This window comes from Salmo salar, chromosome 10, assembly GCF_965601325.2.
Source record: "Salmo salar chromosome 10, fSalSal1, whole genome shotgun sequence".
Lineage (NCBI taxonomy): Eukaryota > Metazoa > Chordata > Actinopteri > Salmoniformes > Salmonidae > Salmo > Salmo salar.
Window position 1 is genome coordinate 99,872,713 of NC_138300.1, and position 60,948 is coordinate 99,933,660.

Genomic DNA, 60,948 nt, shown 5'->3' on the forward strand with positions numbered 1-60,948 from the left:
CTATTTTAAAATCGGACATATCGAGTGCATAGAGGAGTTCTGTATCTATAATTCTTAAAATAATTGTTATGCTTTTTGTGAACGTTTATCGTGAGTAATTTAGGAAATTGTTAGCAAATTCCTCCGGAAGTTTGCGGGGGGTATGCTAGTTCTGAACGTCACATGCTAATGTAAAAAGCAGTTTTTTGATATAAATATGAACTTGATTGAACAAAACATGCATGTATTGTATAACATAATGTCCTAGGTGTGTCATCTGATGAAGATCATCAAAGGTTAGTGCTGCATTTAGCTGTCTTCTGGGTTTTTGTGACATTATATGCTAGCTTGAAAAATGGGTGTCTGATTATTTCTGGCTTGGTACTGTGCTGACATAATCTAATGTTTTGCTTTCGCTGTAAAGACTTTTTGAAATCGGACAGTGTGGTTAGATAAAGGAGAGTCTGGTCTTTAAAATGCTGTGAAATAGTCATATGTTTGAAAAATTGAAGTTTTTGTATTTTTGAGGAATTTGTAATTCGCGCCACGCCTATCATTGGATATTGGAGCAGGTGTTCCGCGAGCGGAACATCTAGATGTAAGATATTTGGCTAAGGTGTATGTAAACTTTCGACTTCAACTGTATGTGGTAGTGGTGGTGTAGTTGCCTGAGGGCACTTGGTCTGTGAATGTGTTGTAATATTTTTTAAATTGTATAAACTACCTTAATTGGGCTGGACCCCAGGAAGGAGTAGCTCCTGCCTTGGCAAATACAAACACAAATACTCCACACACAGAAACTCATACAAGGCCCTCGCTCACCCTCCCTTTGGTAAATCAGACCGTAACTCTATCCTCCTACTTCCTGCTTCCAGGGAAAAATTCAAACAGGAAGTACCAGTGACGCGCTCAATACAGAAGTTGTCCAATGAAGTGGATGCTAAGCTACAGGACTATTTCGCTAGCACAGACTGGAATATGTTCTAGGTTTCATCCGATAACACTGAAGAGTTTACCTCGTCAGTCACCGGCTTCATTAACCTGTTGGGGCTAGGGGGCAGTATTTGCACGGCCGGATAAAAAAACGTACCCGATTTAAACTGGTTACTACTCTTTCCCAGAAACGAGAATATGCATATAATTAGTAGATTTGGATAGAAAACACTCTAAAGTTTCTAAAACTGTTTGAATGGTGTCTGTGAGCATAACAGAACTCATATGGCAGGCCAAAACCTGAGAGGATTCCATACAGGAAGTGCCTTGTCTGACAATTTCTTGTCCTTCTGTTGCATCTCTATCGAAAATACAGCATCTGTGCTGTAACGTGACATTTTCTAAGGCTTCCATTGGCTCTCAGAAGGCTCCAGAAAGTGTAATGACGTGTCTCCTGTCTCTGGGCAGAGAACAGCAGGAGATTTTGTGAGTGGTCAGGCTCGGAACAGTGACACTGGAGATGCGCATTCATGAGAATTCTCCATTTTTTTCTTTCAGCCTTTGAATGAATACAACCTCGCCCGGTTGGAATATTATCGCTATTTTACGAGAAAAATAGCATAAAACTTGATTTTAAACAGCGTTTGACATGCTTCGAAGTACGGTAATGGAATATTTAGAAATGTTTTGTCACGAAATGCGCTCGTGCATCACCCTTCGGAGAGAGACCTGAACGCACGAACAAAACGGAGCTATTTGAATATAACTATGGATTATTTGGAACCAAAACAACATTTGTTGTTGAAGTAGAAGTCCTGGGAGTGCATTCTGATGAAGAACAGCAAAGGTAATCCAATTTTTCTAATAGTAATTCTGAGTTTAGTGAGCGCCAAACTTGGTGGGTGTCAAATTAGCTAGCCGTGATGGCCGAGCTATCTACTCAGAATATTGCAAAATGTGCTTTCGCCGAAAAGCTATTTTAAAATCTGACACCGCGATTGAATAAAGGAGATCTGTATCTATAATTCTTAAAATAATTGTTATGTATTTTGTGAACGTTAATCGTGAGTAATTTAGTAAATTCACCGGAAGTTTGCGGTGGTTATGCTAGTTCTGAACATCACATGCTAATGTGAAAAGCTGGTTTTTGATATAAATATGAACTTGATTGAACAAAACATGCATGTATTGCATAACATAATGTCCTAGGAGTGTCATCTGATGAAGATCATCAAAGGTTAGTGCTGCATTTAGCTGTGGTTTTGGTTTTTGTGACATATATGCTTGCTTTGAAAATGGCTGTGTGATTATTTTTGGCAGGGTACTCTCCTGACATAATCTAATGTTTTGCTTTCGCTTTAAAGCCTTTTTGAAATTGGACAATGTGGTTAGATTAACGAGAGTCTTGTCTTTAAAATGGTGTAAAATAGTCATATGTTTGAGAAATTGAAGTTATAGCATTTTTGAGGTATTTGTATTTTGCGCCACGCGATTCCTCTGGCTGTTGACTAGGGTGGGACGCTAGCCAGGGAAGTTAATTTACATATACTTGTGATGCTTATAATTATTATGCACGTTATTTTGATAGCCAAATTCATACTATTTCATCCTTCCATCTGGGGACAAAAACCTAAAAACTTTAATCAGTATGCCTAACAAAAATGGTTGCTATGCCGGCTGGCTAACGTCTTCTCATGTAGCCAACTAAAGCTTCAAACTCTACAGCTGGAAGGGCAGCAAACACTTCATTTTCATCTGTTTTCATAGTTTTTGTAATAACATTTAATTGGATATATCCATGATAATAATAGTTTTGCATGATTTCACCTAGATCAGAAAAGTTAGTTCGTTGACAGTATTCTCTGTACAGGGGCGAATTTCAAAAGTGAAACATTGTTTTCGAGGCTTTTAAAAATCCACCTTTCCAGAAACAAGTCTCTCACCATTGCTGCTTGCTATAGACCACCCTCTGCCCCCAGCTGTGCCCTGGACACCGTATGTGAATTCATTGTCCCCCCATCTATCTTCAGAGCCTGTGCTGCTAGGTGACCTAAACTGGGACATGCTTAACACGCGTCCCACCTAGCCCAGGGAAGTTAATAAGTGCATTGACGATGTGATCCCCACTGTGACCGTACTTACATACTCCAACCAGATGTCATGGATTACAGGCAATATCCGTACTGAACTAAAGGCTAGAGCTGCCACTTTCAAGGAGTTGGAAACTAATCTGCATGCTTATAAGAAATCCCGTTAAGACCTCCGACGAGCAATCAAACAGGCAAAGTGTCATTACAGGCCTAAGATCAAATCCTACTACACCGGTTCTTTTGCTCGATGGATGTGCCAGGGCTTGCAAATTGTCATGAATTACAAGGGGAACCCAGCCGGGAGCTGTCAAGTGTCGCAAGCCATGCAGATGAGCTAAATGCCTTCTATGCTTGCTTTGAGGCAAGCAACACTGAACTATGTATAAGAGCACCATCTGTTCCCGAAGACATTCACAAGCCGTGGGGCCAGATGGAATACCAGGATGCGTACTTAGAGAATGCACTGACCAGCTGTCAAGTGTCTTCACTGACATTTTCAGCCTATCCCTGGCCCGGTCTGTAATGCCAACTTGTTTCAAGCAGACCACCATAGTCCCCTCGCTCAAGAACCCCAAGGTAACCTGCCTAAATGACTATTGCCCTGTAGCACTCACATCTATAGCCATGAAATGCTTTGAAAGGCTGGTTATTGCTCATATTAACTCTATCATCCCAGACACCCTGGACCCACTCCAATTTTTATACCGCCAAAACATATTCATAGATGATACAATCTCTATTGAACTCCAACCTGCTCTCATCCACCTGGACAAAAGTAATACTTATGTAAGAATGCTATTCATTGACTACAGCACAGCACTCAACACCATAGTCCCCTCCAAGCTCATCACCAAGCTCAGGACCCTGGGACTGAAAACCTCCCTCTGCAACTGGATCCTGGACTACCTGACGGGCCGGCCCCAGGTGTTGAGTGTAGGCAACAACACATACGCCACGCTGACCATCAACACGGGGGCCCCTCAGGGGTGTGTGCTTAGTCCCCTCTTGTACTCCCTGTTCACCCACGACTGCGGGGGCGTGCACGACTCCAATACCATCATGAAGTTTGCTGATGACACGACAGTGGTAAGACTGTTCACCAATGACAATGAGGCAGCCTATTGGGAGGAGGTCAGAGACCTGGACGTGTGGTGCCAGGACAACTACCTCTCCCTCAATGTCAGTAAGACAAAGGAGCTGATCGTGGACTACAGGAATGGAAGGGTGAGCACGTCCCCATCCACATCGATGGGGCTGTAGTGGAGCGGGTTGAGTGCTTCAAGTTCGTCAGTGTCCTCATCACTAAGGAATTAACATGGTCCACACGCAGCCACACAGTGGTGAAGAGGTCATGCCAGCACTTCTTCACCCTCAGTAGGTTGAAAAGATTTGGCATGGGCGCTCAGATCCTAAAAAGGTTCAACAGCTACACCATTGAGAGCCCAGTACATCACTGGGCCTGAGCTCTGCCATTCAGGACCACTATAAGGGTGCTCTCGAACGGCTAGATGTTCTTTACTATTCGGCCATCAGATTTGCCACCAATGCTCCTTATAGGACACATCACTGCACTCTATAGTCCTCTGTAAACTGGTCATCTCTGTATACCCATCGCAAGACCCACTGGTTTATGCTTATTTATAAAATCCTCTTAGGCCTCACTCCCCCTTATCTGGGATATCTACTGCAGCCCTCATCCTCCACATACAACACCTGTTCTGTCAGTCACATTCTGTTTAAGGTCCCCAAAGCACACACATCACTAGGTCGCTCATCTTTTCAGTTCGCTGCAGCTAGCGACTGGAACAATCTGCAACAGACACTCAAACTCGACAGTTTTATCTCAATCTCTTCATTCAAAGAATCAATCATGCACACTCTTACTGACAGTTGTGGCTGCTTTGCATGATGTATTGTTGTCTCTGCCTTCTTGCCCTTTGTGCTTTGTCTGTGCCAATAATTTTTGTCCATGTTTTGTGCTGCTACCATGTTGTGCTGCTGCCATGTTGTGTTGATACAGTACCATGTTGTTGTCATGTTGTGTTGCTACCATGCTGTGTTATCATGTGTTGCTGCCATTCTATGTTGTGGTCTTAGGTCTCTCTTTATGTAGTGTTGTGTTGTCTCTCTTGTCGGGATGTGTGTTTTGTCCTATATTTTTATTTAATTTATTATTTTTAATCCCAGCCTTCTGCCTTTGGTAGGACATCATTGTAAATAAGAATTGGTCCTTAACTGACTTGCCTAGATAAATAAAGGTTAAATGAAATAAATAAAACAAATATATATTTACCATGCGGGGTCAGAGGAAGGCCCAAACAATTGTCAAAGACTCCAGCCACCCAAGCCATAGACTGTTCTCTCTGCTAATGCACGGCAAGTTGTACCAGTGCACTAAGTCTGGAACCAACAGCACCCTGAACAGCTTCTACCCCCAAGCCATAAGACTGCTAAACAAGACTGCTAAATAGCTAATAAAACGGCTACATGGAATACCAGCATTGATTCTTTTTTGCAATAACTCTCTTGCACTGACTCACTGGACCCACACACTCATACATACTTACACTGACACCCCAACACACACTAACACTATATATGCCCACACACAAATAACATGCGTACACATGCATACTGACGCCACTCACTCACTCACTCACTCACTCACTCACTCACTCACTCACTCACTCACTCACTCACTCACTCACTCACTCACTCACACACACACACACACACACACAAAACATACGCTGCTGCTACGGTCTATTATCTATCTTGTTGGCTAGTCACTTTAGCCATACCTATAAGTACACTACCGTTCAAAAGTTTGTGGTCACTTAGAAATTTCCACAAACTTGTCCATTAAAATAATATAAAATTGATCAGAAATACATTGTAGACATTGTTAATGTTGTAAATGACTATTGTAGCTTGAAACGGCTGATTATTTATGGAACATCTACATCGGCATACAGAGGTCTATTATCAGCAACCATCACTCCTGTGTTCCAATGGCACGTTGTGTTAGCTAATCCAATTTATCATTTTAAAAGGCTAATTGATCATTAGAAAACCCTTTTGTAATTATGTTAGCACAGCTGAAAACTATTGTTCTGATTAAAGAAGCAATAAAACTGTCCTTCTTTAGACTAGTTGAGTATCTGGATCATCAGCATTTGTGGGTTCGATTACAGGCTCAAAATGGCCAGAAACAAAGAACTTTCTTCTGAAACTCGTCAGTCTATTCTTGTTCTGAGAAATGAAAGCTATTCCATGCGAGAAATTGCCAAGAAACTGAAGATCTCGTACAAAGCTGTGTACTACTCCCTTCACAAAACAGCACATACTGGTTCTAGCCAGAATAGAAAGAGGAGTGGGAGGCACAACTGAGCAAGAGGACAAGTACATTAGAGTGTCTAGTTTAAGAAACAGACTCCTCACAAGTCCTCAAACTGGCAGGTTCATTAAATATTAACCGCAAAACACCAGTCTCAACGTCAACAGTGAAGAGGCTACTCCGGGATGCTGGCCTTCTAGGCAGAGTTGAAAAGAAAAAGCCAAAAGATTAAGATGGGCAAAAGAACACAGACACTGGACAGAGGAAGATTGGAAAAAAGTGTTATGGACAGACAAATCTAAGTTTGAGGTGTTCGGATCACAAAGAAGAACATTCGTGAGACGCAGAAAAAAATGTAAGATGTTGGAGCAGTGCTTGACGCCATCTGTCAAGCATGGTGGAGGCAATGTGATGGTCTGGGGGTGATTTAATGGTGGTAAAGTGGGAGATTTGTACAGGGTAAAAGGGATCTTGAAGGAAGGCTATCAATCCATTTTGCAACCCCATGCCATACCCTGAGGATGGTGCTTATTTGGAGCCAATTTCCTCCTACAACAGGACAATGACCCAAAGCACAGCTGGGGAGCAGGTAGAGCGTTGGACTAGTAACTGAAAGGTTGCAAGATCAAATCCCCAAGCTGACAAGGTAAAAATCTGCTGTTCTGCTCCTGAACAATGTAGTTAACCTGCTGTTCCTAGGCTGTCATTGAAAATAAGAATTTGTTCTTAACTGACTTGCCTAGTTAAATAAAATAAAAACTCTGCAAGAACAATTTAGGAAAGAGCAGTCAGCTGGTATTCAGTCTATAATGGAGTGGCTGGCACAGTTGAGCAGTTGTGGGAGCAGCTTGACCCTATGGTACGTAAGAAGTGCCTATCAAGCCAATCCAAATTGTGGGAGGTGCTTCAAGAACCATGGGGTGAGATCTCTTCATATAACCTCAACAAATTGACAACTAGAATTGCTGCAAATGGAGGATTCTTTGATGAAAGCAAAGTTTGAAGGACACAATTAATATTTCAATTAAAAATCATTATTTATAACCTTGTCAACATCTTGACTATATTTCCTATTCATTTTGAAACTAATTTCATGTATGTTTTCATGGAAAACAACGACATTTCTAAGTGACCCCAAACTTTTGAACTGTAGTGTACCTCAATTTCTTCGTACCCGTTCACATCGACTCAGTACTGGTACTCCCAAATATAGCCATGTTATTTTTACTGATTATTGTTATTCACTGTGTATTTATTTTTGGAATAGGACCAGTAAGAGAGCAGTGACATTGTCTGAAGAGAGGAGCAGGGCTGTTGGAAGCCCTTCCTGACTAGAGCTCCTTACCAGGCTGGGCTGTAACCTGAAGCAAAGGAGGGAGAGAGAGAGAGCAACAGAGAGAGAGAGAGAGAGAGAGAGAGGGTGGAAACGATAGAGGGGGAAGAAACAAAGTCAGAGAGTGAGGGAAGGAAAGAGAGAGGGAGGGAGAAAGAGAAAGCAACAGAGGCAGAGGGAGAGAGAAAGAGGGTGATGTCAAACCAGCTGAGCTCAGAAAGTAAACAGAGCTCCAGAGTGCAGCATGCTTTCTGCGGTACGGGGACTGCAGCTGGGGGAAAGCCATGGGGGGACACCTACGCTCCCTCACACCGGCACCCACCACTCCCCCGGGACCCCTGGATCTTCCCTCTTCATCACCCTCTTCATCCTCATCTCCCTGCACCAGGGGCTAGCATGGCCCTACGGTAAGAGCCCCTGCAAAATCAGATATGTCTCTCTCTCTCTGTCTCTCCACCCTTCCTCCTGTCTTTATTTCTCCTTCTCTCTTTCTCTTAAAGGGCAGAAAGGCTTTCAGAGTGCCTTGTGAAAAAGAGCCATACAGTGAGATGTTAAGTAGAACGTTTTGTAGAGGGAGGAAACAGAGTTTGTTGTTGGTTTGACTTAAAGAACCTGCTGTGGGATCCTGCTTTGGGATCCTGCATGAGTCAACCTCTTAGTGTTTTAACTTGTTATTGTCCACTTAAGAGTCCTCACGCTCTTTCTTTCCTCACCCTTTACTTATTGTGAAACATGATTTCACATCTGCTGAGCGCTTTAAATTATTTAATTTCAACTGACCATCTCTTATCTGAGATATGTGCTGGATCCCAAACAAAGCCAAACATTCCTTGTAAATAGATGGGGCCGTTCCGAGCCTGCTTATCATCCTGTTAAAAATTTGGCAGTCTGTGTCTATTGACAGAGTGTTGTGGATGAGGTCTGCTCAGAAGCATCTGTCTATTGGCCCTCATGACCATTTGAACCGCTGCAGGGTGTGTGTCATATTGGAGTGAATAATGCAGTCTCTGCTGATGTGTCTACCATAAAGTGTCTCTCAGAACTTTCCAGTGAACTACACAGAGACGTACTAACTATAACTAGCACCTTCAGGTGTTATGGCAGTACAATAAAGCCTAATGTAAAACATTTTACGAGGTAGACTACAACCGTTTTAAATGCCTGTAATGAAGATACCTCCCTTCGGCGATGAGAGATGTGCCAGAGTTTACTACTTGCCTGATATTAAACAGCAATTACAGCAGTGAGGCTGACTCAGGCTATTTATGTACCAGTCGCTTCAAATTCGTTATACAATCAGTTGATGAAGGATGAAATCGGTTGAGCAAAACAGCAATCACTATGGAACTGTGCCGAGAGGGAAGGTTGTGGGTTTGATGGTTTTTCTTAAAGAGCAGAAGTGATTACACACTGGAGCCAAGTATATGGGGTAAGGGCAGTGCAAGAGAGGAAGCGTAAGAGAGCAAGAGACAAAGAGACAAAGAGAGACGGGGGGAGGGGGGGCAGGAGAGAGATATAAAAACAAAGACAAAGACAGACAGATAAATCTTGTGAGAATCCTTAAGTCTGAGGCTCAAGCTGAGTTCAGTCAGCAACAGGCTGCAGGCTGCCTGGACATTCTTTCCTGTTAAATGTGGGGTTCTCCCTCCCCTGTGCTTCCAAAGGACCTCTGTACTTCTTACATATTTCGTACTCTCCAGTCAGTCAATGATGTCTCCTCACAGCTTATTTGGCTAAGATCCCCAGGAGGCTGGTTTAGGCTAATGGGTTGTTAGCAGTCTTAAATAGAGACCAAGGTCACTGGCAGATAGAAGAGAGGGAGAGGGGAGAGGGATAAAAGGAGAAAGAAGAGTGGAGAAATAAGAGGGAATAGGGGAGAGAAGAAAAAAGGGGAAGGATGAGGGGTGAGGGGAAAGGGCAGAGTGGAGGTGGGAGAGGTGAGAGGAGAAGAGTGTCACGTTGGTATACTGTAAATGGGTCGGGAGACAGACACAGGAATGCGTTTTTTTTTATTTTATTAAGGCCAAATTACGGCGTGCCGTGTAAAGGCACGGGGGCGAAGACCAAACAAACACGTGACAAAACACAGGGTAGAAACCCAAAACAAATGAGTGAGGAGTACCTCGAATAAATAACACACGCGCACAATGATTAACACACGGGACGAGACCCGTAATCATCTGCGCAATCCACAATGGCACGAAAGCCAAAACGCACAGCACAGGTACTCACACGCACCAACGGACATTGTAACAATAATCGACCGCACAATGGAAACCAAAGGGCACACTTATACAAGTACTAATCAGTGGGAATAGGGGACAAGTGTGCGTAATGAAAGTTCCGAAGGGATCCGTGACAAAGAGAGAGCGATGGGAGAAGGATATGGAGAGTCTGCCATTGATGAGACAATGTTGGGGAAATTGAGCATTTGGAAAATAGAATTTCATATTGTCTGAAAGAGTTCAGTTCAAGTCTCAAGTTAACGGAACACGTCAAAAACAAATGTGCATATTTCAGGCTCCTGTTTGACCTAGATTTCAGTATACATTTTTCCACACGATACACCATTTAACAAAAGTGGATAATAGAGAAACGGGTGTATGTATTCAAATGGGCTTGTAGTTTCCTATCGGACAGATGTTTATTTAAAGCATTGCAGAGGTTGTCCATGGAGACCTATGTTTGGGATCAGGATCCATATGTGTGAACAGAGCTACAGTATCCCCAACACACTCCATCCCACATACTGTACACCACACAGGAGGATGGTGGCACCTTAATTGGGAAGGACGGACGTGTGGTAATGACTGGAGCGGAATGAGTTGAATGGCATCAAATTCATGGCTTGATACCATTCCATTTCCTCCGTTCCAGCCATTATAATGAGCTGTCCTCTCCTCAGCAGCCTCCACTGGTACACCACAACCCCCAGAGGAGTTTCCTGTTCCACGGCCGCTAAATCGCTCAGACCCCAAAATATTAGTCATCTGCAGCCAGGGAGTACAGAGAGTCAGCATGCACACACACACGCACAAGCGCACACACGAACACACTACAGCTATTCTGCTTTGCGTACGGGGACAATTTGTTTGGTAGCAGATGCAATGTGTCATCTTATTGATAGTCAATGTTTCCTGCCACAACTGCTTATTTCATACAACTCAGACAAAAAGCCTGACACAACAGTGGCGAGGCCACAAGACACACAGCTCCTGAATCACAACACTTCCTGTGACATAAATACATGTAGCCATCAACAGGCAGAGAAATATGGAGATTTTTAACAGCTTTGACAGAGCCCTGAATGCAGACGGCATTAATCTCTGATACGACGTTAACTCACTGCTCAGTAAAGCTCAGCGCATCAGTTCTCTCGCTCGCTCACACGCATGAACACACGCATGAACACACGCATTAACACACGCATGCCCACACACTAGCTCTCTGTGGTTTCTGACTCTATTGTGATGTTAATGGTCCTCAGTTGTAGTAGCAGGCTTTATTTAAGGAGGTAGTCTACGGTATGGTGCCATTTTTAGAGTAGAGGACAGGCTATAGTTTTTTTGAGGGGGGGAGGGAGTACAGTACTCACAGCTGTGCCTCAAAGCATTTGGATGTGAAATCAGAGATGAGAGGAATGAAAAGAAGTGTGTGGACTTTTTATACACAACAAATAAAGAGACTGTAGAGCAACCATGAGTTTGACCCAAAAATTGACATTTATAGGGGGACTGCCATGAGTTGATATGAGTTGGCATGCTGCCAGGGCTGGAGTGCATGCTCGTTTATGGTCAATATTAGGATTTTGGCCAACAAAATTCTGCACAATAGGCATATTTTGTGTATCAGTAAGAGCAGCTACATATTGGACGTGGTGTATCAGTCCATATGGTTTGTCGTTTATATACTACTTGTGTTTGTCTGATAGTGTATGACATTTCTGAAGGTCTTGTTGCTGTGTGAGACCTGTGGCATGGAGGGGGCAGTAAGGCAGCAGGGTAGCAGGGCAATAGGACAGGGCTCAGATACAGACATATCAGCACCTCTGTAGGTGTCACGCCCTGACCTTAGAGAGACGTTTATTTTCCTCAAGTTTGGTTAGGTCAGGGTGTGATGTGGGGTGGGCAATCTAGTTGGTCTATTTCTTTGTGTTGAGCCGAGTATGGTTCCTAATCAGAGGCAGCTGTCTATCGTTGTCTCTGATTAGGAATCATACTTAGGCAGCCCTTTTTTTCCACCTTTAGTCGTGGGATCTTGTTTTTGTGTTGTGCCTGTGAGCACACCATTACTTCACGTTTTGGTCGCTGCTGTATTTGTTTTGGTGAGTTTCATTTATTAAAACATGTGGAACTCTACGCACGCTGCGCCTTGGTCTACTCATTACAACGACGATCGTGACAGTAGGAGGACTGTCTGAGTGTATGTTCTGCTCCCAAAAACAATGATGTCAGCATCTGGATCCACATCAAAGCCGGATGGCACATGTTAACAACCTTACAACCTGTCTCTAAACCCAGCAATGGGATGGGGTGGGGGATGGTGTTTTAAAGGGGGAAAGGGGGTCTCCTCTCTCCACCATCCACCAGGAGACAGGGTTTCTTTGAAGAGACTCAGATTATTGCTATTTTGGTTTCCCCGGCTCCTTGACGTTCTTGTCGGAGCACATCTCCCACAACATCTGGGATGAAAAAAACAGATACCAATACATAAGGCAAGAGAAGCCACACAAACTGCACAGAGATATGCATGCCTAGCCAAAAGCCTGGAAAAATAACTTACCGGGGAATTTTCTATTTGTTAGTGTGTTTTTCTTTTTTCTGTTCTAAGCTGTGAGCAGTTAGCACAATTGCATCGAGCTTGCAGGGCATGATCAAAAGCAACCCAATCAGAAATAGTCTGTAGGCTATGTGAGGAAAGAGACAAAGACAATATCACAAAACATGCAAGCATTTATTTCTTAATCAAGCTTGTTGTGTGGTAAGGGGTTGTGTAGGACTATCAGTGCCCTGCGCAGGAGAGATTGAGCCAAGCACAATCCATATCAGGTTGTTACAATGCACCGGTGTGGTTGTTGGCAGATCTGCATAATATTTGCATACAGATAATGGCCTCATACTGTGATTGCCTGTGCACATAGAAAGGGAGCCAAAGAGACTATAAAAGATTATGCAAACACAAACATGAAACCTGTGCCTTCAATTCAAAAGAGGGCAAACAAGGTAAGATTGACACATTCAATGCCCAGACAGACAGTCTCAGGTTCAATATTTGATGTCTAAAGAAAAGAGCCAGAAGAGAAAGGAGTATAGGAAAGGATTTGGTAAGTCTGTGCTATTTCCCTCACACTCTCACAATTATGTTGTCAGGCTTGGCAATTGCAGAAAACACCTAATTTACAGATAATTAGTAACAAAAATGCATGCCGTAGGAAATTCGCACACATTTTTGCAGGGGTGAAGGTAGATCTAATTTCTACCCGGTACGGGGACCTTCTAAGTGTACAAAACATTTTTATAGGCCTAATCATAGAATTAGGCTATATAGAACCCTATTAATTAATTAGGAACTCTGTGGGCCTAAAAGTTAAGATTTTTATTAGATTAAGTTTTAATGTGTCATAAACACAACCAGTCATGAGGTTTTCATCTGATTGTCAAAGAATTACTTCAAAAGCCTCATGTAGGATACCCGTGCACGGAGGTGTGTTCAAATATAGTTGACATTTTTTAATTTAACTAGGCAAGTCAGTTAAGAACAAATTCTTATTTATAATGATGGCTTAAGAACAGTTGGTTAACTGCCTTGTACAGGGGCAGAACAACAGATTTTTACCTTGTCTGCTTGGGGAATCGATCTAGCAATCTTTCAGTTACTGGCCCAACACTCTAACCACTAGGCTACCTGCTGCCCCTAATTTAAGCCTCATTTAGATGTTTTTGTGCTAATAAGTTCTGACACTTGGTAGGCAATTTGTTAGTCAACTTGCCTATAATTACATACATACAGTAGGCCTACAGTTTCTCTTCTGTCATTAGCCTACTTGAAGTCATTAGCCTACTTGAAGTCTAGAATACTACGTAAATAAAGCCTTGCTCACCAGAATAATGTCATAAATCAATAGAATGATCAATGTATCATCAACAACCTAGTTGACATCTTTAGCTTGAAGTTTTCCCTTTCTCTGCTTCTCTCATGGAGCAAGAACGTTTAGGGAATGGGGAGATTTCCCTTGCAAAAATCTGTTTCACTGGTTTTAATAAAAATGAAAAGCCGTGAAAACGATCCAACATGTTTCTGATAACATTTCAGTTTGTTTTGGATGCATATTTTCTGTGGTTGAAAATGTAACACTTTCAGCTGTTGCTGAAAGAAATTGCACATGTAGGCTACACAACACTAGTGCCAGAGTGCGAATTTCACCATGACATTCAGGGCCTCTATTGAGACATGCAGTTTGGATGATGGAATTCTTTTGGAGTGGACCAACATGCACAAGTTAGCCACATTTTTAAAGTGATTTGTTTGACAATTAGATGAAAATATAGGCCTATTAAAAAAACATGTTGGAACGTATTCACAGCGGTAAAAACAAAAGTTTGCTCCCTATACTTTCAATGCATTTTTCAGAAAAACGTGGGTAAATGGCATTTACTTGCATTTACCCTCCACTAGGCCTATACCACTACAGGTAGCCTACCCCTCTTAGACGAGGCAATTTTACACACATGAACACACGCAGAACAGGTAGCGTACATTCAATATAATACATTAGTTGAATCAAAACATGTTTTACACCCTAGTTCATATGTTGTCCATAATTCATTAATTACTGCGTGGAGTCTTCACAGATCGTGTGACATAAAACACTACTTTTCTTTCCTTACATTATTGATATGTACGACAGTATTGTTTGTCATTATTAAGCATTTAACAATTGAAGTAGAACATTGGACCCTGTACGAATCATATATCTTGGATATCTGGGAAAATGCACTGTAAGTGTAGGCTGACTATGCCTATTAAACATTTCATTATGTTTCGCCGACAAAACAGTTCTCATGGGCGCACAAATCCAAAATAATGTAGACCTATGCCATTGCAAAATCGAATGCTTCTAACAGAACATTGACATCTTCTAACCGAAAGAGTCACCTTATAGGCTTACTGTCATTAACACATAGCCTACCTGTTGGATAGATTGGATGCACATTGGTGTCTAGCTGTAGGCTAGTTGTGCAGTGATATTGTCGACCATCATCAGCTGATCCAGGAAAGAAAATAATAAAGCTTAATAAAGGGTCTACTACACTGAACAAAATAATAAACGCAACATACAACAATTTCAAAGGTTTTACTGAGTTTCAGTTCATATTAGAAAATCCGTCAATTTAAATAAATGGATTTCACTTGACTGAGAATACAGATATACATCTGTTGGTCACAAAAGGTAGGGGCGTGGATCAGAAAACCAGTCAGCATCTGGTGTGACCACTCATCTTCGCATAGATTCGATCAGGCTCTTGATTGTGGCCCTTGGAATGTTGTACCACGCCTCTTCAATGGCTGTGCGAAGTTGCAGGATATTGGCAGAAACTGGAACACGCTGTTATACAAGTCAATCCAGTGAAAATCAAAATCAAATAAAATCAAGCTTTATTTATACAGCACATTTCAGACTTCGAATGGAACGCAATGTGCTTTTTACAGGAAAAAATGAATAAAAAATTATGAAAATAAAAAGCTGAACTATTTACTACACAACAGACATAACATAAAAAACAAAAGAATGACACAAACTTAACAAATAAAAAGCACCCTAAGGAAAGCAAAGCAAAAAAAATATGTGTTTTAAGATCTCTTTTAAATGTGTCCACATTTTCAGCCCCCCTCAGGTTCTCTGGCAGGCTATTGCAGAAGCTGGGGACATAATAACTAAAGGCTGTGTCACGTCCTGACCAGTAAAAGGGGTTATTTGTTATTGTAGTTTGGTATGGGCGTGGCAGGGGGTGTTTGTTTTGTGTGTTTCAGTGTTTTTGGTTTATGTTCTATGTTATCTATTTCTGTGTTTATCTAGTTTTCTATTTCTATGTTGGGGTTTTGGCAATGACCTCCAATTAGAGGAAGCTGGTTTTCGTTGTCTCTAATTGGAGGCCATATTTAGTTGGGTTTGTTTTTACGTTTTACATTTTAGTCATTTAGCAGACGCTCTTATCCAGAGCGACTTACAGTAGTGAATGCATAGATTTCATTTCTTTCTTTCTTTGTACTGGCCCCCCGTGGGAATCGAACCATGCTGGCGTTGCAAACACCATGCTGGCGTTGCAAACACCATGCTCTACCAACTGGGTGGTTGTTTCCAGTATAGTCTGTGCACCTTACTGGACTGTTTTCGTCGTCAGTTTATTTTGTTTAAGTGTTTTCTTTAATAAAGAAAGAAGATGAGCACTTTACCCGCTGCGTTTTGGTCCAATCCTTACGACACCCATGGCAGGCTGCCTCTCCATGCCTCTTGGTTCTTTGGGATAGTTAATAGGCCAGTACCAGAAGACCTGAGGAACCTACTGGCTACATAACTTAAAAGCATGTCTGACGTATTGGGGTGCCCAATCGTGTATGGATTTAAAAACCAATAGAACATATTAAATTGAATTCTAAAACTTACAGGCAGCCAGTGTGCAGAGACCTTAAAACTAGTGTAATGTGTGCTCTCCATCTGGTCTTGGTCAGTACCCATGCTGCAGCATTCTGTATGTTTTGTAGTTGACCAATGTCTTCCCAACAATGCTCAATTGGTGACATGTATGACGAGTATGCAGGCCATAGAAGAACGGTAATATGTTCAGCTTCCATCAATTGTGTACAGATTCTTGCGACATGGGTCTGTGCAATATCATGCTGAAACATGAGGTGATGGCAGCGGATGAATGGCACGACAATGGGCCTCAGGATCTCATCATGGTATCTCTGTGCATTAACATTGGCATTGATAAAATGCAATTGTGTTCGTTGTCCATAGCTTATGCCTGCCCATACCGTAACCCCACTGCCACCATGGTGCACTCTGTTCACAACATTGACATCAGCAAACAGCTCACCCACACGACTCCAAAGACGCTGTCTGCCATCTGCCTGGTACAGTTGAAAGCCGTGATTAATCTGTGAAGAGCACATTTCTCCAGTGTGCCAGTGGCCATCGAAGGTGAGCATTTGCCCACTGAAGTCAGTTACGACGCTGAACTGCAGTCAGGTCAAGACACTGGTGAGAATAACAAGCACGCAGATGAGCTTCCCTGAGACGCTTTCTCAGTTTGTGCAGAAATACTTTGCTTGTGCAAACCCACAGATTAATCCGCTGTCCGGGTGTGCTGGTCTCAGACGATCCCACAGGTGAAGAAGTCCGGATGTGGATGTCCTGGGCTGGCATGGTTACACGTAGTCTGCGGTTGTGAGGCCAGTTGGACTTGCTGTCGAATCTATAAAATTAAGTTGGAGGCGGCTTATGGTAGAGAAATGAACATTATATTCTCTGGCAACAGCTCCGGTGGACATTCCTGCAGTCAGAATACCATTTGTACAATCCCTCAAAACTTGAGACATCTGTGCATTGTGTTGTGTGACAAAACTGCACATTTTAGAGTGGCCTGTTTAATCAGCTTCTTGATATGCCACACCTGTGAGGTGGATGGATTATCTTGGCAAAGGAGAAATGCTCACTAACAGGGATATAGACAAATTAGAGAGAAATACTTTTTTTGTGCGTATGGAACATTTCTGTGATCTTTTATTTCAGCTCATGAAATATGGGACCAATTCTTTACATCATGCTATTATATTTTTGTTCAGTGTACTTCGGGCCACGGATGGCACAGAGAACACCAGTATCCGTGCTCCAACCTGAAAAACAAAGCAATGAGCGCTCTAAACAGTTGAATGACAAAAGCAAACAAATCAATGGATTAATCTAATGCATTGGAATAAAGGCATAGGCTATTTTTATCAAACGCATCGCAAACAACAGTCGAAAATTAGTAATTGCAATGAAAATCTATGCTAAAGGAGCTCAGCTGAAGCCGAAATGCAGCACTACTGGGCTCCCGAGGGGCGCATTGGTCTAAAGCACTGCATCTCAGTGCTAGAGGCTTCACTACAGACACCATGGTTCTAATCTAAGGTGTGTCACAACTGGCTGTGACTGGGAGTCCCATAGGGCAGTTCCCAGTGTTGTCCGGGTTTGGCCGGTGTAGACCGTCATTGTAAGTAAAAACTTCTTTGTTACTGACTTGCCTAGTTAAATCAAGTTTAAATAAATGTGAAAAACTACTGAGTAAACAGATTTAAACCATGACAGAGAGGTGGGGGTGTTCATTTCACTTGGAAGCCTTACTTTTCATATTTGGTGCACACACAAGAACGCACACACACACACACACACACACACACACACACATACACACACACACAGTGAATTCACACCAGCCCTAATTTACATTTTACATTTACGTAATTTAGCAGACGCTCTTATCCAGAGCGACTTACAAATTGGTGCATTCACATTATGATATCCAGTGGAACAACCACTTTACAATAGTACATCTATATATCTTATTTTTTTTATTTTTTTTTATTTGGGGGGGGGGGTGGGTTAGAAGGATTACTTTATCCTATCCCAGGTATTCCTTAAAGAGGTGGGGTTTCAGGTGTCTCCGGAAGGTGGTGATTGACTCCGCTGTCCTGGCGTCGTGAGGGAGCTTGTTCCACCATTGGGGGTCAGAGCAGCGAACAGTTTTGACTGGGCTGAGCGGGAACTGTGCTTCCGCAGAGGTAAGGGGGCCAGCAGGCCAGAGGTGGATGAACGCAGTGCCCTTTTTTGGGTGTAGGGACTGATCAGAGCCTGAAGGTACAGAGGTACCATTCCCCTCACAGCTCTGTAGGCAAGCACCATGGTCTTGTAGCAAATGCGAGCTTCAACTGGAAGCCAGTGGAGTGTGCGGAGGAGTGGGGTGACGTGAGAGAACTTGGGAAGGTTGAACACCAGACGGGCTGCGGCATTCTGGATGAGTTGTAGGGGTTTAATGGCACAGGCAGGGAGCCCAGCCAACAGCGAGTTGCAGTAATCCAGACGGGAGATGACAAGTGCCTGGATTAGGACCTGCGCCGCTTCCTGTGTAAGGCAGGGTCGTACTCTGCGAATGTTGTAGAGCATGAACCTACAGTTTAAATATATGCATTAACTATGACATCTTAAGGTTAAGCATTAACTGGTTAATGGTTAAGGTAAGGGTTAAGTTTTGGAATAGGCTTAAAATAAAAATCTCAAAAACAACATTCTATCACTCGATTCCAATTTGCAACCTTTGGAATCAGAGGCAGATGCTTACACCCATCTACAACGCCCTACCAAAACCGAAACCTACTTGAAAGTAACAGCGCTTACTGTTACCCCTAGTGGCCGGTTTCCACGTCATCTCCCGACATCCTCAGACATGGATGGACGTCGAATACTAACTTGTATCACAGGTTATGTGGCTGGATAGAGACCAAAAATTCACAAGTTCGGCTTCTCACCATCTAACGAACATGTCGGAAGGGGTAGTAGTTGATGGAGTTTGGTATGAGGGTTTTTACGTGGATGGTGGTCTGTTAAGCCAGCCCCTGGTCATGGACCGGGGAAGGTAGCTGGCCTCCCGGCAGGGTCAGCCCCCAGTTGTGAACTGTGGTTGTGCTGAGCCTGCTGGCAGGGTCAACTCCCTGCCATAGGCAGAGGAAGTGTTTGCCCTCTTGCTGGCGGGGACAGTCCCCGGTAGTGGCCCGAAGTGGAGCTGGCACCCCGAAAAGGAACATCCAGCCAACTGGAGGGGTAAGTAGGGATTTTAGACTTCTGTTTGTTGAATGAGCGGGAAAGCGGTCGTGGGCGCTTTCCGGGCATGAAGATGTCTGGTGGCTGGATTGTTTGGGCATCGGCCAGACGGTGATGGTGGAAGTTAGCCTTGTTGTGGGGGAAAGATGTGGAATCCCGTTGTGATTACGCCTGGGGCACACAAGGGTTTGTTGGACATATCGGAAGTGTGTTGGGTTTGAGCGGATCCAAGTGTTTTGGGCTTCAGATGTCCAATGGCCAAGGTGCTTGATAATGGCAGCGGCGAAGCCATTATGTCGTGCCATGGTAGCAGCTCTGATCCAGAATAATTGGGAGGAGTAGAGGTGAGCAGGGTAACCGGCATGGGAGATGGTGGTCTTCAGGTGTGCCTGAAACCAGTGTCTGGTGATGGGGTGGCCTCTGTCTGTTATGAACAGAGGCTCATAAGGGGAAGAGTAAAGGGCGTGGTAGTGGAAGTAGGAGGAGAGGGAATCGAAGTGGTTGAAAAAGGAGGGTCTGTCTTGCTGTACTTGAGGTGGTATCGTATGCTTTCTGGGTCGAGAATAGTGAGGTCAGAAAAGCAAGGCTGGTGGGTTGGACTGAAGATGCATGCAAGGGTTGTGAATTCCGAGCAATGGAGGAACCCAAAGAACGCAAGAGTGAAGATGGCTTCCAGGGTCCGGTTAGTGTGGAGAGAAACGAGTCCTGTCCTGAGAGTGGTGATGCAGGCAGAGAGGATATCAAAAGGTGATGGGGAGCGGTGGTTGCCTCTTGCGGAGGCCCCTCAGTAGAAGTGCAGTCTGGGATGTGTGATGGCTGTGCAGGGGGAGCCGTGTAAGACTTTGAGTATGAATTGCAGACCACTGAGTCCAGGTTCTAATGGTGGTGTAGGGGCAGAGGTGCTGGTGGGCGTACATGACATAGGATAGGATGGTGGGAAGGTCGAAGTTGGGTAAGCAGAGTGGGTGCTGGTGGTGGAAAGTTCTGAAGGAGTTCCATGGAGTCCAGTAGGTTTGTAGGATGCTGGAGGCGAGGCCATGGAGGATGGTGGCTCTGGTTTGCTGGGTGAGTGTGTGGATGTCCAGTCTTGGATATCGGAGGGCTCTGACTTGAAATGGCGTGGTGGGAAGGGGGCTCAGGCATTCCCATGATGAGAGTGGCCACAGCAAGTGCAGCTTGTCCAGCTGGCAGGGACCTGGGCCCGGTTGCATAAAACATCTTAAGTGTTTCACTTAAGGATATAGCTTTCAAGACTGATTTCAGGGAATTGTTTAAGGGCGTTACATAGAGCCCATCAAATGTTTTCCTTAGGAAAGGGCATATTTAAGGGGTTATATGGTAATTTGAAGGCAGAAAGAGTCTCTGGTTACCATGGATACAACCTGATTCACTGACTGAAAGTCTTATCAAAGAGATCATATTTATTTAATTTACAGAGTAGGTACAGTACATTTGGAAAGTATTCAGACCCCTTGACTTTTTCCACATTTTGTTACATTACAGTTTTTTCCCTCATCAAATTACACACAATACCCCATAATGACAAAGCAAAACAGGTTTTTAGAAATGTTTTCAATTTTTCTTTTACAAAAAGTGGAAACTTTTTTGAAGCACCGTTGACAGCGATTACAGACTTGAGTCTTCTTGTGAATGACGCTATAAGCTTGGCACACCTGTATTTGGGGACTTACTCCCATTCTTCTTGGCAGATCCTCTCAACCTCTGTCAGGTTGGATGGGGAGCATTGCTGCACAGCTATTTTCAGGTCTCTCCAGAGATGTTCAATCGGGTTCAAGTCCGGTCTCTGGCTGGGCCACTCAAGGACATTCAGAGACTAGTCCTGAAGCCACTCCTGCGTTGTCTTGGTTTTGTGCTTAGGGTCGTTGTCCTGTTGGAAAGTGAACCTTTACACCAGTCTGAGGTCCTGAGCACTCCGGAGCAGGTTTTCATCAAGGATCTCTCTGTACTTTGCTCCATTCATCTTTCCCTCGATCCTGACTGGTCTCCCAGTCCCTGCCGCTAAAAAAACATCTCCACAGCATGATGCTGCCAAAATCATGCTTCACTTTAGGGATGGTGCCAGATTTCCTCCAGTCGTGACGCTTGGCATTCAGGCCAAAGAGTTCAATCTTGGTTTTATTAGACCAGAGAATCTTGTTTCTCATGGTCTGAGTCCTTTAGGTGCCTTTTAGTACACTACAAGCGGGCTGTCATGTACATTTTACTGAGGAGTGGCTTCCATCTGGCCACTCTACCATAATGGCCTGATTGGTGGAGTGCTGCAGAGATGGTTGTCCTTCTGGAAGGTTCTCCCATCTCCACAGAGGAACTCTGGAGCTCTGTCAGTGACCATCGTGTTCTCCCCCGATTGCTCAGGCAGCCAGATGTTGGAAGAGTCTTGGAGGTTCCAATCTTCTTCCATTTAAGAATGATGGAGGCCACTGTGTTCTTGGGAACGTTTAATGCTGCAGAAATGTCTCGGTACCATTCCCCAGATCTCTGCCTTGACTCTATCCTGATTTTTGCTCTGACATGCACTGTCAACTATGAGACGTTATATAGACAGGTGTGTGCCTTTCCAAATCATGTCCAATCTATTTACTTTAGCATAGGTGGACTCCAATCAAGTTGTAGAAAGATCTCAAGGATGATCAAAGGAAACCTGATGCACCTGAGCTCAATTTCGAGTCTCATAGCAAAGGGGCTGAATACTTATGCAAATAAGGTATTTCTAAAAACCTGTTTTTGCTTTGTCATTATGGGGTATTGTGTGTAGATTGATGAGGTTTTAAAAAAAATCTATTTTAGAGTAAGGCTGTAATGTAACAAAAAGTGGAAAAAAGGGAAGGGGCCTGAATTCTTTCTGAATGCGCTGTAGCTAGCTAGCCAGCTAGATTTGTAGCCATGGAGTGTGCACCTTCCATTGTTTAGCTAAGTAGCTACCTAGCTAGCTATACACCTAGCTAGCTGGTTGATGTTTTCCTTTTGCCACCAGGGCAGAGGAAAGCAACATGCAACTCCACAAATGCTGTTTACATTGATATTCATACTGAATGAAGCACTTAAGGGACTGCATGGGCACCGTTAATGTAAGGGAGGAATTTGACTTAAAATCTTTTGTGCAACTGACTTAAAGTTAAAAATGCACTATGCAGAAATCACTCCGCCCTGTTTGCTAAAATTCGAAAAGTTTGCCTAATTTCAGTTTATGTGAGTATAGTGTGGAGTATCAAGGTACCATCTAACCTGCTGTGAAATATATTTTAATAACCAAAAATATAGCATTTTCAGCTGTTTGAAGCTGATGTACAAAACCGAAAGTAAAAAAAGCAAAAATTGGACTTCAGAACAGGAAGCACAGAAATAGTGCACATAGAAAATATCTATCACTTCTTAGACCTGCTTTCAATGCGAATGAGAGATCTATAACTCACATTTTTATGTGAATTTGGTCAGGTCCCCCAAAACATTACATGTTGCAGCTTTAAGTAAATCTTAAGGGAAAAGATAAGGGGGAAATTTACTTAAGATGTTTTATGCAATCGAGCCCTGATAGTTTCTGGGATGGCTATGTCAGAAAATTCATCCCCCGAGGCAAAAATGTCCTCCTAAAAAGATTCCTCCTCCTCCTTCACCGCCATCACCACCACCAACAGGCTTTCCTGTTCTGGCTGCATTCAAATACTGAAGACAAGCCCATATATTAATTAAATGTGTCATCTGAAGCTTAAGCTCTCCTCCCGAAACTGTGTTATAAACTACACTAAATGGGGCAAGCAATAATATACTGTACACCCATGGCACTCCTGAGATCGTATTATATGATATACTGACATATTAAATCATATTATATATATGATACACTGTGGTATATTGTTTTGATATCACATGAATGTGCTTGGGGCAGCTTACCATTTGAGACCACAAAGCATGAATTTCAGCATCTCTAGAGGCCGGAGACGATGTGTCGATTGATATGATGACAATGCCAGACCAGCCATTAAACCTGTTGACCCTTTCTTGTATTTGCTGTAATGGCCTTGTTTATAGCTAAATAAAAGATAATTTTATCTGTAGGTTCTTTTCAATGTGTTACCACATTTAATAGCATAAATGGCATGTTACAAACGACATCCTAAGTAGCCATGTTCCCAACTGCCCTCATGCTCTAGTGCAAGTAACAATATTAATTAACCTATTCATCCCAGTTGCCCTGTAGGCCAATATAAATTACAGTATTTATAAAAATATTAATGGATTTTTTTCATTTAAAACATTATTTTAACGAGTAAATTAGTTTTTGCATTCTGAAGTTGCTACCCAATCAGCTGGTCGTTAAACTGTTCTCTTCTCATGTTTTGACCCAGTCGTTAATTCTAATCATTCTATTCATTCGACATTGCTACGCTGAACAAATCTTTGGCATGTAGCTAGCTAGCAGAGATTCATTGATGATGAGAGAATTAATGTAATTCTGAGAGTTTACAGTTTCCATGGTGAATTATTTGTTTCATTTTTATTTTGGGGATAGCTATCCTACTGGCATTTGTAAAATGATACTTTGCTGCACAGGTCATAGAGGCAGACAGGTAGGTTTATACAACCCCCAACTGTTGCAAACCAAAAAGTAGCATGGAAAAATAATGTGTACACGCATTTTTCCCCAAGGAAGATGAAGTTTATGAATTTCCTGCCTGGGCTGTGGGACAGTGGAATTATGAGATTAAAGGCCAGTTTATAATTGGTCTAATGACATGTCTGTAGACAATTAGAACACGACAAGTGTCACTGGTCAAAACGCATTTAATTTATACTCCGGAATGTCTGTAGACCATCACTGCAATGGTCTTCCTTGTCACACAGACATGAAAAAAGTATATTGTTGTGGTTATCGGACGGCCACAGCAACCAGACCAAATCCTCCTGTGCAGGCATTCTAATATTCTCAGATATAATTATCCACTTTTATTTCATCACAGTGTGGCAGTGAGTTATTTTCAGGAAGCTCGACATTACCTTGTAAATAATTATGATGTTCTGGGTTTATTTTCCTCTAATAATGAATAAAAGTAGCTTAAGTTAAGACATTGTCAGCTATGCTCATTATTTGAAATGGCTAGCCAAGTAGCTAACTAGATGGACTGTTAACCAGCCTTAACACTTCATGGTATTTTGCGTCCAGGATCCAAACAATCCATTTTATAATCTTGTGTAATTCACTTTATTCTTTAATCATATCAACGAGGATGACTATTTGACCGTTTTTACCGCCCTAGCGTCTGTACTGCTGTACATTGCTGTAGATCAGTGAGTGTAGCAGACGTGAGTCTGGGTGGAGTCCAGGTCCATAACCACGGGGGCTAGATTAGTCTACACAGACACTTAAAAGGTGCCATAGAAATCACAGGCTCCAGTCACTGTCGCCTCCACCATGGATCCCCTCCAGACTGCTGCTGGTAGTGAACTTAGTACCGAGCTCTGCAGAATATGAGACAACGACAAAGTAGACCTTCTACTGTGCTTCTTATAAAGCATAGAGTTCATTGTTGCTACCTTGCCGTCTAACCTAGATGCGTGAATAGAAAAACTGACTGGATACGTGAAAAGGTATTCAGACACTGCTGGAGGATAAATGGAAGTTGGTCAAATTGTCAAAACTGAATGCTGTAAGGCTGAGACGTGTTGGCTTAAACAAAATACACAAACAGGTCAGAGACAAAAACATTTAACATGGTTATTATGTTCATTCTGTGGAATGTGGTAATTTACAGTGAGCATGCCTCTGATGCGGTCTGGTTAAACGTATGAGTAATTGACTCCAGTAACAATGCTGGTGAGGCAGGCTGAATGTGGAGCTTTCTCAAATATCCCTACATGCTCTTTAACCATTTATGCTGAAGTCTTAAATGCAGGGAGAGACAGGGAGGAAAGATTAGTTAAGAAGAGAGAGAGAGAGAGAGAGAGAGAGAGAGAGACACGGTGTGACTGTGGTGAGGGTCATACAACCGGAGCTGGTGTAGAGAACTCCATGCTTCTGCTCCTCGAAAACCTGGCCCAGGCGACCTCTCCCTCCCCACATCCCGGTCCATCAGCCACCCTGGGGATCGGTCGAGGCGTGGGTCACCCCCCCTCTCATTTGTACTTCTCTTATGCTATCTCTCTCGGTTGCTCTCCCTGTCTCTTTCTCTCTCTATGTCCCCTCCCCCCATCCCTCCAAACGTGGCCATGCCGAGGAGGATGCTTGTGGTTTTCAGACTAGGAAATCCACAAAAATGTCAATATAAATAGACACTATGAGTTACTCATTTTTAGTAAGGGAGAAGCAGACAGCCAGTCAATTCTGAAGACATCATACAATACAGAAGAGACAAGTATGTATGGATGAGAACAAGAGTACTGGGCCACATGTGTTTTGAACACATAAAACCATCTGGGGGTTATTGAAGGGGAGGGACAGGCTTGTTGAGCAAGGGGCTGGTGTTTACATGAGTAATAGCATCATACTGGAATTATACTGGAATCCTGAAGTCATAGACATTATGTTAATAATGCATGCCCTGTGTAGACTACGCCCTGTTTAGACTACCCTCCCTGTTCTCACTGAGTAGAACATATTGTTTTGTTGTTTTACATTTGCAGTAACCCTTCTTTTCAGGGTTACCACAGCAATAATACGTCAGCCAAAGAACAATGGATCCAAAACAAAGAGTATTGCAAAATCACTCATTGATTTTTCCAGTATGAAAGCAGCACCATTAACTGTCTTCACTTAGCACTGATAATACATTTGACCTGGCCTCTTATGTAATCCATTCTCAGAGTGATTAATATAGAATAGTATGCCATTCCTAAACTGTTCTTGGATGGCAGAGATTAGATTCTTAAGGAGAAGTGCAGATCTTTCCAGGAGTAGAATATCATTTATGAGTTCATTAATGTTACATGGCCAGAGAGTTGTGGGAACTGTAGGGAGTGATATCTAACGGCATTCCAGGACATCTGTACATCCTGTCCAGCTGACTGTCCTCAAACAGACTCTCACAGATGAATCAAAGCCTCAACACTAAGTCACATACTCTGTGTGTGTATGGGTGTGTGTGAATGTGTGGACTAAAACATAATAACATACTGCTGAGGTTGTTACCATGACAGACCTGCACAGCAACAGGACTTCGGGTCAAAAAGAGGAGCCAGAGAGCTTCTTAATAAATTGAACAGTTCAGGCCTTATTTGCTGAATTTACACCTCATATGAAAACTGGAAACATTTATGTTGAAGTCTTCAATGCAGGGAGAGACAGGAAGAGAAGAGAAGTTAGAGGAGAGAGAGAGAGAGAGAGAGAGAGAGAGAGAGAGAGAGAGAGAGAGAGAGAGAGAGAGAGAGAGAGAGAGAGAGAGATGGTGTGACCGTGGTGAGGGGCATGTGACCGGTGTGGAGTCTCTGGCGAACTCCAGGCTGCTGCTCCTTGAAACCCCGGCCAGGCGACTTCTCCCTCCTCATGTCCTGGTCCATCAGCCTCTCTGGGGAGCGGTTGAGGCGTGGGTCCCCCCTATTGCCCTCTCATGTGTACTTCTACTTTTTCCACACACAGCACACGCTCTTGCACACACGCAGGCTTACTGAGCGGGACCTAATGGAGCCAATAAGTTGTGTAAGGTGCGAGTAGTTGAATTCACCTGTGAGCTATTTTATCTTCATTTATAGGCTATTTGATATTTTATTTAGAGTGTATCGATCGACCGACGGCCTGTACAGGTCCAGACTGAGGCACTCGTTTTTTAATTATTTTTTAAACATAGTTAATAATTTAACATTTTAAATGTCTTTCTCTTTTGAGACTTTTGTGTGTTTAATGTTAACTCTTAATTTGTGATTGTTTATTTCACTTGATTTGGCAATGATAACATGTTTCCAATGCCAATAAAACCTCTTTGAAAGAGCGAAGAGAGAGAGAGAGCAAGAGAGATTCTTTTTACTAAATGAATGTTCCTCATCATTTCTGGGTAACAATTAAGTTTCAAATGGTTAGAAAAAAACGTAAATATCTTCTTAGCAAAGAGCAATTTCTCAAGCAAGAATTTGCTAGGACTGTCTGGGAGTGGTCTGAGTGGGGGGGCGACTGAAAACTAGCTGTTATTACCAAATTAATGAAGTCTGATGTAAAAGAAAATGACAAAACACACACAGATGAGCAGGCAGAGGTGGAAAATATGGATAGGATGTCCCCATTAAGTAAATTAATTTTGTAAATACAACTCCGGATCCAGTCTTCTCCATCACCCTCACTTTAATAAATACCAGCTATAGGCTGACAGGATAATGGAATAGTTCCAAAATCTTGAAGCTAAAACTTTAAAGTATTTGAAAGTGTCTGACTTATGTATTTGACCCTGATGTACTGGTTGGTTCCCAGACTACAAGTACCTATATAACCACTGTCCGGGCCCAGAGTGGAACGTCATGTGTCGGGGCTGCTGTGAGTACGACGTGATTCGCTGTAAGTGTCCCCTCCAGGGCACCCCCGTTGGCTACGCTGTGCCTTGCTGCCGCAACGCCCTCAACGAGTGTGACCCCTGCATCATCCACCCAGGTAAACCTGTCCAACACACCACCATGCTGGCTCAAAACCTGGGATGTCCATCCATTTTGGTTATTTTGTCTGGTAAACCCATGGAGGACTGGTTGAATGCATTCCTGCATGCTGTGTATTCGATTTTATTGACAACACCATGGTCAGATACATTATGCCTTGGTGCTGGATTTGTTAATACATGTTTAATTTGCAAAAATACACAGTATATGAGGTCATTCTACCAGTACATTTCTGAAATGTCTGCCCCTACAGTACCGTTAGATCCAGCATCATGTATTGACTGATGTTGTAGCCTCTATGCCATCTGCCTCCAAGGCTCTGTTATAAGCCTGGCAGACATACAAGAGCAGTGTTATGTCACCTAGAGTGAAATGCAGTGAGTTTCGGCCAACCACATTAGAGAGCAATGCCTAAACCCAATTATTTTCCAGAAAATAGAGAGCTACATATTGAGAGACATTGTACAATCCATTAAATTTACTTTTACTTTCGTTGAGTGCATCCCTCTGTTGTGGAAATTACCACCATGGACACCTGAAGTCAATCTTAAATGAATCATTCTTTATTAACAGCAAGCTGGAGAGGTTCCAACAAACTCAATGCATGCACCATAGTACACGTCGGTCAGGAGCTCCCCCGGGCAGTCCCGTTAGTTCTCTTATATACTGCTTACACAAGCAAGTTATATTTGCATGATTTAGCTTATTCATTATTCATCATTAATTAATCATTAACATTTGGTTCATGCATGTGACCGACCAATACCTCATGAGCAGTGCTTAATTTGAGTCGGATCCTGCCGGAACAAGATCCGGCACCTCTCCGTTTTGGACTGTTTTATTCCGGAACCTAATTGGCCGGATCCGGTACCACTTGTGGCATGAAAAATTACTATCACTTTTTGCAATGTACAAGACCAAAGTTCAAGTTGTGGTGCCTCTTCGTTAATTCTCCTGCCCCCACAAAAAAATAACCTAATGTGAAAAAGTTGATTTTCAGCCTGGGCCTAATATTCTATGAGTTGATTTGGGTTGGGCCGGCCCGGGTTTATGGTTTGCGAAACATTGTAATGCTTTTTTTCTGATAAAAACTAGTTCATTGCATCCGCCATGGAGCCCAGTTTCATAATATGACCATATTTCCCAGCTGCTTGCCGTCGTTTTGAAGTAATCACAAAAAAACAGGCCTTATTTTAGGGCCTTTTTCACCATGCCAGTTCCTATTAGTTCGATTCAGCACCGTGGCACCAACTCGCCTTCCGAAAGTTCTATTCACTACTTATTGTTCTACGTTACAATCTCCTCTTTGTAATTATGTAAGTGTGAGCAGCGAGCTAATTTGTAATCGATCACTAGACCAGAAATAGTTAGAAGTTTTCCTTTTTTCCCAACTTTCTCATTACGCAGACATAAGCACAGTTGACACCATCGAGGTGCAGATGTTTACTTTCTACACTAGTTGTTTTTTTCCAGTTTCGTCCAACGAACAGATTGTAGTGGTAAATAAAAAGGGATAAATGTTTTTGTGCCATTTAGGCAAAATGGAATTTTAAGCATCACAAAACAGGCTCTGCGAACGTTCGATTCAATTCATTTGCTATGGGCTCGCGCTAGTGTTCCAGTTTAGCCAACATTATTTTGCTGTTTTTCAGCCTTGGGTGAATTTTGACTTGTTCTATTGTCCAGCCTACTGTGTGAGAAGCGCGGCAATATCTCTCACATAACTAGAATTAGATTCACTTTCTATGATCGCTCTCCCTCTCTGCTCTGATAGACATGAGCCTGCAACTCTCATCTCTCAGCGTGTTGCACTTCATCATTTATTTCCTTATAGAATCAAAGCTGCGCGAAGGGTTCTGGAGGAACTTCACCACCCCCTGATAAATTCAAATACATTTGCCAAAGTTATAGAAGTATTGCTGTCTGTTCAGAATTGCTGTCTGTTCAGAATGAAATCATTCAGAATAGCCTACAACACCATGAGAATCCCTGTAATTTAGCCACAGAGGATCAACATCTTGTTTAAAAAAATAGCCTTGCTGTGGATTGTAGCGCAATAACAAGGAATAGCCTACAGTCGGGAACACGTGGCAAATCTGTCAGTGAAAATACAACACGCAGACAAAACAGGCCTTTCGCAATATTTCAAATGCAGTCGAGGGAAAACACAGGTTGGAAAGCAATGACTCCTGCTGAAAAGAGAAGACTATGCTGGAACACTACCGAAATATTTGATCAACTTCCAAATATTGTTTTACAAAAGAGAGGGGGTAGGCTTTTGGAACGAGCTCATCAACAATCGGCAGTGAAACTGGAAAGCATTTTTAGGACTATAATTTCATCCTCATATTGTAGCCTACAATATAATGTCTCCACACACCTAGGCTTAGGCTATTGATGGATTCAAGACAAGGTCATTTTTATTGATCTCAGATTTTTAGATTGTCAGTGCCATTTCGATCATTTGTGCAGTATTAAAAAAGATTCTGCCAAAGTCTAAAGTAAAATGACGTAGAATTGCATGAAATGTGTTTTTAAACGGCCAACAATTTCATGGTCCCGAGGCTACTAAAAATTATCCCAATGTGTGCAACTTCTGTAAGTGCCTCTGCTGTACTCTACTGCTCTATGCCACTACCACAAATGCAATGATATGCATACAATGCTATATAATAAAGGTGATTTTTTTCTTATGCTTTCTGATACCTCAGAAGTCCCTAGGTCACCCCCTTCTAGCACTCACTTTTGTTCTGGCACCTTCTGATTTACAAATTAAGCACTGCTCAAAAGGCTTCTTCTCTCCAAGCTGAGACCTTGAAACTGAGACACCCCTTTTGGTTCTCAAAACAATGTTCTGGGCGTACTGCCAAATTGCTTATACTGATTGAGAGGATTCCTCCCAGGCACGATCAATCAGTCAGTTGTATGCAACCCAGTCGAATTGGTTATTAGAAAAGCACAAACATAACATTTTCCTTCACACCTCTATGTTTGCTCTTCTGTTGTGTATTTACTCTGTGTGGGAGGTCTGTTGGCAATAATAAGGTTAATACAGCATAAATAATCTAAGAGAAAACATATTGCTGAAAAAGCACAATGAGTAGGTATAATATTTAACCACAAGTTGTTGCATGAATTATTGACCTATGGGAATATGCTAATACTTTCTCTTTATCAACATATATTCTTCATCTGCTTCATCTTCACATCACATGTACTCCTCGGCCTGAACTATTGGCCAGACACCCACACATTATTGACACTAACACACGCATGCGCATCCCTTTCCACCCTGAGGATACTGTATGGAGGAGGAGACATGGTAAAGTCATGTGATGTTTACACTGATACCTGTTGGTGTTTATATGTCCTGCTGCTGCATCCCTGACACCCATATCCCTGACTCCCAGCCTGTCCTCAGGATGTCTGCACTGCAGAGCACCACAGAACCCCCAAAGTGAAAATACATCTGAAACTCAGTCCTTCTGGGGGTTTTCTGGACATTTCTATTTCAGGAAGAACACATGTGTTTTTGTTATTTTGTTACCCTGGTACAGTAGATGATGAGCCTGATGAGTTTAGCAGGACTGAGCTAAAGAGCAAACAGGCACTAACGGGAATACAGTAAAGGTATGTGGCTGATTGTAACCGAACTGTCATTGGGAACGGTCAAACCAAGACTGTGACTGAATGCATCACCCTTATGTTGAAGAGGTTTTAGATGTTTTAGTGTTCAATCAGCACTATCTAACCTCTTACTCTTTGTCTCTTTCTCCTAGCATTCACCCTCTTTCTTTTCTTTTCTTTTCTCTCCTCTCTCTGTCTTAGGTTGCAGCATATTTGAGAACTGTAAGCGGTGTAACAATGGGACGTGGGGGCCCAGAGATGATTTCTTCGTCAAAGGGAAGTACTGTGCTGAGTGTCGACCCGGCTGGTCAGGCGGTGACTGCTTGAGTGAGTGACTTCACTCCTTCCATATACCTCTACCCACATTACCTCCCAGAATGGTTATGGGTAAAACTCACCCTTAACCACAGATCTAGGATCAGTTTACTTTATTCCCCCAGTTGAAACAAAAACCATTAGGGGGATTAAATAATATCTGACCCTGTATCAAGGTTATAGGCAACTTCTACTAGCTTCCCTTCCATGCCTATAGGCACATACCTTCTACCTACAACCCAGTTAAACTGAACAAAATATAAATGCAACATGCAACAATTTCTAAGATTTTACTGAATTACAGATCATATAAAAAAAATCTGTCAATTGAAATACATTCATTAGGCCCTAATCTATGGATTTCATATGAATAGGAATACAGATACGAATCTGTTGTTCACAGATAACCTTAAAAAAGAGGTAGGGGTGTGGATCAGAAAAACAGTCAGGATCTGGTGTGACCACCATTTGCCTCATGCAGCGTGACGCATATCCTTCACATAGTGGATCAGGTTGTTGATTGTGGCCTGTGGAATGTAGTCCCACTCTTCTTCAATGGCTGTGTGAAGTAACTGGTTATTGTCGGGAACTGGAACACACTGTCGTACACGTCAATCCAGAGCATCCCAAACATGCTCAATAGATGACAGTTCTAGTGAGTATGCAGGCCATGGAAGAACTGGGACATTTTCAGCTACCAGGAATTGTATACAAATCCTTGCAACATTGGGCCGTGCATTATCATGCTGAAACATGAGGCGGATTAATGGCATGACAATGGGCCTTAGGATCTCGTTACGTTATCTCTGTGCATTCAAATTGCAAACGATAAAATGCCATTTTGTTCGTTGTCCGTAGTTTATGCCTGCCCATACCATAACCCCACCGCCACCATGGGGCACTCTATTCACAATGTTGACATCAGCAAAGCACTCGCCCACATGACGGCATACACTTGGTCTGTGGTTGTGAAGCCGGTTGGACATACTGCCAATTTCTCTAAAACAAGATTGGAGGCTGCTTATGGTAGAGAAATTAACATTATATTCTCTGGCAACAGCTTTGGTGAACATTCCTGCAGTCAACATGCCAATTTCACACTCCCTCAAAACTTGTGACATCTATAGCATTGTGTTGATTATTAGACAAGGTTCACTTGTGTAATGATCATGCTGTTTAATAATCTTCTTGATATGCCACAACTGTCAGGTGGATGGATTATCTTGGCAAAGGAGAAATGCTCACTAACATGGATGTAAACAAATGTGTGCAGAAAATATTAGATAAATAAGCTTTTTATGCGAATGGAACATTTCTGTGACCTTACATGTTGTGTTGATATTTTGGTTCAGTGTACTATAGGAGAGACGTCTGGCACAACTGTATATTAGGTGGATGAAAGCCAAATGCCTCAGGGTTTTATCATTCAATGAGCTGAAATAACAAGTCAAGACACTGTTAATCAACATCCTGGAATCTCACAATACCATTTGATATGTCTTGTCTGGAGTATAGCTTTAACAATATGCAAATAACAAAATGTGCTGTGAGGCACAGGTAGAAAGACTTTTCATCAACAGCAGAAACTTGGCATGTGTTTGTGGCTCTAGGCCGCAGGCCTGTGGTTTCTGCGTATTTTGAATATTTTTTCCAGCCTGCAGTTTTAATTTGTCTCCCATTTGAAATGTATTATTTTTCGTGTATTTTTTATGTGCTATCTAGAAACTAAACGGGTTCTTCGGCTGAGCCCATAGGAGAACCCTTTTTGCTTCCAGGTAGAACGATTTACACAGAGGGTTCTACATTGAACCCAAAAGTGTTCTACCTGGAACCAAAAATGGTTCTCCTATGGGGACAGCCGAAGAACCCTTTTGGAACCCTTTTCTCTACGAGTGTATACCATTTTCTTACTACGTAACTAGTAACCAACATGCAATTCCTCAACTCTACAAGGCAATAACATACAGTGTAATTTGAAAACATTTCTAAAAACATAATTCCACTTTGACATTATGGGGTATTGTGTGTATTGTAGATCAGTGCCTTCAGAAAGTGTTCACACCAAGATTTGTCGGACTAAAATGGATTTAATTGTCATTTATTGTTAACGATCGAGTGGAATAAATGATATATACTGTATATACATTGTTGTCCTTAAGACATTTTTCCACAAATTTGGAAGTATGCTTGGGGTCATTGTCCATTTGGAAGACCCATTTGTGACCAAGCTTTAACTTCCTGACTGATGTCTTGAGATGTTGCTTTAATATATCCACATAATGTTCCTACCTCATGATGCCATCTATTTTGTGAAGTGCACCAGTCCCTCCTGCAGCAAAGCACCCCCACAACATGATGCTGCCACCCCCGTGCTTCATGGTTGGGATGGTGTTCTTCGGCTTGCAAGCCTCCCCCTTTTTCCTCCAAACATAACGATGATCATTATTGCCAAACAGTTCTATTTTTGTTTCATCAGACCAGAGGACATTTCTCCAAAAAGTACGATCTTCGTCCCCATGTGCAGTTGGAAACTAGTCTGGCTTTTTTATGGCTGTTTTGGAGCAGTGGCTTCTTCCTTGCTGAGCGGCCTTTCAGGTTATGTCGATATAGGACTCGTTTTACTGTGGATATAGATACTTTTGGACCTGTTTCCTCCAGCATCTTCACAAGGTCCTTTGCTGTTGTTCTGGGATTGATTTGCACTTTTTGCACCAAAGTACGTTCATCTCTAGGAGACAGAATGCGTCTCCTTCCTGAGCGGTATGACGGCTGCGTGGTCCTATGGTGTTTATACTTGCGTACTATTGTTTGTACAGATGAACATGGTACCTTCAGGCATTTGTAAATTGCTCCCAAGGATGAACCAGACTTGTGGAGGTCTGCAATTTTTTTCTGAGGCCTTGGTTGATTTCTTTTGATTTTCCCATGATGTCAAGCAAAGAGGCACTGAGTTTTAAGGTAGGCCTTGATATACATCCACAGGTACACCTCCAATTGACTCAAATTATGTCAATTAGCCTATCAGAAGCTTCTAAAGCCATGACATCATTTTCTGGAATTTTCCAAGCTGTTTAAAGGCACAGTCAACTTAGTGTATGTAAACTTCTGACCACCTGGAATTGTGATACAGTGAATTATAAGTGAAATAATCTGTCTGTAAACAATTGTTGGACAAATTACTTGTGTCATGCACAAAGTAGATGTCCTAACTGACTTGCCAAAACTATAGTTTGTTAACAAGAAATTTGTGGAGTGGTTAAAAAATGAGTTTTAATGACTCCAACCTAAGTTTATGTAAACTTCCGACAACAACTGTATATTTTTTTACATACATTTTTACACTAATATATATTGATTAGATACTGTAAGTATTCAACCCCCTGCGTCAATACATGTTAGAATCACCTTTGGCATCGATTACAGCTGTGAGTCTTTCTGGGTAACTCTCTAAGGGATTTGCACACCTGGAGTGTAAGATAGTTTCCCATTATTCTTAAAAAAAATCTTAAAGCTCTGTCAAGTTGATAATCATTGCCAGACAGCTATTTTCAAGTCTTGCAATAGAGTTTCAAGCCAATTTCAATCAAAACTGTGACTAGGCCACTGAGGAATATTCCATGTTGTCTTGGTAAGTAAACACTTGGCCTTGTGTTTTAGGTTATTGTCCTGCTGAAAGGTGAATTTGTCTCCCAGTGTCTGGTGGAAAGCAGACCGAACCAAGTTTTCCTCTTGGATCTTACCTGTGCTTAGATCTATTCTGTTTATTTTTACCCAAAACAAAACTGCATAGCCCTTGCCAATGACAAGCACACCCATAATATGATGCTGCCACCACCATGCGTGAAAACATGTACTCAGTCATGTGTTGGATTTGCCCAAAACACAACACTTTGTATTCAGTATTACTTTAGTGCCTTATTGCAAACAGGATGCATGTTTTGGAATATTTGTATTGTGCACAGGCTTCCTTCTTTCCAATCTGTCATTTATGTTAGGATTGCGGAGTAATAACAATGTTCTCCTATCACAGCCATTAAACTCTGTAACTGTTTTAATATCACCATTGGTCTCATGGTGAAATCCCTGAGCGGTTTCCTTCCCCCCTGGCAACTGAGTTAGGAAGGGAGCCTGTATCTTTGTAGTAACTGTGTATATAGATACACCATCCAAAATGTAATTAATACCTTCACCATGCTCAAAGGGATATTCAGTGTCTACTTTATTTTATTTTTACCCATCTACCAATAGGTGCCTTTCTTTGTGAGGCCTTGTAATACCTCCCTGGTCTTTGTCATGAAATACACTGCTTGACTGAGGGAAGTTAGAAATAATTGGATGTTTGGGGTATAGAGATGGGGTAGTCCTTTAAAAATCATGTGAAACACTATTATTGCACACAGAGTGAGTCCATACAACGTATTATGTGACTTGTTACTTTACTCCTGAACTTATTTAAGCTTGCCATAACAAAAGGGTTGAATACTTACTGACTCAAGACATTTTAGCTTTTCATTTGTAATTAATTGGGAAACATTCTAAAAACATAATTTCACTTTGACATTATGGGGTATTGTGTGTAGATTTGTGTCACAAAATCTCAATATAATCAATTTTAAGTTCAGGCAGTAACATAACAAAATGTGACCGACCTGGTCGATTTGGTCTTATGTGGCAAAATTTGAAATTGTGTTTTTTACATTGGATAAAAGAAGAGACTCAGAACTAGACAATGGTTTAACATACACTACAGTTGAGGAACAATGGAAAAGTAATTCTGCTTTGAAAGTTGATACATTTGTAACCTCACTTTAATGTTTTGGTAAACCTACTGGAGAGCTCTCCTTTGTCTACACCCATTCAGCATCGTTCACACCCTCTTAAGCCTTAGTCCCACCCATCTCTTTAAGGATTCACATGTGAGGCCAAGTACTAAACAACCAAAGATTTCAAGGCTAAAGGCTGGTTTATACTATGTCTATTGACAGTTGTTGCAGTGACATCATGAACATGCTATTGTCGTCCGACATCAAACTTGTCGTTGTCGTTTTGAAAAAGTATAAACACAAAAACTACAGGCTGCATGACACCAGCAGCCTGGTGGTACAAAATAGCATAACTACTGTAGTGTTTTTTAAAACCAATATATCCACCCATTTAAACATGTATTTAGTGTTTGTCAATCTAGCGAACCAGGCAACTAAAAGCAACTTTTCTAAACAATGTTTTGGTTTGTTTTTAGCTTGTTAGCTAGCTAGCTAGCTGGCTAGCCAGTTCAAATAATGACCATGCCATATAGCTGACAACATCTTCACTTTAGCTCATTTGTCTTCATTATTACAGAAAAATAAACTCACAACAAAATCATTATTTACAAGTTAATGGCAAGTCAATTACAGAAAATAGCTTACGGGTGTGAGTGTGATGAAATAAAAGCAGGGCTTTCTACCGGAGAATTTTAGAACTTGGACACTGTCTCATTGACCTGACGTTATATTGTAATTTGACTTTGGTGCAGGTCACATTCTTCACATTACCCTCTCTGGTAAACACATACTATATCAAATAAAATCTAAGTTGATTTGTCACATGCACAGGTCACAGAAGGTGTGGTGAAATTGTTACTTTCATAGTAGAGTATTTTGTTTAGACATGTAGCTAACTAGCTAAATAATTAACCATAATCCCAACTCATAACGTTACTACCCTGCATGAATCTTCAGGTAGCTAACCATTCAGGTTCAACGTTGGTTAGCTAGCTAACATTAGGCTATAACTAGCAATGCAAATGGCTCTGGGATACAAATAATATTACTAGACAGATCATACACACTTATCATTAGCTAACGAGCCAGCCAGCTAACATTAGCTAGCTAGCAAGCTAACAGTATGTTTTAACTTCAAATGAAAACGATTTTCTGACAAAATTAGAAACGTATAATATCTGAAAATGTAGCTAGCTAGACTATCTTAACCGTATACATGGATGGACCCTTCTCCCTCTCTGTCACGAATGCCATGGTTGCCCTTAGTTTGAAGATGTAATCTGGAGCCAGGTGTTTTATACAACAGCCTTCTGTGTGTTCTCTTTTCAACTCCCTCTGCGTATTTGCAATCAAACGGCAGAATTTCCTTCATACCCTTAGCTATCATACTATAAAAATGTTTATGTTCAAATGCCTCTCCTGTGAAGTAGTGAGGTGTGACATACACCTAGTTCACTGAAATGAGTCCCAAATGTGGAAAAAGTCAAGGGGTGTGAATACTTTCTGAAGGCACTGTATGAGCTACACAACACAATGATTTACTTGTAATGAATAGAAACTGGCCAAATTATGATTCAAACGATCAGCTAGTATGCTGTCTTACAGTAACATATAATTACATCAAGAAATGAAAAGCCTATTGCATTGCATAATTATGTAAAGTGTGAGCTCTGAATTGGTTCTTTTCCTGTTTACAGAGTGTGGAGGAGTGATCCATAAACGTCAGGGCCACATAGTCCTGGAGAGCTACCCCACCAACGCTCGTTGTGAGTGGACTGTTCAGGTGGACCGAGCATTCACCATCGATTTCAGGTGGGTGTGACCAACCACGTATTTGACCTGGGTTGTCTCTGAACTTCAAGACCGAGTTAGTTCACTGAACTTAAAAATCTCTACGGGATTGCTGTCCCCATACCGGGATGGTTGAGCTAATGTGCGCTAATGTGATTAGCATGACGTTGTAAGTAACAGCAAACTTTGCAGGACATATGGGCAGAAAGCTTAAATTCTTGTTAATCTAACTGCACTGTCCAATTTACAGTAGCTATTACAGTGAAAAAATACCATACTATTGTTTGAGGAGAGTGCACAACAATTTTTTTTAAATCAATTGATACATTCACCTCTGAAGGTAAATAATGTACTTACATTCAGTAATCTTGCTCTGATTTGAATCCTGAGGGTCCCAGAGATAAAATGTACCACAGTTTTGTTTGATAAAATCCATTTTTATATTCAAATGTAAGATCTGGGTTCTACAGTTTGAACCCCTGCTGCCTCTGGCTCCACACCCACCCCGCCCGGCCATCTAGATGTGTGAAAGTTAGTGTATAAGCTAATGATCCATCATGTATGACATTCCTGGGAGTGTGTAAACTTAAATGTTATATTACCATATCATTTTTGTATTTTCTCTATAGTTATGTACTTATAAATGTATCAATTTACCAATTCGGCACCTTTGGGCAGACTTGATACAAAATATTGTCCAGTATTACAATGCTTCATTGGATCAATCTGAAACTTTGCACACACACTGCTGTCATCTAGTGGTCAAAATCTAAATTGCGCCCAAACTGCAATATTATATTATGGCCTTTCTCTTGCATTTCAAATATGATGGAACAAAAAATATTTAGAAAACTCATGTTTTTTTGTTTGTATTATCTTTTACCAGATCTAATGTGTTATATTCTCCTACAGCCATTTCACATTTCCACACACTTCAAAGTGTTTCCTTTCAAATGGTATCAAGCATATGCATATCCTTGCTTCAGGTCCTGAGATACAGGCATGGGTATGTCATTTTTGGCGAAAATTGAAAAAAAGGGTCAGATCCTTAGGAGGTTTTAATTTAAGCCTGGTGTTGCTCAATGACAGCTAGTTCTAGCTAGTCTAGCATTGTGAAACAATAAGTGTCACTTAGTCATATTTTCCTCTGACATGAAAAGGCTAGACTTTGGCCTCTCTGGTGACCATCTGTAATAGTTATTAATACTTGACCCATTTAAGACTAATTTAATTTCAGTTTTCACAGTTCTATGAGAGGTATTTCATGGCCCAATGTCTAGACGAAGGTTGGAACCACTCATAGTCTTGAGGAAAAGTCATTGCATTTCATTTATGTGATGTATTTTTTCCAAAATACATAAAACTTTTTGACAGGCAAGCATATATTTGAGGGCTTTTATGATAAAAAAAATAGCCACATTGAATATTGAGCTGCATTCAGTCTGTTGGCACAATGCATAGTACATACAATAATAGTTTGTGTGTTAAGATAAACAGTTCCATAGTAAAAAAATTGCATTTTTCACATACACATAAAGTACCAGGTTAAACTACACAACCATGCCAAGCTCAGACAAGCTCCATGATCAGAAGACAAATGCGTCTGCAAGTACAGTAAAGAAATAAAACAGGTTTTCATGCCCGCTTGGGCTATCGTCACACGACATGGTCTATCGACAGAAAGAGATTGATGAAATATCTCCAAGTGAAGAAATAGGGCCTCATACTGCTGTTTTATGAATTTATGACATACACGCCACATAAACCATGAATGAAATAGTGCTCCTCTCTGTTTCATGTTGCTCTGCTCATAGTTGGATTAATGGAAAGTTATGAGTTTTGGCATCAGCCAGCTAAACCTTACTGGCACGGCCATCTTCTATTTATTACTCACTACTCTTGGCTACATCGCGCTTATTTATTGCCGTACTAATGATGGACAACAACACACTCAGCGAGTTACACAACAACACACGCTGCACGCCAATACTTTTAAGGCCCTAAGATATTCCTGAAAACGAAAACCCAGGGCCAATTAGCACAAGCCCCCTTTTTTCTGAACTAGGAAAGTCAGTTAAGAACAAATTCTTATTTTCAAAGACGGCCTAGGAACTGCCTTGTTCAGGGGCAGAACGACAGATTTGTACCTTGTCAGCTAGGGGATTCAAACTTTCAACCTTTCGGTTACTAGCCCAACACTAACCACAAGGCTACCATGACGTAAGAGACTTTGATAACACTTAGGGGAACTTGGTATTGTGACAAAGTCTGATTTAAAATATGAAGTAAAATTCTCCTTTGTATGTCGAGCCAAAGATCTTAAATCTACAAATATATAATGTAAACTCACACTCCATCCAAATCCTTGTTTTCTGTATTCCCTTTACTGTTTCCAGCTGGCATCACTCACTGTTTTTGCAGCCTGTGTCACTAACAATTGTATCGTCATATCTTACATTTTTCATCTTAGCTCAAGTGCATTATTATCCCATTAGTTCCATACAGTAACAATTGTAGCTTTGTTGCCTCAAATTGGACAGCATTAGACATGATCTCAGCTGAAAGCCTTGCAGATTTATTTTTTATAACGACTCTGAGTCAATTTCTTTTTAGCATTGATCTCTTTTGCAGACGAGGGAAGCATAAAAAAAGATGACCGTATGAAAAAGTACTCATCAGTGTTGCCTTGGTGAAAAGATTCCATATCCATAATAGATTTCGCTTCCACCACAATGGGAGGAATTTAAACATTCAATTCTCACCTCCATTTAAAAGGAAGTGAGTTGTGCAAAGTAGTGGAATCACTGTTCCAATCACTACTGCTGGCTGTAGTAAAATTCAGGGGTGTGAGATGGTGCCAGCCAGGATGGCAGAGCCAGTAAAGCCAGGTAGGCGCTCCCTCTTACGGTTGCTCCAGGAAAACAAGGGATCTAGCAGGAAAGAAAGAGAAGCCTCCCTACTCAGAGTCAAGGGGGGCAACGAGGTGCAATAACACTCCATTTACATCATGTTTACCATGTATACCAAGTGAGAAATCTCTTAATTGGTTTTAAATGGAAAATCCAGGCCTGGTTACTGCAATGAAAACTTTCTGGCTGGAATAAACAGAGGAGTGAAGGGATGACTGAATGGTATAAGTGACTAGCTGAAACAAACCGTGCCAATTGGCTTTCATATACACACCTTTTAAATGTCACTGCAAGAGAATAGGTACGTTGTCAAAATAAATACTTTTTTCACTGCAATGTTTTAGCTGTAGACACATCTATTTCCAGGTTTATTCAAGGTGAGGAGATCAATTTATGTGGATTTGTGTCTCAAACCAACCCCCCAAACCCTATACTCCCATTAGTACTTCACATTGAGGTAAACTGTCAATACCACTAAATAAACTCAGTTGACCTCTGCTACAGGTACAATCATTTAGAACAGTCTCCCCAAGCTACTTCTAACCACCCTCCCTCTATCCCTTCCTCTCCACCCACAGGTTCATGATGCTGAGCCTGGAGTTTGACCATTCCTGTCGCTACGACTACATCGAGGTGCGTGATGGTGACAGTATCAACTCTCGTGTGATTGGTCGGTTCTGTGGGAACAACAGGCCTGCTCCAATCCAGAGCTCTGGCAACTCCCTACACGTCCTGTTTGTAGCCGATGGCTATAAGAACTTTGACGGCTTCTTCGCCACCTTCCAAGAAAGCTCAGGTAGGAACAGTACCTCCCAGAGTAGATTTAGTACCAAAAGTTGGCAAATTGATGAATAAGATCTGGGAATATATTGTGGTTTGCAAATATCCCATCATAAGTTGGGAAAGTTTAGAAAAATACTTGAGGGCTTCGGTAGCAACCTGAATGTTAACTTATGGCTGTTATGATAACTAAGCAGAGCACACCCTTATCAAACTCATTCCAGGGAATCCCTGCTTGGCAGCCTAAGAGAGAAACCACATAAGTACCAACTTAACCTGTCACTCAGCTCCTCATTCAAACCCAATCACCATGAACACACATGGTAACACAGTACTCCAAGCACTCCACTGAAGCCAAAAAATACATACCACAGGCTACTGTACATTTTGGGGATGGGTGTTGGAGAGAATTTAAACACCACATGAACACATGAATTTAAACACCAAAGTATTTTCTCACCTGTATACAGTTTATACTTTTTTTGCCATATCCCCCAAATAAACAATCCACTACAAACTTTGACTGTATTTCAGATCAATACTCAGGACAGATCAATGGTTCCTCTCCTGGTCTCCTTTGATTAGTGCAGATGAAGGGTGGGAGCGAGGAAAGCCTGCAATTATGTGTATATTTTTTAACTACTGTTATGTAGCCCATGTAATGTGTCTAAGCCTCCTTTCTGCTCCCGTGTGTTTTCAGCATGCAGCTCCTCTCCCTGTCTCCATGATGGAACCTGTATCCTGGACACGTCCCACTCCTACCACTGTGGCTGTCTGGCTGGCTACACTGGACAGAGGTGTGAGAATGGTGAGTACACTAAACTTTGGGTCAATCTATTCACAGAGGTGATGTGACTTGTGTTACTGGTGTCTTCCAGCTGTATAGTACAGTTAAAACAAAGACCTCAGACAACAAGCATGCAGAGTATCTATGTTGGAATTCTCCCATGACCATCTCTTCAGAGAGTCCCATTAGTGCTTACAACAATGAGTAAGTCACAATCACTGATCATCTCCCTATTCCCTACTGGTCATCTCCCTATTCCCTGCTGTCATCTCCCTCTCTAGCCCTGTGAAATCAGCAGCTGGGGAAACTGTGTCCCATGTCGACAGATGGACCATAAACCACTATGACCACCTGACAGAATTCTGACTTCATGAAACTGCACCTCACCATCTGAGTTTACTGTATGTATGGATAGTAAACATCTTGGAGAGAAAGACCGACCCAGAGCGAATGACGAGAGCGAGAGAGAGAGGCAGAGAGGAAGAGAGAGAATGACAGATATGGGCAAATGGAAAATAAGTGAGCAAGACTAAGCTAGGCTAAGCTTCCCACAGCCCATCTCAATCTGGGTCAGTCACCTGCCTGCCAACCAAACCATGCCATGCAGCCCTCTACCTCGTCCCGAGAGGGCTCCAACATGGCCCTGTATAGCTGGAGCTCCTTCTGTCCACAGCTTCACCACAACCCTGCTTCTTTATGGCCGTCTGGACTCAGGCCTAGGTTTCCTTACCCAGCATCACGCCCCTCCACCCCGCCCCTCTCCTCCCCCCGGACCCTTTGAAAACAGCAAGAGCCTTGTAATATTTTTAGGGCTAAAATTGAGACTATACAACTAATGTTGAACGAAACTGCTTCTATAATATGAGGCAGCTTTTCCATTGGATGAGAGGAGATCATAAAACGCATGGGAGAAGTGGAGGGATGGAATTTCGTCCATCTGGTATTCCCGTGAGGAGGGATGGACTGCTCGTTTGTGTGGTAGATTTAGGATAACACTAATGTCGTATACAACCATTATCAGAATAACATGATTTCAAGAAAGGATTCTTTCCTAACTCTCTGTATATGTCGGATGCAGTCTTTATTTTAGACTAAGAATATTGAACCATAGTTTCCGAGACGTTGACAGGACTTAGTGGTGAATTAATTGTGCTTCTTTAATCATAACATCCTCTGTTAGCATTCTTTCATAATTGCACTATGACTCATCCAAGTAGAGAGAGCCCAGTGGGAGATATACTGGTGGAGAGAGACAGACAGATGGACAGACAGACAGACAGACAGACAGACAGACAGACAGACAGACAGACAGACAGACAGACAGACAGACAGACAGACAGACAGACAGACAGACAGACAGACAGACAGACAGACAGACAGACAGACAGACAGACAGACACTGGGATGGGAGGACTTGGGTGTGGGCAAACAGAGGACATGATTGGTTCTCAATTCAACATCCCTATACATTTGAGCTGTTTTTCCAATAAGAAAATGACTCAATAGGGTTGTGCACGTTTTTTCTTTTCCATGTCTGGAATTCCAAGCGAGTTTTCCCTGTCCCGTCCCACGTGCGGCTCAACTGAAGGGTGGAAACACTGGAAGGCAGGGAGACAGTGATTATAGGGAGGGTTCCTCTGATGGTTTTGGACTACACTGCTGTCAGAACATGGCCAGAGAGAGGGAGAGAGGCATGGGGTGGGTCCTGCAATGCTATGCCCCAATAGCCACAGTAAGGCCAGTCATATAGAATGAACATAATAAGTCTGTGTAGGTGTGAGCATGTGTTTGTGCAGACATGTGTGTGATTGGTATTTAGCTTGGTTCCAGATCAGAGAGAGGGGACCCAATGGTGAATTACAAGTTGATGTGTGCTATTTGTGTCAATCAAGTTCTCTATTTCACAGTCGGGCATTGTCTGAACATTTACACACTATTCTATTCCAGTCAACCAACCCAAGCTGCATGCTACTAACCCACATCATAAAAACACCCACTACCTTGGAAAATTGAACAGTTTAACTAAAGCTTCTTTTTACTGGGAGTTTTCTATTTATTCCTCTGTTCCAGACAACGTGTTAACATCCCCTTGTGAGCTGTTCTCACTTTTACCAAGCCTGCTGAAATGATCTATTAATAAGGCAGTAAGATGTGGAGGCTATATTTATAACTTCTAGCTACTGTTGGTAGAGCATGGCGCTTGCAACGCCAGGGTTGTGGGTTTCGATTCCCACGGGGGACCAGTACTTAAAAAAAACAAAAAAACATGTCATAAAATGTATGCACTCTACTGTAAGTCGCTCTGGATAAGAGCGTCTGCTAAATGACTAAAATGTAAATGTAAAATGTAATGCTGAGGAGGAAGAATGGGTTTGTGAGCTGTGAACTGGGTTCTGAGAGCCCTGAAGCTGTAGGTGGCTGTTCATAAGGTGTGTTAACACTTGATAATAATGTACTAATTCCGCACAGCAGTAAACGCACTTAGGTTATGTGAGCAGTAGCTGTGTGGTCTTTTCTGGCCAAGTGGGATGAAGTTGTGTTTAGGACTGGCAGAAGATTGCTAGCAATATAGCGGACAGAAGACGAAACACTGTAACAATGTGTTCAGAATGTGTGTGGGGTGGACTCCCGAGTGGCGCAGCGGTCTAAGGCATTGCATCGCAGTGCTTGAAGCGTCACTAAAGACCTGGGTTCATTCCAGGGCTGTCCCACAACCGGCCGTGGCCGGGAGTTCCATAGGGCGTCATACAATTGGCCCAGTGTTGTCTGGGTTAGGAGAGGGTTTGGTCGGGGGGGGGGGTGTTGTTTATATTTCAGTGTGTGTGCGTAGCACTACATTCTGAGGTCTCCTAATGTCTTTGTACATATGTTTTTGTGTCCTTCCAGTTGTAGGGTGCAGGAGGCCCCCAATACCTGTCCATGGCTCCACAGAGGGGATATTCCATCACTCAGGGGAGCGAGTCACGTTCCGCTGTGACCCTGGATTCGAGCTGAGGGGGATCCGCACCGCCATCTGCCTCCAGGATGGCACCTGGAGCGCCCCTGCCCCCCAGTGTGGTAAGAGGCCAGAGAGAGAGGGGCACAGCACAACGAACAATTTAGATGCTTGGTGAAAAATCCAACCTGATTGACCTTAGAGACCTTGACACTGTGGGTTTGTTTTATACAATACATTTTGAGACATGTTAACACAACAGCTCCTCTAAGGAATAAACATATTTACAACTCATCTGCAAATTCAATAGTGTCTGACAATCTGAATCCCAGCATCACTGAGCCTACATGTTATCTGTGTTCCTCTGCAGTGCCTATGGTGAAATTATGTGCCATCCCAACCAAGCCTGTCCATGGAGACCACTTCCTAGTGTACGGGCCCAATGATGTCATCATAGCCCTGCAGTACCTGTGCTACCGGCCCTACAAGCTGAGCGGGATGCACCAGAGGACCTGTTTGCCCAACAAGACCTGGAGCGGAACACCCCCCACATGTGGTAAAGGTTAGGATCAGAGCAAGGCATGATGGGAATCAGAGTTTGGAGACAGTGGGAACAGGTGTTGATAGACATCAAAGGTGGATATACTATTATTAGGAATGACTATGTTCTACATGACCAGGCAATTGAGAATATTTCACTAGTAGAATGTGTACAACCATTCAGAATGGTTAGCCAACTGTATAACAACACTTATTTCAATCCAGAAATTCACTTGTTTTCTCTCTTTTTTTCTTACAGTGAATAATACACTTGCTGAACCAGGCAAAGACAAAGGAAATGACAAAGGAAGAGATACAGAAAATGACAAAGAAAAAGATGCAGAAAAAGACAAAGACACTGACAAAGACATTGAAAAACCCAAAGACAAAGAGATAGACTATAATACAGCTATCAAAGAGGACGTGGCTGGTAAAGATCCAGACACAGGCCTGAGGAACACAACAGTGGACGGTAGAAAAGATGGTAAAGACAAAAACATAGACATTACTCTGGTTAACATCCCAGGACGAAACGAGGATAAAACAAGTGACAAAGAAAAAGAAACTGGGCTAGATAAACCTACTGGAGGTACCAAGGATAAAGTGGACAGTAAAGAAACGGATGACATTGTAAACACAGTGGAGGGAGAAAGAGAAAATGACGAGGGGAAAACCACCGCAGACATAGATGGCAGTCCAGATACTGGGGGAGACACAGATGTGATACGGGAGATAGGAAAGACAACAGAGTTTCCTGGGATAGTGGTGGTGGTGGTGGAAGATAAAGGACAGGAGGAAGAGAAGAAGAAAGAGGAACCAGTAGATAAAAGCATTGATCCAAACACAATGGATCCTAATGACTTAAAACCTAGGGGAGATACATTTGCCATAGATTACACTGAGTTAAAACCTAGGGGAGACACATTTGCCATAGATTACACTGAGTTAAAACCAAGGGGAGACACATTTGCTGTAGAGTACACTGTTACGGATGTGTTTGGCACCAATGACATAGAGCAGGGTATGAATACAACAATGTCAAAAGACATTGTGAAGATTTTTATTCCAACTAGAAACAACAACACACAGTTCACCCCATATTCATCAGGAGGTCAGGAAACCGAGAGGCTGGTGGAAAAGCCACACAAAGATATAGGAGCAACTAAAGATATAGGCTCAACTAAAGATACAACGGCAAGTACAAGCAAACCTGAAGAGGAAAATACTGGAAAAGATTCTGACAAAACGACTAAAGAGGAGTCTGATGATGAGAAGAGAGAAAACCAAAGCATCAGTGGTAAGACTCAGAATCCCCCCGAACACTTCAGGTGCATGTTGTACAATACACTGCATTATTGAAACAGATATTATAATGACCCTCAGCATCTTAAAATTTGTTCTCCACTCTCTCGCTCGCTCGCTCTCCACCTATCTATCTTACATTCTCCGCCTGCTCTCTTTCCCATCTCTTCCCTCCGTCTCTCCTTCCAGAGGAGAGCTGTCCCCCTCTCCCACAGCTCTACCATGGGTACCAGCAGGTAGTGCCAGGGCTGGTGCCAGAGACAGTGGATTTCTTTTGTAATCACTCCTACGCTCTGAGTGGTGACGCCAGACGCACCTGCCAGCCTGGCGGCACCTGGGGGGGCACTCAACCCCTTTGTGTGAGAGGTAGGCACTGATGTGTGTGCGAGTTTGTGTGTATGTGTGTGTGCGTGCATCCGAGCGTGCATGCGTGTGCCTCTACTTTGTGATTATCAACAAGGGACACACTGTAGCACCTGCCAGTTGAGCACTATTTTTAGCAGCCTCTAATCAACCCAACATTGACAATGAAAGCAGCTGCCAGCCTGTCAGTAGGTGTTAATGGGAACCCTGTGTGTGTTTGTCTGCAGCCTGCAGAGAGCCCAAGGTCTCAGAGCTGGTCAGACAGAGAGTTCTGCCTCCACAAGCTCCATCCAGGTATGTCCAACGACGTATAATATATTATGTTACAGAGCACACATAATAATACACATTATATAGTCTACATTTAATTCCAGACGTAAGCATTAACCAACACTATACTGTATATCCACATTGCCATTGAAATCATTACATTTACATTTTACATTTTAGTCATTTAGCAGACGCTCTTATCCAGAGCGACTTACAGTAGTGAATGCATACATTTCATACATTTTTTCTCTCCGTACTGGTCACCCGTGGGAAACGAACTCACAACCCTGGCGTTGCAAACACCATGCTCTACCAACTGAGCAAAAAGTGGCATTATTAAAGTGACTAGTGTTCCATTTATACGTTTCACCAAATTCGAGTGGCTTACCTTAAACAAGTGATTTTCTTAACCACATTCTTTTAAAGGACTTGTTTTACATAGTTATTTTGGTCACTGAGCTTAATGTTAATTTTCAGACATTTTCAAATATTAAAATGTGGAGTCCACGCTGATTTTGTAGTGACCTATCACTTTACATGGGCTAAGGGAAAATACCTACGGGCAGGCACTCGGCTTTTTCGCAAAAAGAAAAGTAACCATCCCAAAATAATCATCCCAATGATATGACAAAGTTCTAATGAGGAAATACTGTGGTTTAACCTCTTACATCTAGATGTTCCGCTAGCGGAACACCTGCTCCAATATCCAATGATGGGCGTGGCGCGAAATACAAATTCCTCTAAAATCCGAAAACTTCAATTTTTCAAACATATGACTATTTTACAGCATTTTAAAGACAAGACTCTCGTTAATCTAACCACACTGTCCGATTTCAAAAAGGCTTTACAGCGAAAGCAAAACATTAGATTATGTCAGCAGAGTACCCAGCCAGAAATAATCAGACTACCCATTTTTCAAGCTAGCCTATAATGTCACAAAAAACAAAACCACAGCTAATTGCAGCACTAACCTTTGATGATCTTCATCAGATGACAACCTAGGACATTATGTTATACAATGCATGCATGTTTTGTTCAATCAAGTTCATATTTATATAAAAAAACAGCTTTTTTACATTCGCATGTGACGTTCAGAACTAGCATACCCCCCCCCGCAAACCTCTGGTGAATTTACTAAATTACTCACGATAAACGTTCACAAAAAAACATAACAATTATTTTAAGAATTATAGATACAGAACTCCTCTATGCACTCCATATGTCCGATTTTAAAATAGCTTTTCGGTGAAAGCACATTTTACAATATTCTCAGTAGATAGCCCGGCATCACAGGGCTAGCTATTTAGACACCCACCAAGTTTAGCACTCACAAAAATCAGATTTACTATTAGAAAAGTTTTATTACCTTTGATGTTCTTCGTCAGAATGCACTCCCAGGACTTCTACTTCAATAACAAATGTTGGTTTGGTCCAAAATAATCCATAGTTATGTCCAACAGCGGCGTTTTGTTCGTGCGTTCTAGACACTATCCGAATGGTGAATAAGGGTCGGGCGCATGGCGCATTTCGTGACAAAAGATTTCTAAATATTTCATTACCGTACTTCGAAGCATGTCAACCGCTGTTTAAAATCAATTTTTATGCCATTTTTCTCGTAAAAAAGCGATAATATTCCGACCGGGAATCTGCAATTAGGTAAACAGACGAAAGAAAATACAGCATGGGGTCGACTCGGGCATGCGCCTAATTCCTTTGTCCGCTGATAGACCACTTAGCAAAAGCGCTCGTGTGTTTCAGCCAGGGCTTTGAATTACGTCATTCAGCTTTTTCCCGGGCTCTGAGAGCCCATTGGAGCCGTAGGAAGTGTCACGTAACAGCAGAGATCCTTTGTAATGGATAGAGATGACAAAGAAGGCCAAGAAATGGTCAGACAGGGTACTTCCTGTACAGAATCTTCTCAACCTAACCAAATATGGTTTCGAATGACGATACACTACATGGTCAAAAGTATGTGGACACCTGCCCATTGAACATCTCATTCCAAAATCCTGTTCTGTCAGCCACTTCGCGGCTGAGCCGTTGTTGCTCCTAGATGTTTCCACTTCACAATAACAGCATTTACAGTTGACCGGGGCAGCTCTAGCATGGCAGAAATATGACAAACTGACTTTTTGGAAAGGTGGCATCCTATGACGGTGCCACGTTGAAAGTCACTGAGCTCTTCAGTACGGGTCATTCTACTGACAATGTTTGTCTATGGAGATTGCATGGCTGTGTGCTCGATTTTATACCAGTCAGCAACGGGTGCGGCTGAAAAAGCCGAATTCACAAATTTAAAGGGGTGTCCACATAGTGTATGTAGTAATTGCTTCTCCAATAGAAATCCCCGATCACGCTTGTAGGCGATGTGATGGCGACGTTGGCTAGCTAAGCTCATGCACAGAAACGCGTCACCAGGTCTAACGGTCGTCTCGCACCGAACTGGGCATGTGCATTTCGTCAAATCAAAGGCGCTCCTTCGATATAAAGTTGTTTTTGATGAAAATGAAAACGTGACAGTTTGTCACGTTCAAGAGGTTGTCGTAATAACATGCACAGCTACTTAAGACATTGGGGCGAATCTAGGTTGTGGCTTTAGATGTAGACTATTTATTTTACAAATAAACCCCAAACCCCGGTCTGGTCTGCCGAATCTGCATCACAAGCATTCCAGGAAGTCTCGCGATGTTGGGCAACTGGGTTTAGAAACCTAACCGCAAAACATCTAGCCCTGCTGTTGCCAGGCAACCAAACTGAAAGGTTTATGAATTTATATTTTTTAATTTAACCTTTATTTAACTAGGGAAGTCAGTTAAGAACAAATTCTTATTTACAATGACGGCCTAGGAACAGTGGGTTAACTGCCTTGTTCAGGGGCAGAACGACAGATTTTTACCTTGTCAGCTCGGGGATTCGATCTAGCAACCTTCAGTTACTGGCCCAACGCTCTAACCACTAGGCTACCTGCCTTCACAGGTTAACAACAACACTAAACACCACGAATCACTGATTAGTGTTATCAATAAGAAAACTATTATGAAACGATATGAATGATTAGGTCACACCTTGACAACCCATGACATTTCTCTTGGATCTGAAGGATGTGGTAAAGGGTTCAGTCAACAAAGGAAGACTCCATGCTCTCATATCAAAATTCCTTCTGAAGCAGCAAGCATTCCAGGCCTCCCCCTTAGTTTTCCACCTTAAACAGACTTTGGTAATCTACAGGTGTGTAGAGATAATCCCAGGTGTAGCTAAAGTATTGTCGTGTCTTTGGCATCATTAAAACTGAAGACATATTTATCAAATAACTCTGTAATTATTATTACGCGATTAAACTGATTAATCGTGTAACTGTAATTAACTAGGAAGTCGGGGCACCAAGGAAAATATTCAGATTAAAGTTATAATTTTCCTAATATAACTTTCAGATATCATAATATCTGATCTATGAGTCTTCTGATTAATGATGTATTCGTTTACCTCGTCAGTCTCATTCCAAACGTCGTAAATTGTTGGTTATCTGCACGAACCCAGTCTTCACTATGAGTCATCCATACATCAATTGTCTTAAAATCATTTACTTACTAACTCAGTAATTCACAGAAATGCATAACAAACAGTAGATATCGTTACAAAGAAATGATAGAGGAATGTGCCCTAGTGGGCTAAACCGGCATGGCGGCTTGTTAGACAAAAGGGTTGATAATTATAACAATTGAAATGCTAATACTTTGCACATAAACACTCACTCATTCGGGAACAATTGCAATCAATATATATATTTACGCTCAGTGTGTCGTCGGGATCTTTGTTGAAAAGTTCGTTCTGTTGGGGAGTTTGTCCTCGCGTTCTCTCGCTCTCCCTCTCTCTCTCGGTTAGAATGGATATTTCAAAGTGACATTCATTAATGTCGTTATAGGACAGATGTTTCGTCGGTCTTCGCGTTCAATGATACCGAATTCCTAGCAGCAGACTAGTAATTAATATCAAAGACTTGTTCTTATTCTGTCGGTATCGATAGTCTAAGAGTTTAACCACGTGGTATGGTCAAAGTTCAGAAAGAGGAATGCATGGTCAAACCTCGGCCCTCTCGTTATCGAGGTAAGCTGGTCTGGTGATAGAAACCCTGGGTGGGGGTTATATTCGGAATAACAGAAAAAGGCTGTCTCATGACGCCAGGTCCCATCTGTTCATGGGGGCGTGCCGATGACTTGGTGAAACTTTAAACAGAAATACAATTCTCGCAAATTAACATCTTACAAGCATCCCAACATATTCCAAATAGCTTTATCCTTATTCATTCATTTTATACAACCATTAGATGTAAGTCTCACAACTGAGGCTATTATATAAACAGCGCCATGGTAATGTGGCCGTATTGTCTCTCATGAGCTTCACAAAATTGTACCAAACGGACCAGTTCGTAGCTGGATTCTTCACCGATCTTTTATACCTTCTCCAGAACATAAATGTCGTTCAGTTCTCCAGTCCTGTGAGGTGGAAGAACTCCTTGGTTCTTTCTATGAAACCCACTGTGTCTCCATACTGTGGCCATGAGGCAGGACATTCTCTTTAGGAATTTACGACTGCTCTCACAGAGCCTGGGTGTGGGAGACAGAGGTAGGGGGATGGTGCATAGAAAACCCAAAGAGGGCAACGTCATGACAGTATGAAGGCTGTTTTCACAGAGCAAGAGTAACTGCTGCCTTCAGCAAGCATGCCATTGCCAAACACCACCAGGCAGGTATCCACTCAGCAGTTACCAACAGACACCAACATTCAAACACACACAGACAGAAACACAGATACAAACATATAAGGACTATTTCCGATATCCACACTGGCATACTACCTGAATGAAGCAAAGTATTCGGCATGCATTCTAAGTGGTATGCTAGTATGGACATTGGAACTTAACCATAACCTCTCTCTTCATACAAAGGATGTTATTCATAGTAATACACAATTTACATCTTGTATATGTTGAGCAGATGAGGTGTAATGTAATCACTAGAAGAAGACTATGTGAATAACATTAATTATGTATGAAGTAGACAACAGGCAAAGCCAGGACCTTACCGAGCCGGTGACCCTGACGTCATGGAGACGCCCCCACTCGTCCTCGTGGCTGTCCACTATCATCAGTCCGTCTTCCTTCTCCATCCCCCACTCCGCTTGCAGGTCCAGCTGCACCGCCTCCCCCAGGGAGTGCATCCCCACGGCCGGGTAGAGCGCCTCTGGAGACGCTGGGACCACCACCGTGCCCACTTCTTTTCCATTTTTGTTTTTTTTTTCCATTTTTGAAATCATCATATATCAAAACCACATACATAAAACTTATAGTATATGTGCATAATCATATATCAACATCATTGGCACATCACACGAGAGAGACCATAAACACGATGTATGACCCTGATTAATGCACACATCACAACAGAAGACTTACAGTGAGGGGAAAAAGTATTTGATCCCCTGCTGATTTTGTACGTCTGCTCACTGACAAAGAAATGATCAGTCTATAATTTTAATGGTAGGTTTATTTGAACAGTGAGAGACAGAATAACAACAACAAAAATCCAGAAAAACGCATGTCAAAAATGTTATAAAATTATTTGCATTTTAATGAGGGAAATAAGTATTTGACCCCTCTGCAAAACATGACTTAGTACTTGGTGGCAAAACCCTTGTTGGCAATCACAGAGGTCAGATGTTTCTTGTAGTTGGCCACCAGATTTGCACACATCTCAGGAGGGATTTTGTCCAACTCCTCTTTGCAGATCTTCTCCAAGTCATTAAGGTTTCGAGGCTGACGTTTGGCAACTCGAACCTTCACCTCCCTCCACAGATTTTCTATGGGATTAAGGTCTGGAGACTGGCTAGGCCACTCCAGGACCTTAATGTGCTTCTACTTGAGCCACTCCGTTGTTGCCTTGGCCGTGTGTTTTGGGTCATTGTCATGCTGGAATACCCATCCACGACCCATTTTCAATGCCCTGGCTGAGGGAAGGAAGTTCTCACCCAAGATTTGACAGTACAAGGCCCCGTCCATCGTCCCTTTGATGTGGTGAAGTTGTCCTGTCCACTTAGCAGAAAAACACCCCAAAGCATAATGTTTCCACCTCCATGTTTGACGGTGAGGATGGTGTTCTTGGGGTCATAGGCAGCATTCCTCCTCCTCCAAACACGGCGAGTTGAGTTGATGCCAAAGAGCTCCATTTTGGTCTCATCTGACCACAACGCTTTCACCCAGTTGTCCTCTGAATCATTCAGATGTTCATTGGCAAACTTCAGACGGGCATTTATATGTGCTTTCTTGAGCAGGGGGACCTTGAGGGCGCTGCAGGATTTCAGTCCTTCACGGCGTAGTGTGTTACCAATTGTTTTCTTGGTGACTATGGTCCCAGCTGCCTTGAGATCATTGACAAGATCCTCCCGTGTAGTTCTGGGCTGATTCCTCACCGTTCTCATGATCACTGCAACTCCACGAGGTGAGATCTTGCATGGAGCCCCAGGTCGAGGGAGATTGACAGTTCTTTTGTGTTTCTTCCATTTGCGAATAATCGCACCAACTGTTGTCACCTTCTCACCAAGCTGCTTGGCGATTGTCTTGTAGCCCATTCCAGCCTTGTGTAGGTCTACAATCTTGTCCCTGACATCCTTGGAGAGCTCTTTGGTCTTGGCCATGGTGGAGAGTTTGGAATCTGATTGATTGATTGCTTCTGTGGACAGGTGTCTTTTATACAGGTAACAAGCTGAGATTAGGAGCACTCCCTTTAAGAGTGTGCTCCTAATCTCAGCTCGTTACCTGTATAAAATACACCTGGGAGCCAGAAATCTTTCTGATTGAGAGGGTGTCAAATACTTATATCCCTCATTAAAATGCAAATCAATTTATAACATTTTTGACATGCGTTTTTCTGGATTTTTTGTTGTTATTCTGTCTCTCATTGTTCAAATAAACCTACCATTAAAATTATAGACTGATAATTTCTTTGTCAGTGGGCAAACGTACAAAATCAGCAGGGGATCAAATACTTTTTTCCCTCACTGTAGCTCTTTTTTGTGAGTGACAGAACCACTTTACCATGTGAAGCCCACATATAAATTACGGAGCGGCTGCGGATCAGACTTTTCCTGGATCTTTCTTCCCAACAGCTAAAGGTCCCACAGCTTCTGTGCATGTGCAGGATTCTCTACTTTAGGCACAGTCTCTACTCTCTACTCATAGAGAACGGGCTATTCTGGCAAATGGTGCTCGATCAAAGTTGAATCAATATCTGCAAGAACACATAATGATAGTATTGTACATAACAGAACCAAATTTAATAGCATAATGTATTGTAACGTTACTTTAAGACAAAAAACACCACCTCATTTCCAATGACATTTTAGGATGATTGTGCGAATGGTCACATTTTTCTCTCATGCGCGCATAACTAAACAGTGTGCCACTAGGCAAAATATGTGCATTGATTGAAACAAAAGACAGGTAGCATATGCTACAGTTTGTTAACACTACCTGCTCTACAATTTGCTCACTGTACATCATTCAAAACAACACTGTACATAACTAAGAAGATCATTCACAATTGACAGTGAGAAATGTGAAGGGAGAGTGACCACACATTTTTGGGGTAGTTAAGTAGAGGTAAAGAAACACATGCGCAGAACGTGATACAGATCTTTCCCGGGGTTCCAGGGGGGGCGGGACGGATGTGGAACGGGGCGGTTACCTACAGATCCGCAGCCTCTGCCTATAAATGAACCATTTAAAAACGTAAAAGGAGTTATACATACTGCTAGCCTCTTTAGGTACATTATACACTAGTTTGTTTCTGTAAAGGCATCTCAATGGAACCCTCTCATCTCTCAGGAAGACCCCTGTGCATAAGCTCTACTCATCCTCTGGGTTTGTGAAGATGTTCCAGTCTGTCGGCCCCACCAAAGTTCCCCCAATGCTATCCCAGCTGCCCCAGGGGTTCCACCACCTCCACACTCACATTGCGTACGAGTGTGCCTCTCTCTTTTACCAGCACTCAGGCAGTGCACGCCGCACCTGCCTCAAGACTGGCAAGTGGAGCGGACGTCATGTCTCCTGTTCGCCAGGTGAGGGCAGCAGAGCCACATTACTTGATGTACATCTTAATATAAGGAAAGGTTTGTTATGCCACCTAGGCATGCTAGAATTGCGCTTTCAAACCACACTTAGACACTAAGCAATCAAGAAAATTGGATTGAAAAAGTAATATTTCAGGGTGGGTGTGATGTGGAATAAGGTTTCCATACAGTATCAAGTGTTGTTTCATCACTCTGGTAGATCTGAGGTTTAATATCTTCCTTCCCCTTCTTTCCCACCCTTCTCACGCCCGGCCACACTTTCCTCTCCACCCTTGTCTCTCCATCCTTCTCTTTTCCCAGTGTGTGGGAAGCATCCCACCTTTGACCCCCAGAGCCCGGCAGAGTCCCACTGGCCCTGGCTAGCCGCCATCTACCAACGCCCCACCAACGGAGCAGGGACCAAGATGGACAAGAAGGCCAGCCTTGCGGGGTCACTAAAGAAGGGGACTGGAGCTGAATCAGGTGTTGGGGCTGGATCCCAGGGGCAGGATGAGGCCTCAGGCTGGCAGCTGGTGTGTAGCGGGGCCCTGGTGAACCAGCGGAGTGTGGTGTTGGCAGCCCACTGTGTGACTGAGCTGGGGAAGCTGTACCCTCTGGATGCAGCCACGGTCAAGGTGGTGATGGGAAAACACTACCGCAGTGACCTCCGAGAGACCAAGGGCCTGCAGCATCTCAGGGTAAGAGAGGGGATGGAGAGGGCTTAAGGGTGGGGAGTAGAGAGTGAGAGTGGCTAAATGGGTTAGTGGGTGTGGGTAGGCAGTGAGAGTGAGTTTGGAGAGAAGTAGGGAATGATGAATGATGTGGTCGGCTGAGACCACCTGTATTCAGCCACACACTGCAATGATTAGACTGAAATACAGCTATGGTGTACAGTTCACCACACATGATGTTACACACTATAGGTACATTTTCAAGCCTTATGAGATGGTAAAAGCTCAAGGTCTACCTCTATATAATACCAATGGCTGGATGGTTTTGAACCTGTGTCCAATTAAAATGTATAATTTCACAATCATTACATCATGTCTACTACATCTAGCCATGTAAAACAGCCCCATGTTTTTTTTACGTTCAATCATTGAATAGGTGCCAGAAAGCTACTTTGACCGTAAGTAAACACCAATGTGGTTGCGCGACATAGCTAGTCTGGATCTAACCAACATATACAGTAGCATATTGCCATTTTGCAGTATATTGTAAATAATATGGTCTAATGGTACATTATGCGCTTTATAAAGGGCTGTCAAGTAATATACACTACATTACCAAAAGTATGTGGACACCTGCTCATCGAACATCTCATTCCAAAATCATAGGCATAAATATGGAGTTGGTCCCCTTTTTGCTGCTATAACAGCCTCCACTCTTCTGGGAAGGCTTTCCACTAGATGTAAGATTTCTGTAAGGACCTCACTTTGTGCACATGGACATTGTCATGCTGAAACAGGAAAGGGCCTTCCCCAAACTGTTGCCACTAAGTTGGAAGCACAGAATCGTCAAGAATGTCATTGTATGCTGTAGCATTAAGATTTCCTTTCACTGGAACTAAGGGACCTAGCCCGAACCATGAAAAACAGCCCCAGATCATTATTCCACCTCCACCAAACTTTACAGTTGGCACTATGCATTGGGGCAGGTAGCGTTCTCCTGTCATCCTCCAAACTCATATACATCCGTCAGACTGCCAGATGGTGAAGCGTGATTCATCACTCCAGAGAACGTGTTTCTACTGCTCCAGAGTCCAATGGCGGCGAGCTTTACACCGCTCCAGCCGAGGCTTGGCATTACGCATGGTGAGCTTAGGCTTGTGTGTGGCTGCTCAGCCATGGAAACCCATTTCACTAAGCTCCCGACAAACAGTTCTTGTGCTGATGTTGCTTCCAGAGGCAGTTTGGAACTCGTTAGTAAGTATTACAACCGAGGACAGACGATTTTTACCCGCTACATGCTTCAGCACTCGGCGGTACCGTTCTTTGAGCTTGTGTGGCCTACCACTTCATGACTGAGCCGTTGTTGCTCCTAGACATTTCCACTTCACAATAACAGCACTTACAGTTGACCTGGGCAGCTCTAGAAGGGCAGAAATGATGAACAGACGAACAGACTTGTTGGGAAGGTGGCATCCTATGACGGTGCCACGTTGAAAGTCACTGAGCTCTTCAGTAAGGCCATTCTGCTGCCAATGTTTGTCTATGGAAATTGCATGGCTGTGTGCTCAATTTTATGTCTGTCAACAACGGATGTTGCTGAAATAGCTAAATCCACTCATTTGAAGGGGTGCCCACATAATTTTGTGTATATATATATATATATATATATATATATATATATATATATATATATATATATATATATAGTGTATGTGCACATGATTGAGGAGTGTGAGTGAGTTGCCAGGTAACTAGCACAGCTAACGTCATTCCACTGACAGCCAAGCTGTCACCCTGCTGTTACGTTTGGCACAGGATCTCTATTCTCTCTACAGCTTTTCTTTTTTTGACACGGCCTTTCTCTCTCTCTATTCTTTCTCTTACCATCCCTCCTCTCTATCTCTGACAATTCCTTCTTCATTCTAACTATCCCTTCGCTCCCTGACCATCCCTGACCATCCCACCTGTACTGTTTCTTTCTCTGACCAGTCTATTTTCTCTCACTCCCTGATAATCATTTCTTTCTGTCTCTCTTCCCATCCCTCCTCTTTTCCTTCAGGTGGCCTCCATCTCTATACACCCCAACTACGACCCGCTGGTTCTTGACTCAGACCTGGCAGTGATCAAGCTGCTGGACAAGGCTCGTATTGGGGAGAAGGTCCTGCCCCTCTGCCTACCTGACACCCAGGGTGGAGAGGTGACCTCCAGAGAAGGGTTGGTGACGGGCTGGGCCCCCCAACCAGATCCCCGGATTGGGGAAGAGGAGCAGGCCAGGGTGGGTGTGCAGCATCTGGCTGACGTGGTGCCCTGCGAGCAGCAGTATGCCCGTAAAGGGGTGCCCGTGAGCGTCACGGACAACATGCTCTGTGGCCGCCAGCGACCCGACTACAGCCCATCTAACATCTGTCCCGCGGACACAGGGGGTATCCTGATCCTTCCTGCCCAGACAGGCTCTGCCCAGGACCCTTCTCTTGCCTCTCCAGGGGGGCGGGACAAGTCCAAAGGGGAGTGGCGGCTGCTGGGGTTGGTGAGTTTCGGGTATGACCAGGGAGAGTGTGACCCAGACCTGTTTACAGTGTACACACATGTGGCCAACTTTAAAGACTGGATAGAGAGCCATATGAAGTGACATCACAAGGATGTGACTCGCCCTGTATCTCTCTTTTCCTCCCTCTCTTCAACCAACAATTCCCTCTTTTTCTTCATCATTATTCCCCCTCTTACTTTTATTTGCCAACATCTTTCTCCATTCTCCCTCCTTCCTCCTCCCATCTACCTGCTTCTTGTCATACCGACGCAGGGAGTGTGATCAGTAAAGATCAGAGTAACACTGAACTGTACAGTGCTCTGAGCTGACTTTAGAAGGCCCTAACACAAACTGATCAGGTAGAGATGCCCTCCACTCAGCACAGTACTTCAGTGTTCAGGTTTTACCTTAAATTTGGTGTTAGACTTGAAAACGACCTGAAAACCAGTTCCCTGGGAAAAGCTGGTTTTCATTGTATTCTTTGATATGTATATATAATGTAATGTATTATTATTATGGCTTTGCACGTGGTTCAAGAGATGTACATATTGTATAGAAGGACATAAAAGTAATGTTGTTTTTAATTAAAGATATGTGGTTGTGTGTAAAGACACGGCGGTCTGGTTAGAGTTGTTCATCGAGTGTGGTTCTGTGAGCTTTCATCCAGCATTAATTAAAAGGATACCCATGTGATTCTACTAAATAGAGTTGAGAGAAAGGAACCTGGTGCTTGCTATGTAAATCAGACAGCCATTTGGCCAGGGCCAGAGAAAGCCTATGAATTAATCCAGATCAAGTATGAACAATGAAGGGCTGCAATCGAACACCTGCAAATTGAAGTCATTAACAAAATCATTTATGTGCCTACACAGTTAATAATGTGTGTATAACGCAGTTAATAATGTAAGTGTTGACCCCTCTGCAAGCATCTAAAGAGAAAAATTGGTAAGTAATCGATGGAGAAAGTGTAGTGTGAACATTTAGCCACAGGGTGGCAGTTTTAAAACATCAATTTATATGGATTTATGTGGAGGGATGCTCTGGTATTGGTATTTTGGTATTTTATTAGGATCTCCATTAGCTGTTGCAATAGCAGCAGCAACTCTTCCTGGGGTCCACACAAAACATGAAACATGACATA

The 60,948-nt window shown here is 42.5% G+C and overlaps 1 protein-coding gene across 2 annotated transcripts; it reads left to right on the top strand.

Annotated features, from left to right (window-relative positions):
• Positions 1–7,662: 7,662 nt before the first annotated feature.
• Positions 7,663–60,420, top strand: LOC106561310 (inactive serine protease PAMR1). Of its 2 annotated transcripts, none has more exons than XM_082957293.1 (14): positions 7,663–8,079; positions 27,946–28,122; positions 31,953–32,078; positions 38,527–38,641; positions 42,108–42,325; positions 43,010–43,117; positions 45,983–46,153; positions 46,402–46,587; positions 46,831–47,868; positions 48,063–48,239; positions 48,464–48,530; positions 56,386–56,618; positions 56,931–57,307; positions 59,340–60,420. In XM_082957293.1, exons 1-14 carry the CDS (start codon positions 7,917–7,919, stop codon positions 59,907–59,909), a joined length of 3,726 nt encoding a protein of 1,241 aa, XP_082813419.1. In that variant the 5' UTR covers positions 7,663–7,916; the 3' UTR covers positions 59,910–60,420. The 2 variants fall into 2 exon arrangements, with proteins under 2 accessions (XP_082813419.1, XP_013980600.3); XM_014125125.3 differs by having other exon boundaries at positions 7,666–8,079; positions 46,402–46,593.
• The last annotated feature ends 528 nt before the right edge of the window (positions 60,421–60,948 follow it).

What these genes read in the sequence shown, in the direction of transcription:
- LOC106561310 (XM_014125125.3), top strand. Translation starts at nt 7,917, where the DNA reads ATGCTTTCTGCGGTACGGGGACTGCAGCTGGGGGAAAGCCATGGGGGG. An exon ending in GGGGCTAGCATGGCCCTACG is followed by an intron (nt 8,080 to 27,945) that starts GTAAGAGCCCCT and finishes GTTGGTTCCCAG; the next exon opens with ACTACAAGTACCTATATAAC. An exon ending in TGGACAGAGGTGTGAGAATG is followed by an intron (nt 43,118 to 45,982) that starts GTGAGTACACTA and finishes GTGTCCTTCCAG; the next exon opens with TTGTAGGGTGCAGGAGGCCC.